The sequence below is a fragment of the Triticum aestivum genome, chromosome 5B (genome assembly GCF_018294505.1).
Source record: "Triticum aestivum cultivar Chinese Spring chromosome 5B, IWGSC CS RefSeq v2.1, whole genome shotgun sequence".
Taxonomy (NCBI): domain Eukaryota; kingdom Viridiplantae; phylum Streptophyta; class Magnoliopsida; order Poales; family Poaceae; genus Triticum; species Triticum aestivum.
The window spans coordinates 640659151-640731239 of record NC_057807.1 but is presented as its reverse complement, the minus strand read 5'-3'; the positions used below and the strand labels follow the sequence as shown (position 1 = coordinate 640731239).

At 46.0% G+C, this 72089-nt stretch overlaps 1 protein-coding gene, 1 long non-coding RNA gene and 1 pseudogene across 4 annotated transcripts; 1 reads left to right on the top strand and 2 right to left on the bottom strand.

Annotated features, from left to right (window-relative positions):
• The first annotated feature begins 39870 nt into the window (after positions 1-39870).
• LOC123117329 (protein SRG1-like) lies at positions 39871-42182 on the top strand (annotated as a pseudogene).
• A 6179-nt stretch (positions 42183-48361) lies between these two features.
• Positions 48362-52263, bottom strand: LOC123113844 (uncharacterized). Of its 3 annotated transcripts, none has more exons than XR_006456241.1 (3): positions 51847-52263; positions 51216-51704; positions 48362-50748 (listed from the first exon to the last, which is right to left on the bottom strand). It is a non-coding gene; the product is annotated as an uncharacterized lncRNA (long non-coding RNA). The 3 variants fall into 3 exon arrangements; XR_006456242.1 differs by having other exon boundaries at positions 51216-51559; positions 51670-52262; XR_006456240.1 differs by having other exon boundaries at positions 51216-51559; positions 51847-52261.
• Positions 52264-62525: 10262 nt separating this feature from the next.
• On the bottom strand, positions 62526-65998 carry LOC123113843 (uncharacterized). Its single transcript, XM_044535157.1, has 7 exons — positions 65496-65998; positions 64869-64955; positions 64520-64780; positions 64226-64390; positions 63967-64020; positions 63695-63841; positions 62526-63218 (listed from the first exon to the last, which is right to left on the bottom strand). Exons 1-7 carry the CDS (start codon positions 65628-65630, stop codon positions 62841-62843), a joined length of 1227 nt encoding a protein of 408 aa, XP_044391092.1. The 5' UTR covers positions 65631-65998; the 3' UTR covers positions 62526-62840.
• Positions 65999-72089: the final 6091 nt, after the last annotated feature.

The following is a 72089-nucleotide window of genomic DNA, read 5'->3' as shown; positions in this document are numbered from 1 at the left end:
TTCGTTCTCCTCCTCCTCATCTTTTTCATCCAATGAGCTCACAATGTCATCAATTTATTCTTCCATAGATTCCTGCAAAATATTAGTCTCTTCTTGGATAGCAGAGACTTTCTCAATAAAATCATCAGTGTCGGCATTTTATTTGTAATTCTCATAGAAATATTGAAGTATAGAAAAATTTTCAGGTCTATAAACGTCATCATCAAGATCTTCATAATTTTTAAACAAAGATTCAATTTCATAGGCACCCTTAAAAGCAAAAAATTATTCTCTTCATTCCACATCATAGTAATCATATCTACCATTAGCATAAGAAGCCAAGGTTTCATTATTATTAAATTCACATGAAAAGGGAAGGTGTGGAGCCTTCGTCCTAGAGCAACAAGTATAACCATATCTAAAGCATAAATTCCAACCATACCATTGTAACATCTCAGTTTGATCCCATAAGAGTTTCCCTTTTTGAGTCAAGCGATAATCCCTAAAGTATTCACGTTGATCCAACGTGTCTCCCATTATCAAGTTCAATGGGGTTTTCTCAGGATTATCAAAGTAGTGTTTAATATTTTTTACATAACGAGCATCGAGGGTTCTAGGAGGTTCCCCACCCCCATGAGTAGCAAGTACACCTATTTTTTTGGCATTTTGTGTTCCATATCCATAACTAAAGATAGAGAACAACTTAGAACGGAAAATAAAATCTACTTAGTGATAAAGCAAACAAGCACACATGAGAATATTCACCTCATGCTATTGCTCCTCGGCAACAGTGCCAGAAAAAATTCTTGATAACCCACAAGTATAGGGGTCCAATTGTAGACTTTCTCGATAAGTAAGAGTGTCGAATCCAACGAGGAGGTAAAGGTAGATTTTATATTCCCTTCAAGTTCTATCGACCACTGATACAACTTTATGCACACTTAACGTTGCTTTACCTAGAACAAGTATGAAACTAGAAGTACTTTGTAGGTGTAAAGGGATAGGTTTGCAAGATAATAAAGAACATGCAAATAAAAGCTAGGGGCTATTTAGATAAAGAAACAATTAAGTTAGTTTTAGTAGAGAGCATTTTGTCACAAGAAAGTATTTGTCCCTAGGCCATTGATAACTAGACCAGTAATCATTATTGCAATTTTATATGAGGGAGATGCATGAGCTAACATACTTCCTCTAATTGGATCATACGCACTTACGATTGGAACTCTAGCAAGCATCCGCAACTACCAAAGATTATTAAGGTAAAACCCAACCATAGCAATAAGTATCAAGTCCTCTTTACTCCCATACGCAACAAATCACTTACTTGGGTTTGTGCTTCTGTCACTCACGCCACCCACCATACGTGAATCATGAACATATTGAAACACCCTACAGTGGGAATCCCTCACACTTGTGTGACATGGAGAGCACTATAGGACATCACCAATAATAAAACATACAACTCAAACCAATCATGATCATCAATCAACCCATAGGAAAAATTTATCTACTCAAACATCATCGGATAGCCACATATGATTGGATAATAATATATGGCGTTGACCACCATGTTTAAGTAGAGATTACAGTGGGGAGAAGAGATTACAGTCGGGACACATGGTTTAGAACAGGGCGCGACTTGATTGCCAGGGCCTTCAAGACACACATCGGTTTATCCGGGTAGTTCCCTATTGATTGATTTGCTACCCCCCCCCCATAGAATTTCCAATGCAAAGATGTGGACCCGAGGAACATTGTCTTCAGACATATGGAGGGGATAGTGAAGCGAGTGTCCCTATTTAGGGGTGCCAGTTGATTGCCCGAGGAGAATTTTATGCTTCTCGATCACTTCATTTAGCCCTGCCAGCTTGACGCAGCTCGGGCCCTTAATGCATCCATGGTGGCCTATACCTCGGCTCCGAAAGCCATAGTCTGCTCCTCTGTATGGAGGGAGTGTTTTGTATTCCCATTGACTGTAATCATACCTTTTAGCCCCGACATCTTAAGCTTTAGATAAGCATAGTCTGGGGGACAACATGAAAGAGAGCGAAAGCAGTTCACCCAAGTAGTGCATGATAACCACTTTGAAAGGGACGATATTGAAGATTAACTCTTCACTTAGAAAGTTCACGGGTGTGCCGAAGACTACGTCTAAGGTTACACGACCGAAACATTGGGCCTTGTTGGGGCGTGGGCCGAAAATCTATGGGGTCAATAGGCCCCTTTGTGGTTCATCAAGGGGAGAGCACATAACGCAAAGAGCAGGGAGAGCAGAGGGCATCACGATCGGTTTACCCAAGTTTGGGCCACCTTTGTGGTGTAATACCCTACTCCTGCTTGGTTTTATTGGGAATGCGGGAACACAAGTACAAGGAGCACACTTCCCCGACAAGGTGTGGGGAAGGAAGCTACACGAGCAAATGTGCGTGTGAGTTTGTATGGGTTCGAACCCCTCTAATGGTTGCCCTGGTCCTCCTTTTATAGTGCAAGGGGATACCACAGTGGCAAAGTAGTCATTACATAGTGATTAGATAGCAAACAGTGCTATCATACCTAACTCTGCTAGTTAGAACAAAGGGCATTTAATGCACCCCTAGGTGTCGCAAGGGGGAGAAATCCCGACAAGGATATTGCACCGCTTACCATAGCTAACTCCTATTATCTTGAGACACTACTTGGACGGGTGTCAATAAAGGTAACTTCGCTCCAACATGTTGCTACATACTGGCGATCTCTGCCTAACCTCCTGCGAGCTCGACACCTCACCGACCAGCGACCAGCTGGCCAGAGAAAAGGCCAGGCTGCATTGTGCACTTGGCCCAGTGGCGCAACACTGCAGCCCAGCCCAACAACCCCCTGTTTTCCCCTTCCTCCTCCTACAGAAAGTAGAGGGTGATCATGGAGGGCGTCCATGGCGCCCCGCCAGGTGCCGACCATCCATGGTCCCTCTCCCGCCTATATGACCCCTTCCCCCCATTGCCGGAACCCTTACAACACCTCTCCTCCCTCCTTCCTCGACGCGCCCCATCTCTCCCCTCTGCAGCTCATCGCCGCTCGCCAAGGACGCCCGACGCCGCCGTGCGCCACCATCACTGTCGCCCGCAACCCTGGTTCCTCCCCAACAGCTTCATCGAGCCTATCCGTCCCCTCTTCCCCGCACCACTATGAGCTCCGCCGCCTGCTTCCCCCTCTCTCCCTGCTTTGTTCCACCGCCGGCCGCTGTCGCCAAGGGCCACGCCCCACAATTGTCTGCACCCGTGATGAACGGATCCCACCGCGCTCACCTGTAGCGCATGCCTCTCTCTGCCTCGCCTTGCCACACCTGGCCGCACCCGCATCCATTATCCGCTACCCGCGCTGATGCCCGTGCCACCGTGCCCGCCGCTCGCCTAGCCAGCTCTCCCGCGCCTGCCTACTGCTTCTTCTGCTAACTATCGCCGCCGCCCGACTCCATTGCGGCCTGCTCGCCCCACTGCCTAGCCTCGTCGCCGCCCCTGCCACACGCCTCAGGCCGCCGCATAGCTCACCGTCGCCGCTACCTTGGATCACTCAAGCAAACCCCGCGACCACCAGGAGATGCGTGTGAGTGCCTTCTCTCTAACGCCCCCAACTGAATAGCCAATCGTCGCGGGAGGCGAGCGCACGATCGTCGCCAGCAAACTCGGCCTCGCCACTGTTAAACAGATGATGTGGCACGTCATTAGGCACTAACAGACCGGCCTAAATACCCCTAGACGCTGACAACTGGGTCCCATGTTTAATTAACCACGAGTTTAATTAAAAGTCTAACCAAACTAACCTAATGAGTCACTGATATGTGGGACCTCCCCTCTAATTAAACCTCAGGTTAAATCTTACCTCTGTCAATTGGTTAAGTCCATGACAGGTGGGGTCCCCTCCACTATTCGAGTGGATAAGGCTGCCCAGTCAGCGCCGACTCAGCCCAGTGGACCCACCTGTCATACAGAGGGACTGGCTACTGTTGTGTATAAATAGTATTTCTAGTATATTCTGAATTAAAGTAATTCTAGAAAATCATTAAAACTTTAGAAAATCATATAAAATAAACCGTAACTTGGATCGAAATAATTTATACACAAAAGTTGCTTAGAAAAATGTAATGATTCCGAATACGCACTACATTCATCTGCCACATGTCCCTAGTATAGCGAACATGGAACCACCCCCCTTCATTTCATCTGTCCGAAAATGCCTAACACCGAGAATACTTTCTTGGATGTTTTCCCCCTTCGCCAGTATCACCTAGTACTGCGTTAGGTCACCTCTGACACCGCATATCGTCATATCATGCATAGTGGTGCACTTGTTTGCTATATATTTATCATTTCTTCCCCCTCTTCTCTCCCGTAGACTTCGAGACTGATGTCGTTGCTGCCCCGTTCGATTATGGTGTCGACACCCCTCCTTCTCTACAGAGCTTCTAGGAAAGCGAAACCTTCTTGATCATCTCGATACCGCCTACTCCTCTCTACTGCTTGCATTAGAGTAGTGTAGCTGTTAGTGCTTTTCGAATGATCCTATTCTACTACATAACATGTCCTTGTTACTATTGTTGTTACCTTTACCTGTGTTCCTAAATGCTTAGTATAGGATGCTAGTATTCCATCAATGGCCCTACATTCTTGTCCGTCTGCCATGCTATACTATCAGGCCGTGATCACGTCGGGTGTTGATAATGGGTATATACATACATACATATTATACTTGATACATGTTGTGATTAAAGTCGGGTCGGCTCGTAGAGTACCCACGACTGATTCATGAATGTGTGGGCTGAAGGGACAGGTAGTTCCATCCAAATAGTGGTGGACCTGGGTTCCTGGTAGGACCGAGAGTATATCGACCAGAGGGGGGTGAATATGAGACTAAAAAATTATTGTGAATGTTTTGAACTGAATCAAAACACAGCAGTGGAATTAAAGAACAGTAGAAAAGGGTGCACACAAGTTCGCTACTGAGGAACAGAACCTTCAAGGTAAGATGCAATAATAATTCGAGCATAGACTATGGCAGGTTTAACGATGACAATAGTGATACAACATGCTAACAGAACAAGGATCATTGCGAAGAGTAGATACAGAGTAATGAATGATAATTGCAAAGAACAATGATACAACATATGAAAGTCAATTACTGCTGCCAGAAATAAGTTGAAGGAAATGCAGCTCATAGTAATATATCAGATATTTATCATCAAGGAGCATACACAAGGACTACATAAGGTATAACAACGAGAAAGAATAGAACTAGTGGTGCTCGATGGTGACAAAAATATTTGGTAGACCAGTTCACCCTTCTTCCAAAGGGTTATGTCTAGTTGGAAGGGTTGTGACTTAACACGGAAGATAAACTCTCTTCACCCTATTCTCCTTCAACGCAGAGCTGATCAGGCTCAGGTTGATTTCACTCATGGTAGATCCTTGTCGGTGATCTGGAAACCTTCGGTCGACCGTCGCGAACCACAATCACTCTTTGTTGCTGAAGATCTGGCTTAGTGATGACAACAACTCTTCAGCACTCGAAGCCGAAACTTATCCGTCTAGAGAGTGCGCAACTCTCAAGAGTAATAGGTACAGGAACTCTTACTCAGAACTACTGTGGTGCTAAACCACTGTCTAAGTCAGGCATCTTGGTTTTTCTCTTGGTGGATCTTAAACTCAAATCACTTGGAGAGGGGTTTCTCAAATCAATCTTCTCAGAAATATCAAGCGAAGCAGCCAACAGAAAACGTTGGAGCGGGGTGCCTATTCATAGCCATAGCCTTCCCAGACGGGAAATGACCAAATTAGACCTCGGGATCAGCCAATGGTCGAGCGACACGAGTCCAATGGTCGGATTTGAGCACAACGGTAACATAGCTTGACGAGCAAGAAATACTAACTCCTCGGTCTGAGACAAATCTCTCGCAGCGAAGAAGAACACAGTCTCTTGCTGACAAGTATTTTCTCGGAGCACAAAGAGATTTCTCTCACAACTTTCATAGGTTTTTGGCTAAGCATCACAACGGATCTAAGCATCGAGAACCTATACCCCTCTTAATAGTACGGAGGTCCTATTACTCAAAAGAATGAAAGAAGAACAACGAGATGAATAATATGTCTTCACTTTGTCTTCGTCTTCCATCGCTGTAGTCAATTTCTTCGGACGCCAGTACCAAATCAAAATGCTTCACTTCAGCAGTAAATTTTCGAGGGGTCAATTTCTTCACATCAATCTTCTTGACTATATGACTTCAGCACACATGGCTCATTCCTCTCTTTAGCGCAGATATGCTTTGGTGAAGTTCCTCCAACTTAGCACCGGAGACAACATTCTCTTCGGTTGTGTATGGACTTTCTCTCTCTGTATGCACTAGCAAACAAATCAGTCCATACATGTTTCTGTCAACAATCTCCAAAACACAAGGTAGGCAGATATTGCACCAACAGTCTCCCCCTTTTTGGACGACTATTGACAAAACAGATCACATTGAATGATAGATAAAGAATGGAATGTAGTGCAAAGAATAATGAAAGATGAGAGATAATTACGAAGATAAAATATTCTCCCCCTTGAGATATGCTTGGGATCATGAAGGATTAGGGGGAAGCGATATAGCTCTTCGTATGAGTCTCATTGATCAGATCTTAAATATGAGTTCTTTCAATGCACTCATTGGTGTCTGAGGTGATTCCTGTCACAAAATCTTCGAAGAAGGTTAGATGTAAGATAAAGATTGAGAGATTTGTGACCAGGATAAATCATGAAGGTTTTCTCAGAACACAATTTGAATCCATGCGAGATGTAGTTTTCCTGCATGTTAGGTATTTGATATGATCAAAGAAGGATAAAATAGGAATATGTTGCTCAGAGTGGATATGCTTTGAAGGTGGTTTTCTGCAAATTAGATGATACAAAGGATATCTGTGAGGAAAAACACTTTATCAGTCATAGAGATAGCCTTCTCGTAAGGCATTTGTGCATAGACTGACTTTCCCATCTTGCAAGGTTAGGTAAAGAAAGAGAGCACATAGAGCATATCCAACCACAACAGATATAGTTTGTTCAGTACTCAAGGTACTTCTCCGAATTAGAATCACCACATGATGATTTTCTGCTCTTCTTTAAATAGTTGTCGATGATAACCAATCACAGAAAAAACATTCGATAATACCTGCAAACAAATAGTGCGGAGCAAATGATTTTGTAGGCGGGGGTTATTAATGTTACATGGCATCCGAGTGTTTTAGCACCACATGTGGTGAGATAAGTTCATGAAGCAAAAAGTTCAAGGGAAAACCAAAAACGAATGAAAACACCCTGCAAACCTCGATAAACTATCACTAAATGTAATTGTCCCCCCTTTTGTCAACAAGTGTCAAAAAGGTAAGAGAAGACATACGAGGAATTACTCCATGGGAATGTCTTCCGATTCCAAATTAAAAGCACTCGACGAATCAGTGTCGGAAGAATGCGGAATGGTTGAGGCAGAAGCAGGAGTAGCCGTCTGGGTTTTGGAAGACTTGGAGCAATGAACATCTGGCTTGTAGACACGAGCACCGGTTGTATCTGCAATTTCATCATCATGATTGATGAACAACAGATCTGTTGAAGCAGAACAATGTGGGATCACTGGAGTTTGTCTTCAAATGCGAGCAATAGCAAGCAAGTCCAGATAGTTATAATCCTTCATAATGCCCTTTTTGGCTAAATCCTTCTGAGAATAGTGCTTCCTTAACAAGGTCCATGACCGCTTCTTTGCTTCTCTCATGAAGAAGAATCTGGCGAGTTTGATTATGAAGCAAATTCATCTCGGTCATTAATTCCACATTTTCTTGTATATCCATCTTGACGTGTCTTTCCAGAGTCTACTGCATGCTAATACAAATCTCATAAAGAGATGGATTTACGAGGGATTTCAACCCTGACTTCTTTGACCTTCAGAGCATTTTCAGTCGCAGACGCAGTTGGAGCAGTATCAATAGGTGCCTTCCCTTTTCTATTATCCTTCACAATGCATGGAGTATCACGGACAGGTGGCATGAATACTTTTGGCTCGTAGGCCTAGAATAATTTCTCATCTGTGAGCTGCTCGATTGTGAACATTATCCATGGAGCATAAGGCTTCAATGATTGCAGGCTATCCACTGCACATGCAAGGTTTCGAATGAAAAGATCTGGAATGTCAAACTTGATTCCTTAAGACATGGACACAAGTGCATTTCCCACGATGCCTTTGATGGAGATTGGCATGTTTATTGGTGTGATGGTATTGCACAGAATGTGGAATGATACTTTGTTGTCATAAGCCAACTTCCTCGGATCAACATCAATGCATTCAACGCCCACCATGGTAGGATCCATCGGGACATGGAGTTGTGCTTTAGATAATTCCCATAAATGCAGCCTATGCTCTCTATCGTTCTCAAATTCACATCGAGGAAAACTTATCAGGGCCAGAAAATGATCTGTTGGGCATTTGATTATGTCTCTGCCAGTCATCCATTCAAGCGTCCAGGTTGAGGTATTTCCATTTCTCCAATGATGTACAGCGTGGCATAGAACTGAAGAATAACTTCCTTGTTCCAGCCATGATTCAAACGCATGAACCCCTTCAGAAGAGCATGTTTAATATGCTCAATTGCATGATGGAAGCAGGGCATTTCTTCGAGCTTTGTGAAGTTTAATATCTTATGATTGCAAATTTTGTGCTTGCCAAATAGGATCTGAGCATAATAGACAGTTTATTCTTCAGTCCAAAACCTCGGTGATAATGAAGTCCTTTCTCCTTCGTACGGGCTGACCCCAAAGAATGCAAGCTTCGATGATTGAAGTTGTTCATTGAATGCAGGGCCATCGGGGCCATACTTAGCTAGGAACAATGGAAATGATTCCTGAGGATTTTCTAGATGTTCTTCTTCGCTAATTTCCAGCGGCTGAACATCATCAGAGGCCAGCACATTCTCATCGATGGGCTTCAATGGGGCAAGTGGCTTTATAACTTTCTATGGAGCTGATGGCGTGGGAGCACTGGTCTGACCTTCAATTTCCTTCACTGGAACTCCTTCAGCGGCTTTCTCATTCTCGGGCACTAGCGCCTTTTCTTTTGGTGAGTTTTCAGTGACGGGCGACACAACACCTCCTTCAAACTTTTGAGTCACAACTTGTTCTCCTTCGGTTAGGTGTGGCAGCATGGGTGGTACAACTGATTGATCTTTCTCTTTGGGAGCCATGGGCTCTTCAAATTTCTTCTCTTCCTGTTCTGGCTGTAAAGCCAAAGAACTAGGAGCAGGGTCAACCTCCATCTGGGTAGGGGCACCAGATGAGGAGACCGGAGGGGTATTTCCTTGGGAAGCAACTTGCTCCCCCTCAACCTTCTCACCCTCCTTGGTGGAACCAGAGGGCTCAACATATCTTTCCTTCAAAGGCGATGAGACTGCCTTTTCCATCTCAATTTCTTTGTCAATTTTTTCTTTAGGGGCTTGCTGTTCGGGCACGACATTCTCTTCGGTAGGATTATCCATAAAGATATCCATCACATCTGATTCTTGTGCAACTGAGGTAGGGATGATAACTACCGCAGGCACAACATGATGCTCGGTTTCTTCCTCGGAACAAGGGTATGGAGGAATCTGTTGTAGTGGAACACTTGAGTCAACAGGTGCATGATACGTCTCCAACGTATCTATAATTTTTATTGTTCCATGCTATTATATTATCTGTTTTTGATGTTTTATATGCATTAATATGCTATTTTATACTATTTTTGGGACTAACCTATTAACCTAGAGCCTAGTCCCAGTTTCTGTTTTTGCCTGTTTTTGAGTTTCGCAGAAAAGGAATGCCAAATGGAGTCCAAACGGAATAAAACTTTCACGATGATCTTTCTTGGACCAGAAGCAAACCAGGAGACTTGGAGATGAAGTCAGAGGAGACACGAGGCGGCCACAAGGGGTGGAGGGCGCACCCAGGGGGGTAGGGTGCGCCCCCATGTCTTGTAGGCCCCTCGTGGGTCTACTGACCTAATTCTTTCGCCCGTATATACTCTTATACCCCAGAACCATAAGGGGAGCCACGAAAACACTTGTCCACCGCCGCAACCTTCTGTACCCGTGAGATCCCATCTAGGGACCTTTTCTGGCATCCTGTCGGAGGGGGGTTTGATCACGGAGGGCTTCTACATCAACACCATTGCCCTTCCGATGAAGCATGAGTAGTTTACCACAGACGTATGGGTCCATAGCTAGTAGCTAGATGGCTTCTTCTCTCTCTTTGATTCTCAATACCATGTTTTCCTTGATGTTCTTGGAGATCTATTCGATGTAACACTCTTTTGCGGTGTGTTTGCCGAGATCTGATGAATTGTGGATTTATGATCAGATTATCTATGAATATTATTTGAATCTTCTCTAAATTCTTATAGCATGATTTGATATCTTTGAAAGTCCCCTTAAAATTATCGGTTTAGTTTGGCCTACTAGATTGGTTTTTTTGCAATGGGAGAAGTGCTTAGCTTTGGGTCAATCTTGCGGTGTCCTTTCCCAGTGATAGTAGGGGCAGCAAGGCGTCTATTGTATTGTTGCCATCGAGGATAAAAAGATGTGGTTTTCATCATATTGCTTGAGTTAATTCCTCTATGTCATGTCATCTTACTTAATGCGTTACTCCGTTCTTTATGAACTTAATACTCTAGATGCATGCTGGATAGCGGTCGATGTGTGAAGTAATAGTAGTAGATGCATGCAGGAGTCGGACCACTTGACACGGACATGATGCCTATGTTCATGATCATTGCCTTAGATATCATCATAATTATGTGCTCTTCTATCAATTGCTCGACAGTAATTTGTTCACCCACCGTATTATTCGCTATCTTGAGAGAAGCCACTAGTGAAACCTATGGCCCCCGGGTCTCTTTTCCATCATATAAGTTTCCGATCTACTATTTTGCAACCTTTTACTTTCCGATCTATAAACCAAAAATACCAAAAATATTTACTTTACTACTTATCTATCTCTATCAGATCTCACTTTTGCAAGTAACCGTGAAGGGATTGACAACCCCTTTATCGCATTGGGTGCAAGTTTGTTTGATTGTTTCTATCGGTATTCGGTGACTTGTGTGTTATCTCCTACTGGATTGATACCTTGGTTCTCAAACTGAGGGAAATACTTACTCTACTTTGCGGCATCACGCTTTCCTCTTCAAGCGAAAAACCAACACAAGCTCAAGAGGTAGCAGTGCATCGGTTTCTATAGATTGGATACGATGATCTTTGATAGCCTTTGGCTTGTTGGCTCTTGCATGAGCTCTCTGACGCTTTTCTTCTTTTTCTCTTCGTCGAGCAAGATCTGCTTGACATCTGATCTCTTAATTTCTGTGATCAGACAGATGAGAAACATCCATCTTCATCTTGGAGTGCCATTCAATCTTGTTATTCCTCATAATAGTGAAGGCTTTGGTGATATCAAGAATTCCCTTGTTCACGTCTTTTGTTTTTAGACTCAGATTTGGCTTCCCTCCTCATTTTCTCAAGGAGCTTCTTGTCCTCGACAACTTGATTGAGTTCCTTGCTGATTTCTCTCAGCTCAGAGAAATGCTTTGCCACCATCTTGGTAACATCTTTAGGTAGACCCAAACTGCTCAATTCATCGGGATTTGCATCATAGGAAGCACCTTCAATGATGTCAAATATAAGATCAAAGTCATATTCCTCTATGGAAGCTGGAATAATAGTCTTGGCCTTCTTGGAACCAGCAGCAAATTTTTCATCGGGGATCAATTTTCTCTTCGCCGTAGGAGCAACAGAACGCGAAGGTTTATCTGATACCACAGTAGCGAGCCTTGGTGGCGATCTCAATGGAGGCAAAACCTTTGCCGGAGAGTGAGTTTGGTATGGCTTATCAAGCAGAGCTCTGTGATCATATATGGGAATTTCATCACCAACATTATCATTAGAGGAATCATCAGATGAGGCAGTTCATGCCTTTCTTGACTTTCTGGTAACAGACTTTTTCTTCGAAGCTTGAGGAGAAACAGACTTTCTCTTCTCCTTTTCCTTATGGTAGAGGCCCTGTCCTTCTTCTCCTGCACATCCTATTGAGTTAACTCAACATTTCTTTGTTCCAACTGATTTTTCTTTGCTTCTTTGGCGTCACGCTTGGCCTTTGCTTTTGCTCTCTTTTCCACTTCCTTGGGGAAATCAGCAATTGTCTTCAAGGATTCAGCATGAGCATTGGGAGGAGGAGCCGACCTTACTTTTTCATCATTCGGACCTTGGCAGCCTTCTGCAATGCAATCATTCCAGGGAGGAGCGAAAGCAAATAAGATCTGATAATTTCTTCGGAGTTATCATAGTTGAACCATTTCTTTGCCAAATTACGGTGAATTTTCTGCAGCCGGTTATTTCTTTCATTTGCAATTTCAACTCCTGTAAGTTTCAGGGTCAGACATTTCAGCTGCGGTGTTTCTCTCTCTACCGCGACCACTCTTCTTGGGATTTCCATGGGAGAACAAGGTCTTGGAATCAGTGACTAGCTCATCCTCTGGCTGACTGAGAGCTGAGGGAATATCATCGTCTTCTTCAGCAGATTCTGATTCAGGCTTCTTTTTCTTTGGAGCTTTCTTTGGCTTGGTGATATTCTTTCAGTCACTTTAGCTTTATCAGCCACACACAGCTGTTGTGGAATATCTTCCTCGGACCCGGAATGCTCTGGTCTGTTTGCCATGACCACTCCTAAGAGAAAACAAGGGGTCGAAGCAAAACATGAAGAAGTCACAAACATGCACAGAAGCATTTTGATTCAAAACAGATAATTTTTTTGGAAGAAGCATGAAATCCAAGGTATACACTTTGCAAGATGTCATCGAGAGAATTGCAAAATGCCCTAAGACAGAATAAGAACTCCTCTACTCTTTCGATGTATACACAGAGAACCCTAGATCCAAAAGACTGGTACGAGGAACTACTACGGACCGTACAAGCATGACTTAGTGAATCCGAAGGATCTACCGCAAGAAAATAACTCAAGATAAATGGCGTCGGGATGAACTAACCTAGAACAGAAATATAGGGCAAGCTCTAGATCTGTACGCCTGAAGTTGGCAATACAGACCGACTATGGCAATACGGGAGAGAAGAGTCACCACACGGGCGCAACCAAATGGTGACGGGGCTTCACCGGAGTTGCACGGCGAGGCTTGTCGTCGACGTTGCTTCGAGCTCGGGCTCAGGAGGAGAGCGAGAGGAGAGTTTGAGGCCGAACAGAGAATGAACCAAGAAATAAGAAACCTGGAGAGAGGGGGTTTATATAGCCCGAGGGAGAAACCGCCCACTCCGAAATCCATGGCCTATAAACACAGGACGCTCCACATTCAACGAACGAGATCATGATCCAGAGATTGTGGGCACGTGTCACCCGATTTCTGCGGTAATCTCGGTAACTGAACTGAATGCCGAGAGGTTTGAGGAAGCACAAGCGCCAGAATAGAATAAGTTTCGAAGTGGATTTCAAGCACGACCAAGGATGTCGAATTGAAATCGTCTTTGGATCAAGGTGCATGTTTATGACAAGAAAGAAACTGATTACACACAAAGAAAAGACTGACTCAACACCTAAAATCAAGCAAAGAAAAAAAACAAAGGCACAAACACTACGAAGGAAAACGTAGAAAGATAAGCACCAACAATAATTGATCTCAGGGCAAATGATAAACATGAGATATCCCGGAGAGAAATTCCTGCATGAGATGATTAGTTCTTCTTCACAACCCACACTTGCATGGGAGGTGAGGATCTCATTCACTCGAGCTGATTGGGGATATTTCTTCGGTGAGACCTGCGATACACTTGTGCATTTTGATGATAATCATATGAATAGGCATTGAAGTTGTTTCCAGATACATGAATGTAATGATTTGATGATTCACGCTCATATTCCTTCTGATGTAGGTTAGGATGATAATCATTCGAGAATGATACTCGAGTAGATTTGGAATGATAACCATTTCCTCATCGAGAATTATCCTACACAGTCAGGTTAGCATTAACTGATAAATTTTCAATGGTATACTTATTTACCCAGATTTGCTTCTTAGATGCGCCTGACCTGCAGTTAGTTCTAATATATCGAGTGAAAACCTTACCATACTGTTGTTTGAAGATTTTATAATCTGAGTCACTAGACTCGTCAGTGTCAACAGGAATAGGCGATAGATAACCAGTTAAAGTTTTAGGTTCGGGAGTTTTACTCTTTGCATGAACCCAAGTTGTTCGAGGATATTTCTCTGGAGTCCAATAGGATTCATCCACATTGAGTTTCTTTTCGAAACCTAGTCCTTCCTTTTGAGGGTTTTGTGCAAAATGGACTTCTTGAGCACATCACATAGGGTTTGATGCCCTTTTAGGCTTGTTAGCGTTCCAGTCTCAAGTAAGCCCTTTAACCTGCAATTTTCTTTAGTAATATCAGCAAAATCCTCGGAGGAGGGGTTAGTGGTACCAATTCCGGTAGTAGCAATTTTCTCAGTAACATTATTAGAAGTCTGAGCATGAGAATTGGCATTGCTACGTTCTAGGCAATTTAAGCATGGAGGTACAAAATCATTAGGAAGTCGAACAGATTTCTCGTGTAAAGAGAAGCATTTTCTAACACCAGCTCATTATGAGATTCTTTCAGTGACACGAGTTCTTGATTCTTGTTAAGGAGTTCATCTAATAAACTCTCGTAGTCAACTGTAAGTGAATCATATCGATTGGTAAGATTATCAATAGTTGATGAAAAAGCATCTTGCTCTTCAATCAACTTTTGATTCTTCTCCATCTCTTCGACCAGTAATCCTTTGGTTTCTCTGAGATTTCTCTCAAGCATGTAAAGCTCATCATGTTGGGATTTAGCAATTTTCACCAACTTGGCATATGAAATATATTCAGGTGAATATTCATTCATGGGTCTTTGGTGTTTCGAAGATACCTAATATTTTGATGATTTTTGCATAAGACAGAAGGCGGCTATTTCATCATCATTACTTGAAGTATCATCATCAGTATCTAATTTGCTAAAGACCTTCGATGATTCAATAGCAACATATGCATTGCTTTTCCCTATCCTTTGTAGAATTCTTCAGCATCTTAATCAGTGTCTGTTGTCTCTTCTTTAGAGTACAGAGTCAGGTTAGTATAGGCTTTATTCAGCTAAGAGATTTTCTTCAGTTTGGAATCAATGATTGCTCTAGCATTTATGTCAGTGACTAGTCTTGTCAACGAGGATGAAACAGGTCCCTTCTTATTTGAGAGCTTAGTATGACGATCATTCGAGCAAAACCATTGCAGTGAAGATGCTTCCATCGGTTACTAGGTACTTCATCCCAGCAAGGACAATCTGCTATGACATGACCGAATTGTTTGGATTTGAAGCACTTCATTTCTTTCAGAGGTAACTGTCTTGAGAATTCAGGCTCTTCATCTTTATCATCATTCATAAGATACAAGTTTTGTCTTATGAGATCACTCAGTCGTTGTGTGAGCATTTCTAATTCTCTTGTGATGGTGTGTTGATTCTCGACATCTTCTTCTTCTTCCTGAGAGCTGCCATAGTTAGAGAGGATTTCTCCTTCACTTTCTGAAGAAGACTCTTGATCTGCATTTACTAGTTTCATCTTTTCTTCATGAATGAATAGCAATGTCATGACCTCAACATAATGAAGCTCTTCATAATCTGGTCTTTGTTTGATTTCAGCTAGAACAAGATCAAAGGTTTCGTAGCTTGTTTACCACATCTTTATCGGTGACATCAGTTACTCCTCGTTGATGACGTCTTTCAACAATGTCTGTCAGCCGATCCGCGAGCTCCGTCACACTTTCCTTTTGAAGACTTCTGAACCCAGTGAACATGGCATGAAGCATTTGAGTGTGTGAATCTGTTCTGAAGATGAATCCTTCATGAACCTTTTTTATAGCATCCCAGAGTTGCTTTGCAGTGTCAAGGTTTCAAAATCGAATGAACTTGTTCTTTGAAATACTTGCACAAATAATATCTCTCACTTGTGCATCCATACGCATCACAACCTTGTCATTAGAGGATGGATCATTAGGGTGTTGAATGGTGTAACCATCTTCTACAATCTACCACAGATCATAGTTGATAGCTTGAATTTTGATTCTCATTCCTTCCTTCCAGTACAGATAGTCATTTCCATCAAAGAAAGGAAATACTTCAGAGTGCGAGATTCTACCTGCATACGACATACTCAAGACTCCAAGGACGTTAGACCTTTAATAAATAGAGACAGGGAGTACCCGCTCTGATCCAATTGTTAGGACCGAGAGTATATCAACCAGAGGGGGGAGAATGTGAGATTCAAAAATTCTTGTGAATGTTTTGAACGGAACCCAAGCACAACAGCAGAATTAAAGAATAGTAGAAAAGGGTGCACACAAGCTCGCTACTGAGGAACAAAATCGACAAGGTAAGATGCAATAATAATTCGACCATAGACTACGACAGGTTTAACGATGACAATAATTATACAATATGCTAATAGAACAAGGATCATTGCGAAGAGTAGATAGAGAGTAATGAATGATAAACGCGAAGAAAAATGATACAGCCTACGAAAGTCAATTATTGGTGTGAGAAATAAGTTGAAGGAAATGCATCTCAGAGTAACAGATCAGATATTTATCATCAAGGAGCATACACAAGGACTACATAAGGTATAGCAGTGAGAAAGAATAGAACTAGTGGTGCTCAATGGCGACAAAAAGATTTGGTAGACCAGTTCACCCTGCCAAAGGGCTACATCTGGTTGGAAGGGTTGTGACTTAACACGGAAGATAAACTCTCTTCACCCTATTCTCCTTCAACGCAGAGCTGATCAGGCTCAGGTTGATTTCACTCATGGTAGATCATTGTCGGTGACCTCCAAACCTTCGTCGACCTTTGTGAACCACAAACACTCTTCGTTGCTGAAGATCTAGCTCGTTGAAGACAACAGATCTTCAACACTCGAAGCCGGAACTTATCCGTCTAGAGAGTGCGCAACTCTCAAGAGTACGTAATAGGTACAAGAACTCTTACCCAAAACTACTGTGATGCTAAACCACTTTCTAAGTTAGGGCTCTTGGTTTTTCTCTTGGTGGATCTTAAACTCAAATCACTCAGAGAGGGGTTGCTCAAATCAATCTTCTCAAAAATCTCAAGCAAAGTAGCCAACAGACAACGTTGGAGCGGGGTGGCTATTTATAGCCGCAGCCTTCCCAGTTGGGAAATGACCAAATTAGACATCGGGATCAGCCAATGGCCGAGCGACACGAGTCCAACGGTCGGATTTGGGCACAACGGTAACATTGCTTGCGGAGCAAGAAATGCTAACTCCTCGGTCCGAGACAAATCTCTCGCAGCGAAGAAGAACACAGTCTCTTGCTGACAAGTATTTGCTCGGAGCACAAAGAGATTTCTCCCGCAACTTCCATAGGTTTTTGGCTAAGCATCACAGTGGATCTAAGCATCGAGAACCTATACCCCTCTTAATAGTACGGAGGTCCTATTACTCAAAAGAATGAAAGAAGAACAACGAGATGAATACTATGTATTCACTTTGTCTTGTTCTTCCATCGATGCAGTCAATTTCTTCGGATGCCAGTACCGAATCAAAATGCTTCGCTTCAGCAGTAAATTTTCAAGGGGTCAATTTCTTCACATCAATCTTCTCGACTATATGACTTCAGCACACATGGCTCATTCCTCTCTTTTGCGCAGATATGCTTCGGTGAAGTTCCTCCAACTTAGCACCAGAGACAGCATTCTCTTCGGTTGTGTATGGACTTTTTCTCTTTGTATGCACTAGCAAAAAAATCAATCCATACTTGTTTCTTTCAACAATCTCCAAAACACAAGGTAGGTAGATATTGCAGCAACAGTTCCCAACGCCCCCCTTGAGTGATACCTTATGGCGGAGCGATAGGGTAGGTTGAGACCACCTAGAAGAGAGATGGGCCTGGTCCCTAGTCATGTCCATGGTTGTTTCTTAATAACACGCTTAACGAGATTTGGATATTTGATCTGAGTTGGCTCGTAGGCCTTCTACGCACTAACCGCCACGTGGGACAAGATATGGGCAACCAGCGTCGTAGTATCAGCCGAAGCTTTTTAGACGTCAACAACTGAGCGGCATTCGCCGGGTTGGACCACGTAATGCACTTGCCTTTGTAATGGAGGTTGTCAGGTCTGCTCAGCGCCCGTGTACGCAACATGCAGGAGTGGAGGAGTGCAATGAGCAATGGGCCCAAGACCCTCGGGTGCTTAGAATTTAGACCGGCGTGTTGACCTCTTTGTTGGGCCTAGGTAGGGTTGCGGTGTGTTGATCTTCCGAGGCCGGGCATGACCCAGGAAAGTGTGTGCGGCCAGAGTGATCGAGCATCTCGGGTAATGTGGTGCACCCCTGCAAGGAAGTTGATCTATTCGAATAACCATGCTCACGGTAATAGGATGACTTGGAGTTGTATTCCGACCTTTAACAACTAGAACCAGATACTTAATAAAACACACCCAAATAAGTTCCACAGACAACCCGATGATCACTCTCCCATAGGGCAACAAGGGGAGGATCCCCAGGTAGGATTATGCTATACGATGTTACTTGATGCTATAGTTGCTACTCTCTTCTATATGCTTCAAGATGGAGGCTGCCATAAGCGTAGTCTTTGATAGGACTAGCTATCCCCCTCTTATTCTGGCATTCTGCAGTTCACTCCACAGATACTACCCATTTCATTGATACCGATACATATGTAGTGTAGATCCTTGCTTGCGAGTACTTATGAGTACTCACGGTTGCTTTGCTCCCTCTTTTCCTCCTTTTCCATTCTTCTCGGATGTTGCAACCAGATGGTGGAGCCTAGGAGCCAAACGCCACCATCGACGACGACTGCTACTACCTCGAGGGTACCTACTACTACGTGTAGGCCGCCTATGACCAGGAGTAGTTTAGGAGGATCCCGCGCAGGAGGCCTGCGCCTCTTCGATCTGTATCCATGTTTGTGCTAGCCATCTTATGGCAACTTGTTTAACTTATGTATGTACTCAGATATTGTTGCTTCTGCTGACTCATTTATGATCGAGCTTATGTATTCAAGCCCTCGAGGCCCCTGGCTTGTAATATGAAGCTTGTATGACTTTAATTTGTGTCTAGAGTTGTTGAGGGAGTCCTGGATAAGGGGGTATCCGGACATCCGGACTATATGCTTTGGCCGGACTGTTGGACTATGAAGACACAAGATAGAAGACTTCGTCCCGTGTCCGAATGGGACTCTCCTTGGCGTGGAAGGCAAGCTTGACGATTCGGATGTAGATCTCCTCCTCTGTAAACCAACTCTATGTAACCCTAGCCCTCTCCGGTGTCTATATAAACCGGAGGGTTTAGTCCATAGGACACAATAACAACAATCATACCATAGGCTAGCTTCTAGGGTTTAGCCTCTGTGATCTCGTGGTAGATCAACTCTTGTAATACTCATATCATCAAGATCAATCAAGCAGGAAGTAGGGTATTACCTCCATCGAGAGGGCCCGAACCTGGGTAAAACATCGTGTCCCCAGCCTCCTATTACCATTAGCCTTAGACGCACAGTTCGGGACCCCCTACCCGAGATCCGCCGGTTTTGACACCGACAGTTGTGTTGTGATATCTTCCCGTCAGTCCCTGATCTTGATCATACATGTTTGCGTGTATGATTAGTGTATGATTGAATTAGCGGCATCACAAGTTGGTATCAGAGCCGACTACCTGTAGGACCCCCTTCCAAACTCCTTGGCCGAAGTTGAGTCTAGTCACTTCAAAACTTTTTACTAACATGGTTGTGTGGCTTACGGGCCCATGTTGCTATTGGGTGGTATTAGGATCTTTTATTCCTCGTCTTTACTCTGGAATTCTGATCTCTCTTCTCTTTGGGTTAAAGGTTTTGCTAACTCTAACATTAGGATCTCGTGATCACATCCACCCCGAAGAGCCCCTTATTACAGATGATCGCCCGCTGCACCAGAAGATTCCGAAGATATACTACGATGTTCTCTTGAGACTTTGTGTCTGTCGCTTTTGCAATTCCCTACCACCGATATATCCCTATGGATAAATACATACCCCTGTTGTTCTTACTTTTATTCCCAGCTGCTCTTGTTATACAAGTATATAGAATTATTCCTCGACTTTTTAAGAATCCCTTGTCCCACTGCCTTACAGATCTTTGCTGCATGAATACCACTACGAATAATTCCTCACACTTATCGAGGATTTTTTCATTCCTAATTGTTCATGTGTTTGACAAAAGTCTTCGAAATACTATTCGATCTTTCAAAAATCCTCAGCAGCCTATTGCTCTTGAAATTATTGCTTGCTTACATTATGGTTAATCCCATAACTATAGTAATCTTATTGGCATCCTTTGTCACTATCATTTTGAGTCTGTTGATTCAATATGTTGCGGATGCTCGCAAACCTCAATCAAATCCTAGAATTCATCCATCCGGCTCAGACGTCATTTTAAACATGAGCTGGATCTCAACCAATGAAATTGCCATCGAATGTACCCCTAAGACTCCTCAACTTATCCATCCTTAATCAGAGCATTTGCTTCTGATCCCTTGATTTGGAAATCATAATTCCATTGCTGTTGAGCTTTGAATTAGTCAGTTGTTTCTATAATCCAAATCCTTTGCATTGTCTCTTCCTCTGGTTGTGTGCTGATGCTCACATCAGCTCCTTTGTGGACCGTCAGATCCTTCATTGAATTATCATCCGACTGTGTCCTTCATATACAAAAACCTTGAGAAGTTCTTTTCCTGATATATAATGTCATTGGTAAATCCTATTTTTGATTTGGCCAACCATGCTCTGCTTTAGAGCTGGTCATATCTACTCTTGAAGCTTGTGGAATATGTTTCTAAGATCACAGTGGTACGTTTATACCGTACTTGGTGGATCTTTATGGTGTCATGTGATGACCGCAGGTAAAGATCGAGCTTCTTGTGGTCATGTGATGATCACTACGGTATTGTGAATACCAAGCTTGGTTGATCCTGTTGTGATCATCTGATGTCCATGATGGTAAGTTGAAACATATGGTGGTTACGAGGTAACCTCCAAATAGAGTAAGTTGTTGCATGACATTGTAAACATGTTGCATGCTAGTATCACCATCGTGAGTAACATGTTCATGGCGTGCTCATCTCGTATTGTTCTAGTGATATCATGTTCATCATTGATCTTTAACCTGTAAATGCCATGTTGTTGTTTGTCTTGATTGCTTTGGTTGATGTGAGCTTCCGAGTACATTCAAAGTACTCACCTGGCGTGTCATGCCATGTTTGCCTACTTGTCGAGGATGCGAGCTAGGATAAGCATTCCAGCCAGAGTCCCTGCGGAGTGGAGTCCATCACCGTTGTCGTTGTTCCTCTGCTAGAAGTTATTCCGCTTCCATGAGTTGTTCTACTGCTAACATAGAGCTACCTTGGCAGACATAGTGTCGTCGTGCCAATGTGATCTGTTGTAATGCTCGAACCCTTATACCCAAGTATTTGTAATAAAGAGCTGATTTTTTCTATGCCAAGCAGTATCGTATTCCAAAAGACTTGATTTCTGGGCTGGAATACGGGGTGGTCCGGTCTCTCTGAAACAGGGTGCCACATTTTGATACCAAATGAACTTTGCTCTAGCTCAAACATTGCACATAAATGCTATGCAATACCATAAGACCACCCAACAAGTCTCATATCATTTGGAAATGTATAAGTGTTCCTTTATTTCAAAATGGCATAATTTAGCGTTGCTGGTCCAATTTAAATATTTGCTAGGGGCAAAATGGGAAGTCAAATGAGGTTGGTATTTTCCTGACAAATACTTGGGGATAATTTGAGATATTACCAACATAGTTGTTTCACTATTTGAAGCAATTAATATTTTGACTTGCATTTGGAATTTGAATTTGACTTTGATCTGGGACAAGTGGCATTCATTATTGGCTTATTGCTAAACTTGATGACATGGTAACAATTTGGGGGGGGGGGGTCACTGTATCTTAATTAGATGGGTGTTACAACTCTCCTCATGTAAAAGAAATTTTGTCCCGAGATTTAAGAGGTCGAGTAAGGGGAAAATGTCTCGCTGCGAATCTCACAAATCTGCTCAATCTTGGTTGCTCTTCCCAAAGAGGTCGATCCATTGCATTCCAGTCGTTATTTCTCTGCATCAATGCAACGTGATGAAGTTGTCATTCTTTCGACGTCCACGGCAGCGTGCAGTTGGGCCGGCCCAGTACGGACCAATTGTGTTTTCTTTTCTTTTTTCGATGGAAAATAGGTTAGGGACCTAAAGGTGAATATTTTATTTGTAGAAATGTCCTTGGAAGTATTTTATTTATATGTTTTCACTCCGGACTCCGATTAACGTGATTCCAATGCTCACGCGCTACACGCGTTGAGCACAATCCGTTGGAACCACTTCCACCAAATTTGCTCATAGTAGAAATGACCCTTTTACCCTTTGTAATTTTAGGATTTTTGAAGTTGTCGCCAGTTTATTGGGCCCCTCGTGGTAGACCCCTATGTTTCAAAGCAAGCTAATCATCCCACACATTTGTAGCATGTGGTTTGTAAGGGATGCTGCTAAAGTTGCATGACTTAGTCACGTGTGGCCCCGCGGGGAAACGTCGCTTGTTCTAGCATGTATATATTACTCGTTGAAAATTCAAAAATAATTTTAAAAGACATGTTGTGTTCAAATTTTCCAATTACTCGGTGTTGGCACTGGCTTGCCCTATGCGCGATGAAGGCGCTGAATAGGGATTCTCATAGTTCTTGTCGTCCTTTGCGCATGTTTCAGCCTTGAAGCCCTCCTAGGCTTTGGATTTTCTGTTTACCAGCTCGGCCCATTTGTAAGTAGGTAGGCATTCTCTTCGACCCACTAAGAAAAGGGAAGTGGTACCCCTGTCCTGCGGTCTACTAGAAACAACAATTCGCAACTTTGCAAGGTCACAAGACGAACCCCTGCATAGAGTGGCGGGGTGGGGCGCCATTTTTTTTTTGCTTCTTCAAAAGAGGTTTGTAGATTTCAAAAAATATTTTAAATTTCCAAAACGAGGTTCATCATTTCAAAGAAGTTTTCCAATTTAAAAAATATTTAGGACTTTGAAAATTGTTACTGTACCTAAAAAAAGTTCCAAATTTGAGAAAATATGTCTAAGAAAATTTTAATGTAATTCAAAAAATAATCATAGTTTTTAAAAATTTCATAAATTTTAAAAATGCTCCATGATTTCAAAAAAGGTATGTGAATTTGAATATTTTATTTTATTTAAAATTAATTTTAAAGAATGTTCTTGAATATGAAATTTTTCGGAGTTCAAAAAGTATTCTAAATATATGTTCCCAAAAATGCAAAAACTATTCATAAATTTGAATATATTTTTCTCAAATTTCATGAAGTATTAACAAATTTTAAAAAATTGTCCCACTTTTTAAAATAATGTTTCTACATTTAAAAATATTAAGTAATTCGAAAAAAACAGAAAACACATGAAGACGTCAAGAAAAAGTCAAAACAAAAAACTAGTTCAGTGAAGATTCTAGAACCCGGTGGGATGGAAAATAGGGAATGGCACAGCCCAATTGAAGCACTATTTGGTCTAGCCTAGTGCCTTGTTCGTTTCCTTTTTCTTTTCGCATTTGATCCCGCCTCTGTCGACCGTGGCCGTTGTGCCCGTGGATGCGGTGGTGGTGGACGTGGTGGCCATGGCCGCAACTAGTCCCCGCTGGCGAATCCATCCGTCCGGCCACAACTATTAGCTAATTAGTCTAATATTTTAGCTAAGTATTCTATGTACTATAAATATAAGTTGCAATGTGACTAATCCCCCCACCCCCCGAATTATTAGAGATCAAGTCAAATTGAATAAATTCTGTTGTGAATTTTCACATGTTTTGGAAAGAACCATTGTAGGCAATGTCAAACAGGTCCCACGTGCAAGAAAAATAATATAAAGGCCACCTTTTCGCGAATCTATGTCCGCACGTTCCCTCGATAACCTTCATACTCATATGAAGCGCGCTCCAAATGCGACATGGAGCCTGTTAATACGACAACTCTACTTAAGTTGCTCTTAATATCTCCATCCCGGGCAGCAATTTTCCTGCAGAGATCAGTGTTACCAAGGACATTAACCTGTTTAAAAGAGAAAATATCACTACAGGTCACCAAACTTGCACTAGCATTAGCTTTAGTCCCTGTGGTTACAAATACCCGCAATACAGTCACCAAACTTGCTCTAGGGGGTCATCTACGGTCCAAAATATGATTTTCTATATGTATGCGCTGAGCTGACTCGAGTCAACGGCTGCCAACGGTGCACTGACTGCCACATGGCTTGCTCGCTCGAATACGCAAGCAACCAAGGGGGTTTCTGCAAAACTGGCAGAACAAAAGATCTCCTCCCCCCACCTAGTCGGACACCTGGTCGGATCGAGCCACCCGCGGACCGAGCCCACCCGCTGCCCTCTCCCAACCCTAGCCCACCCGCCTCCCTCCGCCGCCGCCCTCACCGCTGCCGCCACAGCCATTGCCGCCGCTCTCTCTCCAACACCGCAGACATTGCCACCGCCCTCTCTCCCCATGTCATCTTCGAGCTCTGTTTGATCTGGGCTACGTGGCTGCTCCGTTGTCGTTCCTTTGATCCCGTGCCCGGATTGTGGCGAGCAGGTGAAGTTCTACCGCTCTGGCATGGACGATCACAAGGGGTGGGTCTTCTACAGGTGCAGCAAACACCAGGTCAAGTTACTCTACCTGTGTGGTAGATCTTTTCTTCACTGGTTCTGCATCAGATTGATGTGTAAGACTGCATTAGGGTTTTGTCAGATTGAACTTCGTTAACTGGCATTAGGTTAGTACTGCAATTGGTTGGTGGTAGTTAACTGAAATTTATAGTTAACTGAACTTTATAGTTAACTGAACTTTTTTTATTTAACTGAAAATGCTCTGTTTCTCTGTTTTATAGGTCACATGTGATTTCTGGCGTTGGGAGCTAGAATATGTGCATCATCTTGTTGAACATAGGGTTCTTGTTGGTGATGCTGCTGTGGATGCAATAGGAGCAGCTGAGGATAAAAGGGAGGAGCTTGAGAGGAAGAGGACTGAAGCAATGAACACAAGAAGCATGGCTGGGAGAGGTGCTGGTAGAGTTGATTTTGGGTCATTTGGCACCCCTAGTGAGAAGAACTTTGCTACCAAGCAGCAAGTTGCTATGCTGCTTGGATTAGGTAGAGAAATCTTACTGCTGGTGATGGCTGCTGCTATGGTGCTTTGTGTGTTGTGTTTCATAGTAATCATGAAGAAGTGAGATGTACTGAAATTAGTGAGCACAACACACTAAGTAGCTTAAGTAGATTAAGTACTTATTTTGGGTTTAGATGCATGCTTTGATAGTTGTAATGGTTGCATGCTGTGATGGCTGTAATGGATAACTTATCAAATAATATGAAGACTGGAGTTATGTACCAATGTTGTTATGTTACTTCTTCATTTAGACAGCAACACAACATGTCTCAATTCAATTCTAATCATTTGACAACATATTACAGTTGTAAACCAAATCCATTGGACTTAAAATTCAGTTGACAGGCAAGATAAAATTAGTTGACGACCAAATCCATTTCACGACATAGTTGGTCAAATTAAGTTTACACGGGGACAAGAACAAGATAAGTTCAGTCAAAATCATTCAGCATCCCCTTAAGTTTTTGTATCTTCTCCTTGGTCTCCTCTTTGTGTTTGAATAAGTCACCTATCAAGTACTCAAGCTTTCTCTTCTCTTGCTTCAATTGATCCCTCTCCTGCATGACTTGGTTCCTCTCTTTCTCTGCCTTAGCTCTGAATACCTGATGAATGTTTGTTACAGATTTGTCAGTGCTCTTCTTCTTCTCAAGCTCTTCCTTCAAATCAGCCAGAGCAATTTGTGTGTTGCCTAATTGACTCATTGCCTGCTCCTTTTCAGCCACCATCTTGGCAAAATCAAGCTTGAAATGTATCAGCTCATTCTCCATTTTTGTCTTCTCTTCCATGATCTTCAAGTTATGTTAAGCACTCAACACATTTTCTTGTAGCCTCTATTTTGTCTCCTCTTCATACATGCTCCATATGGTAGCTAGGCTCATCTTCAATGTTTCAGGCCACTCAGGGTCTTTCCATTCCACATAGGTGCATTTAGGTACTTCCTATCATCCAAAGAAACATTCAGTTAAGTGACATTATCCAGTTATCTGCAAATCTTCAGATAAAAGCCACTGTCACTCTAAAATGATGATAAAATGGCACTGTTATCTAGATTTGTACAAACCTTGTGTGCACAAGCCAGGAATCTTCTTCCACTGTCAACAGATTGAAAAGCCACATGCTTCTCACACAAAGATCCATGCTCACATGTAAAGCTACGTAGATCTATGGCCATGCCAGTCCATTCTTTACAAAAAATTGTTGTTGGAGGCTAAAAAAAGAAAAAAATTGCATTTTTTAAGTATAACCCCTAGAAGTTGTTTAACCCTAGCTGCGTGGAGGAGAGGACATGACTAACCTTGCTGGTCACTGAGTCATCTTCAGAAGAGGTTGGGAGATCATCCCAGGACACCATGGTTGCTGCTGTAGACCAGGGGAGCAGGAGCAGAGGAGGAGTGGAGGAATAAGAAGGGGACCTGGTGGTGGATCTGGTCGAAGAGGAGGAAGAAGAAGGGGACCTGGTGGTGGATCTGGTGGTTGCTCCAGTGGTGCTGGACCTGGTGGTGGGGGTGGATCTGTTGGTGGACCAAAGGTGCATGCATGATGCAAGTTACATGGTGTGCAAGTACAAATTCAAACCAGTTGTAGGGTGTGTAGTGTTGCCATTTCAGATAGGTGGCAAAGTTCAGTTAAGCTAACTAAAATTAGTAACAACTGAATTTTTAAAGTTAACTAAATTTGCTGACAAAATTTGTACTTTTGAAAAGATTACTGAATTAAAGTTCAGTTAAGACAAATTTCAGTTAAGACAAAGATAACTAAATTTTTACATTAACAAAATTTGTAGGGTTGTCTGAATTTAATTATATGACAAAGTTCAGTTAAGACAAAGTTTAGTTAAAACAAAATTCAGTTAACTTATAGCAAACAAGATAGTTTTGGCAGCTTCTTTTGGATTGTTGCCTTATATAGCAACAAGACACTTTTGGTCTCATATAGCCTTATATAGCAACAAGTTCAGACAAAATTCAGTTAACTTATAGCATCAACAACATAAACTACTCTACATAACTTTGTAGCACTTCAGCATCAATAGCATCAACTACAAAGCATCATCAACAGAGAACATAAACTTCAGCATCATCAGCATTAACTGCCACTTAGTTCAACATTGCCAACAGAAATTAGAAATAACTTATGTGCTTAATATACAAGCACACCTAACAAACTACAGTATTTTATAACTTATATGCTGAAAATTTGTATTTTCAGCATACCTAACTAACTACAACTGCATCTTCTTCATGTTGGCAACTTCATCTTCTTTAGTTCTTCATCTTCTGGAGGCGCTCCGAGCGGCGAACCTCCATGTAGCTGCCACCTTCCTCTTCTTCTTCCTCTCTGGCTACGCTGCGACGTCCACCTGTGCTTGCAGGGCCAATACCACCTCCACCTCCTACTTCACGATGTCAGGAACATCGGGAAGCATCTCGACGTCAATGGGGCGGTGCTTGTCACCCTCCCTGGCGACGGGCGCCACCATCTGGACCTTCGGCTTGGGGACGACGGGCGCCGCCACCTTGACCTCCGGCTCATCGTCAGAGAGGATAATCACCTCCGGCTCCTCCCAGCCAGTCGACCAGGACGAGTCGGCGGTGTAGCCAGAGTCGTTGTCGGAGCCGGAGTCGTACTCCGAGTCGGAAGAGATGTACTTAGAGACGTCGTCGCACTGCAAACTGAACATAAATTCAATTTGCGCCCGAGGAGTTGGAAGAGCTATTGCTGCAAACTAAACATAAACTCAATCATAAAAATTACAACTCGAGCCTCAAATTGAGCAATACTGCATCAGTTTCAGTCATAAAAATTGAGCAATACAAGTTCAGTCATAAAAATGGACACAAATTCAGTGAGCAAAATTGAGCAATACAAGTTCAGTCATAAAAATTCAGTGAGTCTCCAAATTCAGCAAAAATGGACATAGATACACAATTGCAATGCTGCATCAAATTCAGTTTGCATCAAAATACTTATGTCTCACTGAATGAGCTACATTTCAGCTCTATTAGTTTCTTCACTGAATGAACCACATTTGAGCTCAATGAGCATCAAATTACTCAGATTAAAGTTTTTACCAAAAAATCATTCAATTACAAGTGCAACAGCACTGATTCATCTGAACTCATCAAAAAGGTTGACTCTCTTCTTCTTGGGCAAACGTCCACTTCTTGTTGGTGCACTTGGCCAAACTGATTCAGTTCTTCTTCTCTTGGCCTCTTCTTGTTGTTTCTTCTTTGCTTCTTGATTTTGTTTTTTCTTCAGTGTAATAGTTCTCTTTGCTTCTTGCTCTTCTCTTCTCTTCATTGATGCCTCTGCCTTAGCTGCAATTGATTCAATTGCCCTGGCCTCCTTCTCTTCTTGTAATGCTGCTTTTCTTGCTGCTGAAGCTTCCATCTTTGTTGCTGTTTCCTCAGCCTTCTTCTCTTTTGCTGCTCTTCTTCTTCTGGTTGCCTTCTCTGCTCTCTTGATAGCAATTTCCTGCCTCTTTGCTTCAGCCTCCTCTGCTCTCCTCTCTGCCATATCATTCATTGCCTCTAGTGCTTCATATCTCCTGGCTGCCATCTGCCTTTCTTTGTCACTTTTCATCTTCAACAACTTCATGGTAAGGTTGCCACCATTTGTAGTTGTTGTTGTATGTACTGAAGCTTGAGAACTGGATGCATGTAATATGAATGATGAATATGGCAGAGTGACTTCAGTTTCTTCTCTAGGTACAGGCCTAGACTGCTGCATCTTAAGAAGCATTGTATATCCAAGGCCTTGCACTTGTGCACAGCCAATCATCACATGCTATCATCACTGGTGTATCACATTAAATACAACCTAAAAGAAATGGACAAAAAATATTAGAATTTACCTGAAAAACAACTGGTGTATCATATTCATCCTCTTGTTGCTGCACTAGGCAATCATTCTGTGTGGCATTGACATCCTCCTGTGTAAGTTGGCCATCATCTTGTGTGACATGAACCTCCTCCTGTGTGACTTGCTCATCATCTTGTGTGACATGAACCTCCTCCTGTGTGACTGGCCCACCATCATCTTGTTGTGCCATAACTGGTTTATCATCAGACACATCCTCAGGAATAGCCCTTGGCCCCCTTCTCACTGGTAGTTTTGGCAAAATCCAGCTTTTCTTATATTACATCCTTTGATGGTGTGGCCCAGTTCATGGCAATATGAACATGTTATTGTGCCTCCATGTCTGGTCAGTACCTTTGTGCCATCTTTATTTTCAATCTCATATGGCTACTTTCTCCTACTCTTGTTTGAAGGCCTCCCAACTTTCTTTTCATAGACAGGTGGTTTGATTTCACAAGCATTCATCTTCTGCCACTCACTCCTATCTCTGCAAGGCTTGATAATTGGCTTGTAGGCTAACTTGAATGCTTCTATACTGTAGCAGGAGTGCACCAAACTCTCTGGGTCAATTCTCTCATGTCTACAGCATGCAATTGCATGGTGGCATGGAACTCCACTAAGATCCCACATTTTGCATGTACAACTCTCTTCCTTGAGGTCAACAATGTATGTCTTGGTCCTGTTGTCAACCTGGAAGATGCCATCACCAGCCTCTGAAACCATGCATGTAGCTGCCAGCTCTATATTCCTTTGAATTATTTTTCTTAATTTTGGGCATACAGAACCAGGCCAGTTCTATGTCTCTTTTCTTTTGTTGTAGAATCTGACCATGAGCTGAGTTTTGATCTTCTCAATCATTGATCTGAGATGCATCTCCCTGACCTCAAGAATATATTTGTTGAAAACCTCACAGTTGTTGTTTAGAAGGATATCACACTTGACCAAGTCTCTTTGGAAGCCCCTAACCCAAGTGTTGGGTGGTAGTAGCTCAAGCCATTTGTATGCTTCTATGCTGATGACCTTCATTTCCTCCATGCTTGCAGCCCACAGCTCTGGTGTTGTGCTCCTTGCACACTTTCATAACTGGTTCTTAAGAACATCTCCTTTGTGTGTTTGTTGAAAATTCTGCCATATATGCCTAAGATAGTGTCTGTGCTCGGCATCAGGAAAGTGCTGCCTCACTCCCTTGATCAGCCCCTTTTGCTTGTCTGACATTATAGTCCATGGCTCTGTGTTCAGAATTCCCAAGTCACTCTTCAGGTTTGACAGAAACCATTTCCATGTGTCAGTGTTCTCTACCTCAACAATAGCAAAAGCTAGAGGGTAAATGCAGTCATTAGGATCCATGCCAACAGCACACAGTATAACACCTCCATACTTTGTCTTCAGGTGACATCCATCCAAACAAATGACAGGCCTACATGCTTGCATGAAACCCCTTTCGCAGGCATCCAGAGAGAAATAACAACTTCCAAATATGCCATCATTGACACCTACATGGAAAGAGCTGCCTAGGTTGATCTTTTCAATTATGCTGCATAATCCCACATACTGTTATACTGCTCTAACTCATCTCCTTCAATGACTTTCTTCACTAGTCTCCTGGACCTTCTAAGTTTGCTCCTTGTGGTTGTCATGTTCCAGTCCTTCTGAACAACCCTTGAAAAGTTCTTCATGTTCATGTTTTCATCTGCTCTGAATGAATCTAGATACTTCTGAGGGAGTCCTGGATTAGGGGGTATCCGGACAGCCGGACTATATACATCGTCCGGACTATTGAAGCGTGAAGATACAAGACTCAAGACTTCGGCCCGTGTCCGGATGGGACTCTCCTTTGCGTGGAAGACAAGCTTGGCGATCCGGATATTATGTTTCCTTCCTTGTAACCGACTCCATGTAAACCCTAGCTCTCCGGTGTCTATACAAACCGGAGAGGATGGTCCTTAGAAGGCCGATCACAATTACAATCATACCATCATAGGCTAGATCTTAGGGTTTATCCTCTATGATCTGGTGGTAGATCTACTCTTGTACTACTCATATCTTCAATATTAATCAAGCAGGAAGTAGGGTTTTACCTCCATAGAGAGGTCCCGAACCTGGGTAAACATTGTGTCCCTTGCTTCCTATTACCATTCGCCTAAGACGCACAGATCGGGACCCCCTACCCGAGATCCGACGGTTTTGACACCGACACTTCCCTGCCATGAAGGGGGCAGTGAATGACCTGACACTCCATTTCTTTATGCAGGTATGATTTGGGTTATACTTCTTGATCATGAAGCAGTTGATTCTCCCATCAAATGATGCATACAAAGACCATGGACACCCATCTTCACAAATGCCTTTAACTCTTTTCCTATCATTTCTAGGGCACTTGATGTCAACCCTTTCATGACAGCTATACTCCTTGATAGCCCTCCTCAGTAACTCAACACTAGCAAATGTCTGACCCACTTTGAACTCTGGTTTAGCCAGGTCCTCTTCTCTGAAACTTTTGAAATTCAGCTTTACCTTATCTTCATCAGATGAAGGCAAGCACATGTCCACATATTCAGTAGGATCATCAGCTTCTTCTTGGACTGCTTTACCTTTGCCTTTGTCATAATCAACATTCTTGTCAAACAAGTCATCATCATCTTGCAGATCAATATCTGAATCAACAAATTGTGGAATGTAATCTTCATCTGAATCCTGCATTACTGAACAACCAACTATGTCTGTTGCATCCATGTTCAAACACTTAGAGGATTTCCTGGCCCTAAACCCAAACTGAGATGAAAGGTAAGTTGTTCCTGGCTGGGGTGGACTTGGTATGAAATCATCTTCTTCTGACTCTGCTCCACTTTCTGACTGTGTTTCATCTTGCTCCTGCTCTTGATCATGCTGAGGCAGCTCCTATTCTACTACAGTGAGCTCAGCCTGCTCCTGTTCCACTATAGTAAGCTCAGCCTGCTCCTCTTGCTATTGTTGCTCTTCTTGCTCCTCATGCTCTTGATCATGCACTTGCTCTTTCTTTGGCCTAATTCCACTGAATTTGGCAAATGGAGGATCGTCATCATCAGAATGAATAGGAACAAGAGAAATATATGATCTCGGGCTCTCATCATGATCAAGAACTATTTGCTGAAAATGATTCCCATTAAGAACACAATCCTTCATGTTCTCTGTCATAGTGTTGTCTCCCATCTTAATCTCTCTTAATCCATTCTTGTACACTGTCAACCCAGGAACACACCAATAAGCCCTGATCCTGTCCTCAAACTCATACCCAATTTCCTCAACCAGACTAGCAACAACAGTAGGTGTCCAGTTATCTATGTCACAGTAGTCATACCAAATGGAGTGGCCTTTGTGGTAATCCCTATGCTTGCCTGCACAAAGGAAATAGCCACCATGTATGACCTCAACAGAGAACTGGTTGTTTAGGGGTCCTGCAAAACATTCAAACTTACAATGTTCAGACAAGATAAATAGAGACATTTATGAATGTTCAGTCAAGCTGAAAATATTCAGTCAACTCCAAAAGTTCAGTTACTGTATCAAACCACCAGTAGCTCAGTTAAGTAAGGGTACTGAGCAAGCAGTAAAGTAGTGTAATTGGACCAAAACAAGCAAGGTGGCAATTCTCGGTGTCAATGTTCAGTTATTGTACTAAATCAAGTTCAGACATTTCAATATTCAGACAGGTAAATCAAGTACAGAGCAAATTTCATACATGTTGCAGAAAGAAAAACACGGATTCATGGCCTTCACCGAACAAATATATGATCCTTCATGGGCAAAACGATCATCTCATGCGCAAAACGATCATCTTCATATGAAGATCAACAACCAGGCCATATCAAGCAAAGAAACAGGGGAGAAGCGAGCATGGCCTTCCCCTTGCATGCCCCAAAATCAAACCCTAATTGTGCTCTATAAACCCTAGATCATCTCCAAATACAAGATCCATAGCCCATCAAAAACCCTAGCTTTGATCTGTGGCCCTGCTCAACGTCCGCTGCAAAAACCCTAAACCCTACACAATCCGTGGCAAAAGGGGGCAGAAATAGCCCAAACCATAGCACTTGTGCGCAATTGACTCGAACGCAAGCTCTTCCCCAGAGCTTTCATGAATAGATCGAGTACATAACCTATCGGCGACGGGGACGTACCATAAAGGGGCGGCGAGGCATGCTCGTCACGACGCGTCGGTGCGAGAGGGACGTCACGCAGGCCCCTCACAAATGGCGCGGACGGCGACGGTGCAGCGTCCGACGATGAGCTCATGATGTCGTCGCCACGCTCGCCCACGCCAGAGACGACGAACCACCTCGGCAGCGACGACGAACCAGGGGAGGAGAAGCAGGGGAGGGAGTGGCCCGGTTCGACCCGACCAGGTGGCTCGATTCGACCAGGTGGGGGAGGGGATCTTTTAATAACTGCCAGTTTTGCAAAAAAAACCTGGTTGCCTGTGTATTCAAGCGAGCAAGTGCATGTGGCAGTCAGCGCACCGTTGGCAGCCGTTGACTTGAGCCAGCTCAGTGCGTATGTATAGAAAATCATATTTTGGACCGTAGATGACCCCCTAGAGCAAGTTTGGTGACCGTATTGCAGGTATTTGTAACCACGGGGACTAAAGCTAATGCCAGTGCAAGTAAATGGACCTGTAGTGAATTTTTCTCTGTTTAAAAAAACATGAACCAGGAGCGGAAGGTCAAAACTTTTTTTAAGGATACTGAGCAGAAGGTCAAAATTGGGGCCGTGTGAGCAGGAGATCTACACCATTCTAGGGCGATTGTGCCTCTCACCACTCACCAGCTCTCCGTAGACTGGGGCAGCTCTGTCGCCTTTAGGGATGAAAATGGAGTGGAAACTGAAACGGAGAGGAAATATGAAAACAGAGACGGAAATTTGCAAAACGGAAGTGGAAATGGAATTTTTTATGTGGAAAGGGAGACAAAAACGGAACGGTGTTTTCCGGTGGAATAGACACGGAAATGGAACTTTCCGTTTCCGTGAATATGGTATTTCCGTTTTACTATAGACCTATGTATCCTTTGTGGCCCAACCATCAAACAACACACAATAACACAATTAGTAGAACGAATCTGAGGCAGAACTTCTACTACCACACATGTACTCAGCTTGACTCTATACATAATTGTTCAGTACTACTATAATACTACACTAAGTTGCTAACGTAATGATTTTATTTTGTAGCCATGTTAACAACTCATTATATTTGTTTGCTTTTGTGTGTATTTCTCTATGATTAAAGGGGGTTTTAAGTTCTGGTCAATGCCCACTTCTGTTTCCGTGTCCGCTTTGTATTCGCTCCGTGTCCATTTTCGGTAGTATCTGTTTCCGTATTCATTTCCGGTGTTTCTTTATTCATTTCTGCTTCTGCAAAAAAAATATGAAAACAAATGTGATAGCACTCAGTTCCGTCCGTTTTTGCTCCATTTTCATCCCTAGTCGCCTTTATAAGCAGTCTCATCTGCTTTTCTTTCAGTTTTCAAAAACATAGAAAATCAATACTCAAAATTTTCTCGAGCATGGCATTTGCGGATCTCGAAGCCACATTGTGCCACTGGGTGGACAGGGTGGTATTTTGGCCTTTTCTCCTAAAACAAACCAAGCTATTCAGCCCAGTGCTTTTGCTGTCATCCGTGTTGTCTATACATGCTGCGGTAATGGATTAAGCCAACTAACCAACTTGCATGCCTCACTTTTGTTCTTAAAACGTGATCTTGTGCATGGAGTAGTGGATGATGGAGCCAACTGCCACTCTTTTAAATGCAGCATGTGCTCTGCATGCATCGATATTTCCTATTACATCCACCAATGGCAAAAGCAAAACCCTTTGTCCCAACAACTCGTGCCTAACTTACTGTTATTCACATTTCACTGCCACAGGGATCACTACGTACCCTCCCTCGACACAGACTATAAAAGTAGAACGAATCAGAGGAGAACCTTGAACACGCAGGCGATCAATATGGAGGCTAGCTGGAGATCTCTGCTCCAGCCGCATGCCGCCACCTCAGCCTGCTGCTGGAGATCTCCGCGCCTCTCCCCCCACGCTGCAGCTTCTGGGCGCCCCTGCCGCTGCCGACGCCGCAGCCTTGGCCCCGCCGGCTTGCCAGGCCAATGTGGATCTGGCCCTTGCTGTGGGCTCGGACACAGGCTCGGGTGGGTCCCTTCCGGAGTTGGGCGTCGCCGTCGGCAACGGCTCGGCCGCCCCGGCGAAGGAGGTGTATCCCACTGCCACTCGCCGCAGCCCTCGTATCCTGCAGATGTACGACGGTGAGCGGGTTGGCTTAGTGGAGCATGCTTCCAAGAGGAAGGCCTCCGCCGCCGGCTCCAGCAGCTCAAGCAGGCGCCCCAGCTCCTCCAACAATCGCCACAAGAATGCCAAGATAGTCCCAGTTGCTGACATCCTGGATCTACAGTTCTCCAGCACGCCTCGGCCGCTAACCAGAGCCAAGCTCAAGCAGCTGACCAAGTGTTGCGACCTCAATGTGGAGGCCATTCTTGCTGAAGCTACCTCTTCTGCTTCGGTCGGCACAGACCCTGCTGCGACTTCTAACACTTCTTCTGCTTCCTCCATGGGTGACGCTTCTGTCCCTGATGCATAGGTTGCATTTTGCTCTGCTCCAGCTAGTGTGTCCTGCTGTTGTTAGCTTTGACTTGCGTAGCATGTCCCATTCTTTGTATGCTGTTTTTAGTAGCTCGAGTTGCTCTTGGTGTCTGTTTTGTGTCTCGCCATGTCGCTGCACCAAGATGTTCCTGTGTCGTGTCAGTCTGTTTCGGGTGTGTCCATGTTGCTGCATCAGGGTGTTCCCGTGCTGTGTCAGTTTGTACCGAGCCTCGCGCTGTTTAGCTTTCTGCTACTTTGATCAGAAGATTATGCTTTTCATTTACTCACATGTTGGTCTTACTCTTTATGCACGGGCAGTTCGCACCTTTATCCATGAAAATCCTTAACTGGAATGTTCGAGGCCTGGGTGATGAGAATAAGTGTTCTTTGGTTCGAGATGTTATAACCTCCTGTCGCCCTAGCATCCTTTGCTTGCAGGAAACTAAGCTGGAAGCCATTCCTGCCAGGAAACTCTGTAGTTTCCTGCCGGTGTATCTTGATCAACAAGCCGTCCTGCCCTCCTCCGGCTCCTCTGGTGGTCTGCTCATGCCCTGGGACTCTTCGGTTGTTGCTGGTCAGGAACTTACTGCTTCCAAGTACCATATTTCTGTCAGGATGTCCTCTGCTTCATCCAATTCTGCCTACATTATAACCACTGTTTACGCGCCCTGCGATGCTCATGAGAGACAAGCTTTCTTCAAGGCAGTGGATAGCACAGTTCAGGCAGTTTCTACATGTATCGGTTCCAGGATGAAAAATCTCGTGGTCGTGTGGATTGGGCAATGATGGAGTTGTTCAACGACTGGATTAGAAGCCATGGTTTAGATGATGTGCAGATTTCTAATTGCAACTTCACTTGGTCTAACAAGAGAGAGCATCCTACTTTGGTTCAGCTGGATGGAGCTCTGGTGAATGCCACTGGCTCCTGGCTTTTGCTCAGTCCTCGGCCTCGGTGGTTCCTACTGTCACCTTGGATCACGTGCATGTTCTTGTGGTTTTTGACAATTTGAGACATAAGAGTCGGTTTTTTCGAATGGAGAATCATTGGCTTGAAATGGATGAGACCATTGCGATCATTGTTAATAGTTGGAGGGATGGTACTAGGCAGATCCTCTTTGCTGCCTCTCTGCTCAACCTCAAAATGAGAAGGGTCCATGCCGCCCTCAGGCATTGGAAAAGGAATAGGCCGGGTTTGAACTTGCTCATAAACAACAATAAGAATGTTGTGGATTACCTCAATGTTGTGGAGGAGCGACACCCTCTGTCCTCAATCGAGACAGTCCTGAGAAAGTTTGCGGCAGCCAAAGCTGATCAGTTAATACAATGGCAGTCTGCTTTATGGTGTAGGAGAGCTAAGCTTCGATGGTGTGTATCACGTGATGAGAATTGCCAGTTCTTTCATGCTGCTGCCAACAGACATGCCAAACGCAACCAAGTCTGTGTCCTTGTTCAGGGGAGAGTGGAGCACTTCGATGATCAACAGAAGCTGCAGCTTGCCACCGCTTATTTTTCTGAACTGCTGGGACAACCATCACCATCACTGCCAACTGTTGATATCACTGCTATATACGAATCTGCAGATTTGTCTTACCTTGCTACGGAGTTTTCCTGGGAATAGATTGTTCTGGCCATCAACCGCTCACCCAACAATCGCAGCCCCGGCCCGGATGGTTTCACGAATGAGTTTTACAAGACTTTTCACAATGTGCTCAAGGAGGACTTATAGCTCTTTTTTGAACAGTTATACCACAACCAGGTGGATCTCTCTGGCATCAATCAAGCTCATATTTCCCTCTTACCCAAGAAGGAATCACCTCTGGAGCTGCGCGACTTTAGGCCTATTTCTATTGTTCATAGTGTCCCCAAGCTGGCTAGCAAGGTCCTTGCCCAAAGATTACAAATGCAAATCCCTTCCCTGGTTCACCCTCTACAATCTGGCTTCATCAAGGGTCGTTCCATAGTTGAGAACTTTGCTATGGCTGCTGACATGGTTCAAACAGCCCACAAAAGGAAACTGCCAATGGTGGTTCTCAAGCTGGATTTCCAAAAGGCATTCGACACTGTCAGCTGGGCCTGTCTCTTCAGCATTCTTCAAGCCCGTGGTTTCCCTTCACAATGGATCAGCTGGATCTCATCGCTTCTGACCACGGCTAGCTCGAGAATCATGCTCAATGGTGAGCTTGGCGAGTCTTTCGTTGCAAAAAGAGGTTTTCGTCAGGGCGACTCCATCTCGCCAAACCTGTTCATTTTGGTCGTCGACGTCCTACAGAGATTGTGCTATTTGCGTTTTGAAGACGGCAGCCTGATACACCCACTTGGTTCTGACCGATTGTACCCGGTGCTACAATACGCTGACGATACACTTCTTTTGTTCCAAGGTAACACTCAGCAGGCGGCCATCGTCAAACAGATCTTGTCTGACTTCTCAGCTTTCACCGGACTGCAAATCAACTACCACAAGAGCACTATGATCCCTATTTGCATCGACCCGAACAGCACACAGGAAATTGCTGACATGTTTGGCTGCCCTATCTCAAGCTTTCCGTGCACATACCTATGCCTGCCGCTCTCTTTGCACAAGATTAAGCATGGCCTACTTCTGCCTATCATTCATCGGGTGGACAAGAAGTTATCAGGTTGGCTAGCCACCTTTCTGTCTTTTGGTGGCCGTTTGACTCAGGTTAATTCAGTCCTTGCTAGCATCCCAAGTTATTATATGTCATGTTTCCTTTGGCCTAAGGAATCCCTTAGTACGTTGGAAAAATTGTTGAGGGCTTTCTTCTGGCAAGGTAAGAGCACAGTCAAGGGAGGCCAATGCCTCGTTGCCTGGCAGTTTGTCACTCTCCCAAGATCTGCAGGCGGTTTGGGCATCAGAGACCTTCCTGCTCATAACCAAGCTTTGCTCACCAAGTTTGCAGCTAGAGTTTTGCAGACCTCGGAAATCCCCTGCTTTCAATGGTTTGCTCAACAGTACTGTAAGCATGCTACCCCTCTCAAGGGCTCAAACCGTGACACGGCTATATGGAAGAACTTCAAACCTTTCATTCCTACAGTGTTGGCATCCTCCAAGTGTTCAACGGGCCCTAGCAAGCTTATCTCCTTCTGGCATGATCACTGGTTGCCAGCGGGGCGGCTACGGTTCTTGTTGCCCTCCCTCTTCTCGTATGCTAAAGATGGCGCATGTACAGTGGCCTCTGAGCTCTGCAACAACTTTTGGTGCATTCAACTACACCCCAACCTGTCTGCCACTGCCGCCCAGGAACTGCAGATGTTGCACTCTTTTCTGCCCCCGCCTCCTACAGATACTGCAGTTTTCGGCTCGGATGTCAGAATTTCTGCTATACACCATAAGCCACTGACTACTTCTCAAGTTTATCAATTTTTTACCTCCAGAGGTGTGGCCTGTGAGTTCAGCTCCTGGGTTTGGGACAAGATCATCCCTCTGAGGTACCGCGTCTTTCTCTGGCTAGCTTTTTGGGGGCGACTAAACACAAGAGATAACATGTTTCGGAAGCATTGGTCCCTAGTTACCGAACACCAGGACTGCGACATTTGCCCTGCCAGCGAGTCTGCCAGCCACATTGTTCTGCGCTGCTACCCGGCCTCTGTTATCTGGGCCGCGTTCCATATGAACGACCTAGCCTCTAGCTCCACGGACATCGTTCATTTTATGCACAGAGCTCAGCGGACTTGGTTTAATTCTAGAGGAGTGCACATTCTTTTCGCTGCGGCTGCAGTTACTCTCTGGCACGCGAGAAACGACAGAGTCTTCAACAACAACAGATGGCCTCCGTTCTATCTCAGAAGATATATGTCACAACTCCTTCAGGTTTGGCAGCACCGGGCTAAAAGGCAGGCTGACAAGGATGCTATTACGAGCTGGATGTACCTCCTAAACTAATTTAGCTTTCTAGTACCCTTCTTTTCTCCTCGCTTACCCCGTTCTTCTCTCTTTCCAATGGCTGCTTATAGCCATGGCACTACGGTGCTCAATATAAGCTTCATGTAATTGACCCTTTGGTCCCAGGCCTTGGCCTGTTTTGAAATATATAAGGTAGAATCTCATCTACCTTTCATTTCAAAAAAAAATATGGAGGCTAGCGCCAAGAAGATGCTGCAGGACGAGATCACGGACGCCACCACGGCCGCATTCGCTAGCTCCACCGTCATCCCCGACAGGTACGTTTGGCCCGACGAGACCGCCGGCCGGGGCAGCACTGTCGTCGGAGACGACGAGAGCCTCAAGCTTATCCCCGTCCTAGACATGGCCAGCCTGCTGGATGGGTCACCAGAGGAGATCGCCAAGCTTGGCGCTGCATGCCGGGACTGGGGTTTCTTCCAGGTCAGTAGCTAATTAATCCATCAATTTCTTGTGCATTTTTTCCCAAACCATGTTGGAGAGCTTCATGTAATTCATCAAGAAAAAAAGAGATCGACACTGACCATTACATCGTCGAAATGTCTTAGTTGCAATTGTTTAGTTCATCGACAAATTGTTACTCCTGATAATTATGCAGCTAAGAAACCATGGCGTCGACGAGACGGTTGTGGAGCGTGTGAAGGATAGCACGCGAGACTTCTTCAGGTTGCCGTTGGAGAAGAAGAAAGCAGTGGGGATCGTCAAGGCAGCAGATGGGTTCCAAGGGTTTGGTCACCACTTCAACATGTCCACGGGTAAACTGGACTGGGCAGAGTCTCTGCTCCTTGGAACTCAGCCAATCGGACACAGAAACATGGATCTGTGGCCTACTGAGCTGCGGACATTTAGGTGAGTACACATATAAACATAAGCATACGTACGTTTTTGTGTGTGCGTCTATGTTGTACTTGTTGTTCCTAAAAAAATGATTTGCTGTAACATACAGGGATGCAGTTGAGAAGTACTCCCTAGAGATGCTCAAGGTGCTACCCAAAGTCCGCGTTTTTTGGTGGCGGGTTCTTCGCGGCATCTTGCCGGTGGAATCAACATTGAAACACAGGCATATAGCAACTATGGCCCGATGCAAAATCTGCAAGGGTGCAGACGAAGACATGATGCACGCCCTCATTAAGTGTTCCTATGCTCAAAGTTTTTGGACAGAAGCCAGGAAATGGCTTAATGTCAAACTGCCACAACTACATCCGATTACTTGGTGCAAGGACATTTTATGCGACACACGCATCAATGAAGGGGACCGGCCGAAGATCATCACTGTTATGTGGGCTATATGGACTTCTCGCAACAACATAACACATGACAGAGAGAGCTTGCATCCGGGCCAGTTCCTGAAGCGGATCCAAGAAGCCCTAATGCTGTTGGAGCTTCCCGAAGAACATACTAGGATCATACCTGGTTATGGCTGGAGATCACCCGATCTAGAGTGGCTCAAGATAAACACAGACGCTAGCGTCTCATTGATTGATAACAGAAGCGGAGCGGGGGGCCTTGCTCGAACCTCATCCGCCTTTGTTGCTGCCTGGAGCAAGCCGCACCATCATGTCACGGATCCGCTCATCGCAGAAGCCCTTGCTTTGCGAGACGGAGTTATTTTTGGCAAGCTTCGAGGTTCTTCGCGAGTGGTGCTTGAAGTAGATTGCCTAGAGCTGGTGCAGCTCTGGAACTCGCGACAATTTTCGCGCTCTGTCATAGCGCCTATTCTTCTCGAAATTGAAGGGCTAGCCTCAACTTTCCTTAGCTTTGATATTCATCATGTACTGAGACAAGCCAACAATTCAGCGCACCTCTGTGCAAAGCATGCTAGCACATTGGGAGTGACTGATTGCTGGATGGACTCTCCCCCCGGTTTCCTAGTGACGAGCCTAATGGCCGATCATGTTGGAGCCGCTTATGTCTGAATAAAGCTCTATGTTTCCCGCAAAAAAAAAAAGATGACCAAGTTGAAAAGCCTTCTCATGGCATCCATGGCCATTGATCTTGGAATCAAACTGGATACGCTCCTCGAAACCATCCAGGGCAAGATCCAGAACATCGTGTTCCACCACTACCCTCCGTGCCGGCACAACGCCGATAAGGTGATCGGCATCCCACCGCACACGGACGGCCTCTTTTTGACCATAGTGCTGGAGGTGGACGCCACGCCTGGCTTACAGGTTAGCAATGACGGCAGGTGGTTCCTCGTGCAGCCATTGCCGGGGTCCCTGACCGTCTTCGTTGGTGACATCCTCGAGGTGCTCACTAATGGCAGGTACAAGAGTGTCCAACACAGGGTGCTCGTCGATGCCGAGAGAGACCGAACCACCATCGCGACATTCCAAGATGCATGCGTCGCCGGGATGGTGAAACCGCTTCCGGAGCTTGCGGAGGTGGCACGGTACATTTCTGTTGAGAAACACGACTACGTGCATCGCCAGTTTCAGGCACTGACTGAAAGGGCAAACATTGTCGATAGCCTCAAGATATAGCCACAAGCTCCATTGCCTATGAGAGACTCATGCGTCCAATTATGCTATATGAAATTCATGCCGGGCCGACGAACCATGAATGAAAACAAGGTTGGAAATGTATGCATCTATTTTGCTTGCATGTTTAATTCTTCTGAATTCAGTTGTGTACCGAAGATTATTGTTTGTGCATGTATAGCAGCAAGCTCCATTGCCGATGAGAGGCCCATGTGTCCAATCATGCTATATGAAATTCATGCCGGGCCGAAGAACCAGAATGAGCCAATGTTAAAAATGTATGCATCTACTTTGTTTGCATGTTTAATTCTTCTCATTTCAGTTGTGTACCGAAGATTATGGTTTGTGCATGTTGTTGCTCGCTACTCCCTCCGTTCCTAAATATATTTTTTTTAGAGATTTCAAATGAACTATCACATACGGATGTATGTAAACATATTTTAGAGTGTAAATTCACTCATTTTGCTCCGTATATAGTCATTTATTGAAATCTTTAGAAAGACAAATATTTAGGAATTGAGGGAGTAGATGACATATTGTACTGTTGATTTCTATTTCTTGTTCTTTCCTTTTATAATAATCTAGCCATATACACCGACATCTCTCGATGTCGTGTCCTTGTTGAGGCCAGACGTTGTACTATCTTTGATGCAATATATTACAGGGACTATTTCAAACACACAAAAAAGATGAGTATAACGTTACACAAGGAAGTATATCTGCCGAAAAGGCAATGGTGAGTACTAGGCGCCGGTCGACCGGCCCAAATTGGGCCGGTCAACGCGTGGCCGCCTGATTTCTGCGATTACAGTCGTTCGATCTTGGGTCCCTGTTTCGTCCACCTCCAGCACGCACGGGGTTGATTTCACTAGTAGAAAAAGGGCCTATTGTCCCGGTTCATAAGGGCCTTTAGTCCCAGTTCTGGAACCGGGACTAAAGGGTCGTTACTAAAGCCTCCACCCTTTAGTCCCGGTTCTCGAACCGGGACTAAAGGCCGTCCACGTGGCCGCTCCCTGGAGGTCCACCTTTAGTCCCGGTTGATAACACCAACCGGTACTAAAGGGAATTTTATGATTTTTTAAAAAAAAATTCAAAAATAAAATTTGGTTTTTTTATTATTTTCAAATTTCTGAATTATTTTAACCTCTAATCTCTAATCACCCCTCATCACTGCTCAATTTAACCTCTAATCTATAATTACCCCTCATCATCTAACTTTTTGGACGGTCACCCATCCTCTCACTACTCCAGCCTGAGCACGCTTAACTTCCGAGTTTTATTCTCCCTCATTTTCAAGTCTGCACTTGTTGTTTTCCTCACAATAGTAAGATGTCAATCCTATTAATCCTCAGGAATTTAGCTTGAGCATGAAGTCACACATTTCACTGTTTGAGTTTGAAACTATTCTTCTAAAAAATAATAATTATTTAGTAACACTAATATTTCTTGAATAGTAGTTTGACCACAGTTTGACCAGATTTGACCAAAATTCAAAAAAAGAAAATAATTATTTAGTAACACTAATATTTCTTGAATAAGTAGTTTGGCCATTGGTTGAACACAGTTTGACCAAAATTCAAAAAAACTAAAATAATTATTTAGTAACACTAATATTCTTGAATAATTATTTAGTAACACTAATACTTCTTGAATAAGTACTTTGACCATAGTTTGACCAGATTTAACAAAAATAAAAAAAATAAAAAAACTGAAATTTGAGCATAACCTTTTTTTTCTTTTAGAATTTGAGGATTCTAAAAATTTGCAAACAGACCTTAGGCTATCAAAATCGGATGCGGATTTTCGTGCTGAACAATTTGATATATTATACATTTTTTTCTGACATAGTATGCAAAAGTTATAGCCGTTTTACATTTTCCCTACACTTTTTGCAAAATATGTCCAAATTTAAGTTTTTAAATTTTCCTAACTAGTAGATGTAGTAACATAACTACATCTCGAAGGATTTTAATTTTTGAAGTTTTTATCATTTTCTTTTGCTTTTTACAAAACTGAAAAGGCGATCCACCGGGGGGGGGGGTAGAGTTTGAAAATGGGACCTTTAGTACCGGTTCGTGGCACGAACCGGTACTAATGCCTCAAACCCCATTAGTATCGGTTCGTGGCATGAACCGGTACTAAAGGTTAGACCTTTAGTACCAGTTCGTGCCACGAACCGGTACTAATGGGCATCGCACCCTTTAGTCCCGGTTCGTGGCACCAACCGGGACTAATGCCTTTACCGCATGAACCGGGATCAATGCTCACATTAGTCCCGGTTCATGACTGAACCGGGACTAATGGACTTATCTGTCCCGAACGAAAGCCCTGTTTTCTATTAGTATTTTGTCCCGCCTCCCCCTTTGCCTCCGCCCATGTCTACCTCGTCGCCGCCTGCCTGCAGCTCTGTTGGACAACCCCTATCCGTTGACGCCTTCTTGCCCGGGCGCAGCGCTGCCGTAAAGGTTCCAGCTCTGCTTTGGTTACTTGTAGCAAAATGATTGCTAGTTCCAGCAAAAAGCATGGTGCCACCGCCTATCGCTGTCCCCAGTGCCATCTTCGCCTCCTACAACAAAATCAAATGCGGGTTCCAGCAAATAGCAAAATGGTTCGAGCAAAAGAAAAAAATAATTGTAGCAAAAATCATGACGGTGATAGCAACATCTTCTCAATTGTAGCAAAATAGAAAAGGGGTACCAGCAAAAATCTGTATTGCAAAAATAAAACATGGCGGGCACCGCAGTCGCCGCCCACCACCATCTTCGCCTACTGCAGCAAAGTCAGGAGTTGGTTCCAGCAGAAATTGGAAGTGGTTCCAGCAAAAAAATGATGTAGGAAAAATCACAGCGGCGACGGCACCACCATCCTCTCGAATGCAACAAATCGGAAGAAGGTTCCAGCAAAGTCAAGAGCTGGTTCCAGCAAAAATTGAAAGTGATTCCAGCAAAAAAAGTTGATGCAGCAAAAAATTAATGGCGGCCACCTCCCTCGCCGCCCACCATCATTTTCTCGGTTGAAGCAAAATACCAAGAGGGTGGCCTTCCCCCTGGCGGCATCGCCGGCGCACAGTAGCACCTGGAGGTCGCGGCGGCGTCCCTCCCGTGTGATTTGAGGTAGACTGGTAGGGGCGTGTATGCAGCGGCCATGACCTCGACCAATTTGGAGTAGGGGAAGTGGGATTTTTTGTTTAAAAAGACCACTTACCCAATGAAATTGACAAAAAAAACCATCTCTGAAACGAATTGCTAAAACAGACCGGCCTAAATGTGGCGGCAGGCGCACCAGCCGACGCGTGGCACCTGCCGCCACATGCGGAGGCGGCAGCCCCTGCCGGCACGGTGTGAGGCGGCCGGTGTCTGATTACAGGAAAAAAGCTGACCCGGCCAGCCGCGACGGAACGGGCGCAGGGCAGGGCAGGTGCGCCCTGCCGCCATGCAGCCAGGCGGCGTGCACTGCGGCTGCTGCACACGAGTCGGGCCAGCTGCATCTTATTTTGCCATATCTGTCCTAATGCATGCATGTCCTGATAATGCACCACTTGTTCGCTAGAGAACAAATACGTGATGCATGCATGTATGCACACAACTTTGCCATCGCTGTCCATTTCGACGAGCAGTGAAGTGACCCGGCTGGTGACTCGCAGTGGCGGCAGGACGCACCTGCCCTGTGCCCGTTCCGTCGTTGGCTTTTTCCTGTAATCTGCCACCGGCCGCCACTCATCATCGCGGCAGGGGCTGCCGCCACCGCATGCGGCGGCAGACGCCACGTGTCGGCTGACGCGCTTGCCGTCACGTTTAAGCCGGTCTGTTTTGGCAATTCGTTTCAGAGGCGGTCATTTTTGTTAATTTCGTTGGGTTGGTAGTCTCTTTGGACAGAAATTCGGGGAAGTGGGCCATGGGCACTTTTTTTTGAAGAAAAGCCTTCATGGCGCACTTTATTTCAACATGAACAAGGATACATCATTCATTACATCACTGACAATGAAACTAGGGGGATCACCTCCTAAGCTACTGACTTATTCGACTCTACAGCGTATCTAGCAAGGCTGTGTGCCACAAAATTTGCCTCGCGTGGACAGTGTTGCAAGGAAACTTCTCCGGTCCGAAAAGCAATTTGAAAACAATGAGCCAAAATCGCAGTGTAAGGACTCCAAACCTGAATGATCCCATTAAAAGCTTGCGTAAGCTCTAACGGGTCAATTTCAATAATCACCGGTTTGCAGCTGTACTCCTCAATCATTTTCAGGCCCATGGGCTCTGTTGATTTGGAGCAGGGGAAGGAGCTCTCGGCTGAGAAAATCAGAAAAGAAATAGAGAGAACGAGAAGATTCGAGGGGATAAGAATTATGCAATATATTACAGGGACTATTGTTTTTAATACGGTACAGATGCAAGCGCTTTTATACACGTGCATACACTCATCCCTATGAACGCACATACGCACACCCTATCCCTATGAGCATCTCTGAAAGACTGAGCCGGCATATCATCTTGAAATTTGCAAAGTCATCGTAGCCACCTCATCTTCGACGGGAACATCTCCTCCCACTGAAAGCGCATCGCCGAAAATTCTGAAATAAATCCGAAAATCCTGAAATAAATCCAGGAATGAATGTGAGCACCGGGACTTGAACCATAATAAGCTGGGGATACCACAGTCCATCTAACCATCCAATCACAGGTTGGTTCGCATTACAGGGACTATTTCAAACACACAAAAAAGATGAGTATAACGTTACACAAGGAAGTATATCCGCCGAAAAGGCATTCAGTTTGATGTAAACTAGTTGTAGAATCCCAGTTTTTACTGCCGTGGCAGCTCATCCAGGCCCGCAAGGCCTATATTTCGATCGCGTCAAAAAAAAGACCTATATTTCGACCGTACCAATTCCAAATATGAATCGCCTACGAACGACGTCTAGCGAGTCGGCCCAGTTGTGCCGATTTGAACACTAGGGGGAGATGTAGGTTCGTTCAGGTCCGGATTTATATAGGGTTTTTACTTTTATTTTTTCTTTGTTTTTCACCAGTATTCTGGGTTTTCCGTTTTTAACCTTTTGCTTTGGTTTTCTCTGTTTTCTCACTTGGTTTTTAATTATTTCTTTGATATACTTTGCTATTTTATTTGTTTCATCATTTTTTTGTTTTCTTTTATTATTTTTGTTTTTTTGTTTCTCTGTAGGTTTTGACCAGTTTTAGTTTTTCATCGCATGTATACTTTTTCATCAGTACATAATGTATATTTTTAGAGCACACATGAAACATTACATGTTGGTCATTTTTCAAATACATGACGTGTATTGTTTTAAATACATACTCCCTCCGTCCAAAAATACTTGTCGGAGGAATGGATGTATCTAGATATATTTTAGTTCTAGGTACATCCATTTTATGCATTTCTGCGACAAGTATTTTCGGACGGAGGGAGTATTTTGAACACTTCTTTGAACTAGTAAGCGTGCACGTGCAACGCACGTATAACCCTATGACAAGAAAACAAAAATGCTCCAAAACAAAAGTGATTAAAGACCGGACAGTTGACTGTCTAGGGTTACATCTAGCATTACGTCTAATGCCCTATCACTACAATCAACCTATCATTGGCTTCATCAACAAGTTCTGGCCCACTATGATGCCACTTAAAAAGTTGACGTCTGTCTTGCGGAACAACGTATCTACCTTCCAGACTCACGCAGATACATGATAATTGTACTGCCAGCTTCTATTACCTCGTTACTATGAGGTATAGGTTGTATGCCCTCCATGTAGTTTGCATACAAAAGAAGGCATTAACCAGCACCATGTAGGAGAGATGACATTCAGAAGCATTTATGTAAGAACCAGTCCAAGGAAGCTTGCGAGCACCTTCAATATACTTTGGAACCTTGGCTGTTGCAGCATTCTCTTGTATCTTGTATTTTGATTTCCTTACCAACACTTCTTGTATATATCCAATAAGATACCAGTAGAACCATCTATCACAGTCACGCACACACCCATCTTTTCTTTAAATGCATATGTACCAAGAAATATCTGCGATCTGGTAGCATACAGCTTCACCTCCTCACATCACCAGAGCATTAACGCTCTAAACTCATGTTGAAACACCACAACCGAAACTCAGATGTCTTTCCACGTCTGGTTCATTCAGGTTTAGGAGAGCATAGTTTCTGTTGATAGAGCACAACACAATTTTGGTCCTATCTTTTTATTTCAAAACAGAATGTATGTTTTGAATTATCACCAAGTCAGAAATTAGAGAAGAGTAATAGTTATGCAAACAACCTAAATACATGGGGGATTCCTCTATACACATCCCCAGAAAGTACCATAGTAACCATCTTGTGGTAAAGTGCAGCTGTATATTTTGTCTACACCCCAAGGAAACAATGTCATTTTTTAGGTGCAGCTGCATATTCCTGTTGCATATTTTTCACATACACAATCTAATCAGACTATCAGGCACTCAATTTTGAGTGAACAAAACATTCTCATTAAGCGATTAAAAGTTTATCATGATATCTATGGTATAATAAAATAAACAAACCAAATACAAGCTATATATATGATTACTGAAAATAGTTGTTTGCTATCAAGAAAAGTAATGGTGTTGCAGCAAGATGATCTGAATGTAAATCAAATGGAGCCGAATGCTGAACCTACTTCTTGCGGCTAGCTCGTCTAACAATGGAATATGAGTAACCCATTTGTATGAGAAGACAAGTGAGTCAGAACTCTCGTGTATTCACATTGAGCGATTACATGGGTTTATATACATGCATGTCCAACGATTGAGCCCTATCTAATCATGATAAGCATGAGGATCGTGCGGAGTGCTACGGCCGTTGCGGAGGCAGGCGGGCGGGCGCCGTACATGGTGATCGCTCCTGAAGACTCGGTGCAGCCGGTGGAGTGGGAATCGTGAAAGGGGTTCCAACAGTATGCACTACCTTATTGCAGTAGCTAAAGGGGCCTGTCCCCCACTCGCTCATGTCATCGGCTATCAGCTATCAAGGATGATGAGATGTATCATGTATGCTCTTAGCATTACTAAAAAAAGGATACCTGAACGATAAGATGTATTCTCTTAGAATTACTCAAAATCAAAGGGTCCACTTTTAAATTTCCCAACATCTGAGTTGGAACTTTATATCTCTAATTATCCTCTACTAAAAAAACATGTCAATTACTCGCAAAACCTGCCATCACCAAGACATCAAACACTTGCAGCATAGAGCATCGTATCTACCATTATATATCATCGGCTCGTCTCATGTTGCCTAAATCTACATGGACCAATCAAATAGATAGCATATGAAAGGCAAAACTGAACCAGTTCAAACAAAGGCAAAGAATCTTCAGGCTCTGTACCAACAATGGGATTGCTCCTATTTTTGATAGGCTACAGCCATGGAAAAGATGCAGCCGATGGGCGGCCCGAAGATGATGTTGACTCGGCGGCCGGCAGTGGGGAGGAGGCCATAGAGAAAGGTGGCGGCATGAGGAACACGAGAGATAAGGTAGGTGGTGTCAGGTGTGGTTGTAAGATGCATAAGCTTTCAGGGACACTAATAAATACAAAAACGGTGCTAAGATGCTTCATAATTTACATTCATCTGCCTACATGATTCTTCTCCTAGCATGTTATGAGTTTGTGAGAAAAAACAGACCCAAAGAACAATGCGGCATTAATGGCACAAGTTTACATTTAGAAAGGGTAAAGGTTTCAGTTTCATCAGGGAATATATCTATTTCACGATCGACTGAAAACCAATTAGCATTCATTCAATTTTTCCAGCTAGTAGAAGATTCAAAACTGTATGTATGACTCGTGTACTGTATGTCCTGTGTGGACAACCCCAAAAAAAGGACTGAAAATGGTCAGCTTCATTTAAATTTGAGACCAAATGAAAAGCTTACAACTATATGTATGACAAAAACGTAACATGGTCTGCATGTCAGTTCTAAAGGATCTTAAAGCTGATTTCTTTGTAGCCCATTTACAACCGGACATACAGCAACTTGTGCATATACCGACACTAATTCCCATACAATCCTGGTTCATGCAAATTTAAGAAACAAGATATACAACTCCATTTCAGAAATTTCAGTACACCTAGAAAATACTGTAAAACATGTATAGCCAAATAGTAAGTCATGAGTATTTCAGTAGTAAATCATGTGCACTGAAATCGTGGATGCTGCCAAAAAATGACACCTGCTTGTGTCGAGATAATCTATCATCTTTCAAAAAGATATTGTATCATGTTAACTCTTAAATCCACTCACAACCATAAGGTGCAGTAATCTAAAGCCGAACAATGCGTTAAATCAGCTTTTCTAACAAAGCTCTATAACAGAACAAATTATGCACAACAACAATGTACAAAAGAAAGAGAAAACTCTAAACTGCTCTTTGGTAAATCGCTGCTCGATTGTAGGTTGCCTTTCACTTAAAGTTACCAAAGAAATGTAAAAGAATCAACAACAAGTTGTAACATAAATGATAGAGGAACAAACTGGAATTCTGTTGTAGAGCTCCGTATCTAAAAATGGGAAGCGAGGTGATTCTGGAAAAAATGGGAAGGGAGGCCCAATCAGTTTACTGAAAATCAAGAAATTGGAATTCTTTATTACAAATGCACTTCTGAAGAATGAATTGTACGACCAGTTTCGCAAAGGAGCTCATTTTGCCTAATATAAAAGTTAAACACCGGTATCTATAAAGTTTGTAGAAACTTTGCTCCATCCGAATTAGGATTTTCAATCATGAATTTCGTGAGCACATAGTAACCATGCACATGCAACGCATGTGTAACCATATGACCGAGGAATGCATTTTTTTCCAGCATCTTTACTCCATGTTTTATTCTAGTGCGTTAACTGATCATGAGCTCTTATTGTAGCGCGCTAACTGATCCTCTTACACATGGAATTTAATCACAACAACATTAATTTCATACAAATGTCGTTAGATATTACTGTATTAAGAACTGTAGAAATATATATTTTTAGCCATCAGGATCAGAAACTATACCTGGAATGCAGAATTGTTAGGTGACGCCTCCATAGCCAAATCATAGTCCCGCACTCTCGCTACTTCCCATAAGATCATAGTTCAGAAAGAAAAAATGTTCAGTCCGTTAAATGCGGCCTCAAACCTTACAGACAAATCTGTTAACAATCAACTAAATTCATGTTAACAAAAGAAAAAGTCTTACATCTCTATCAACAGAACTTGGGAGCAAGCATGAATCTTTGGCCACTAATAAATATGAACTGAAAAGATAGTAAATCAGTACAGGGGAGATGTAACCTTGAAGAAGATGCTGAATCAGCTGTGAAACAACCCTCTTGTATCCTCTGTATAACCCAAAAGTTCTGTAATAGTCACATAGAACAAATATCAAACATTTGGTGTGCACTAACAAATATAGTTAACCATCAGTTTCTGTACGTTCATAAGGATATAAGTTCAATCAGTCTGTTACTTCTGATCTTATGAGCTGAAGAGTGGCGCACAGAGCTGAAAAGACCAATTCCGTCAGCAACAGAGCCACTGAATAGGCATCCGACGAACGCTCCCCCAAACATATGCTCCCCACGAAAATCGGCAGCAAAACGAACGGAATGCGCCCAAAGGGGATCGACGGGGCTGTCGCACGGACCTGGGTCAGCAGAGGAGAACGGCAGGCGGCCACGGTGCCCCACGCTCATGTCCGTGGGGCAGCAGAGGTGGAGCGGACGATGGTGCCGGAGACCCTCGCTTGCATCCATGAGGCGGCAGAGGAGAGCGGCAACCGGCGGACGGCGGCATGTGCTCGCATCCTTGAGGCGAGGAGGAGCGGACGGCGGCGACTGAGTTTTGTGTTCGCGTCCGAGCAGTAGCAGAAGAGGAGCGGACAACGGCGACGTCGATCCACGCTCGCGTCCATGGGGCAGCAGCCAGCAGAGGAGGAGCGGTGGGCGGTGGCGGCGATCTGCTCTCGCGTCGGTGGGGCAAGAGGAGGAGAGACGGCGTGTTGTGAGGGAGAGAGAAGATTACGGGATAGAAATCCCCTATCCCATTAATTGAGGACGAAGGAGGAGCGTCTGCTGGCAGAACATTTAATCTGCATCGTTTATTTGTGTGACAGACCCCTGATGTAATATGGATTGTTAGATATGATTTAGTTGGACTAATCCAACGTTTCTGGTGATTCTGTGTACGCTTTATGATGTGTCTGTTGGGGAATTCATGTTTGCTCTTTTAATAGTAGTATAGATATAGATTCATGAGAAAAATCCAAATACAGGTTTTATGCTTTTTTTAATTCAAATACACATTTTTTTTCTGAACTACAGAAAGAATTTTTGCAATGTACAAATTTTTTTGGTAATTTCGCGGACAATTTTTTATGGAAATGAACATTTATTACATTATGCAGACAATTTTTTACATTGTACATGCATTTTATAAAAGTTTGTGGGCATTTTATTAAAACACAGGAATATTTTTTATATTGGCGTCAACATTTTGGCTTCAACATTTTATTAAAATTTATCAAAAAATTAATAAAATTGCACTGAAAAATTATACTTGGATAATATTTTTCGAATGCATGATTAACATTGTTTCAAATACATGTTTTGATTACTACTTTTTTAGGCACATTTAAAAAAATCATGTGCATCAGCAACAATTTTATTTACACCATTTACATTTTCTAGAATACATGGTTTATATTTTTTGAATGTGCAATGAACACTTTAAAAAATTAAAGGAAAATAGGAAATGAAAATAATTATTAAAAAAAGTGACGTCAGCGCTACTGGGCCAGGCCACGAATCGGATGCCTTCAGGCGAGGAAAGCTACTGCCTAGCCTAGCGCAATCTCCTATTTCGCTAGGGTTATATCTCGCTTATAGGGAGATGCACCCTGTCCTCGCCTGAAGCTTTGTCGTCTTTGCTACAGTACAGATCGTAGCACTTTTTTCATTGCGTTGCCGCTTTCTGATTATACCAGTTTTTTTACGTTTTTTAATTTTTTTCCCTTGGTTTATTTTCTTTCTTCTTCGGTTTTTCATCTTTTCATTTCTTGTTTCTATCAGTCTTTTCTCCATTGACTTTTTTCTTTTTTCTGTTTTTTTTCGGTTCTCATTAGGCTTTTTCAATTTCACTGTGTTCTACTGTTTTGCGTCAACTTCTTCCGTTCACTTCATCTTTTTTCCTCTTTTCTTTGGTTTTCTTTGTTTTTTTCAGTTTTCATTGGTTTTCTTTGTGGGTTTTTTCAACACATGTCTACTTTCTTTCACACACAATGTACATCTTTCCTATACACATGTGAAACTTTTTTATACATTTTTAACATTTTTTAAATACATGATTAACTATTTTCAAAATATATGTTTCTATGTCTACAGTTTTCTCATAAAAGTTGTACTTTTTTTGTACACATCTGAAACACTATTTTATATATATATATATATAATATACATCATAAATGTTCTTCTTTTATACAGATATTTTTTCGTATTTCTTATCCAGGTTTAGCATTTTTGAAGTGCATGACTAACAATTATTCAAATTTTTGTGTAAAGTAACTTTTATAATACGTATGTATAAAATATTTTGAAATATAAAACAAGTAAAAATGAAAGCAAGAAAATAAAAATAAAATGCAAAATAAACAAGTGCTTAAGGCTTATGGACCCCTAGCGCGTTGAGCTGTCACATTTTTGCCCGCTTCAAGCAAGACCTTGTTCGGCCTTGCTACAAGCGACACATAGTCGTGCCCCTCCTATTTTGCGCGTTGGGCACTGGCAAACGAGCCAGCGAACCCGCCCCTCCCCTCCTCCCTCACCCTTTTGGGTCAGTCCATGTGCGGGCGCCCTGTTTCTTCATTTCATTTTTTGCTTTTTTAACTTCTGTTCCTTTTTTCTTTAAATAATTTGGGATTTCAAAGAAGTTCCAAATTTATCGAAAAAATTGTGAAAGGCTTGTGAAGAGGAGAGGGAAAAAAGCTTGCAAGGGTTCGCCTTGCACAAGTGGAGGATTAGGCACGCAACAAGAAAGGGAAACGGCCCCGTGTAATCCAATTGAAAGTTGGGTTGTGCTATTGTTTGAGAAGTATGTCATGAACTTGCGACAAGAAGGGAAAATGGCCATGTTGACTCAAGAAGGGGAAATGGCCCCCTGTGACTCAATAGAAACTTGAGTTGCGGGAGAAGTATGTCGTGAACTTGAGTTGTGCTTTGTGTCATGAACTTGTGGTATCTGTCATGTGTTATGAACTATGTCAAGAACTACTTGTCTTATGAACTTGTCTATTTATGCATTATTTCATTAACTTGTGATGAACTATTTTGCATCAAAAAATATTTGTGTGTGATGAACTCTGAATTATTTGAGTCATACGTCATGAATTACTTGTGTGAACAAACTTATTTGTGCTCCAAAATCTTAATGCCAAACTAGTCGGCGGTAGTTAGTAGGACCCTACCGAAAGTCGGTAGGCCCTCAAATTTTAGTGAAATGGTATTGGACCTCGCGTGCTTTTTTTTTGAGGCGTTAGGGCATGGGACCCTACCACCTAGGTCCCTAGCGGTAGGCCCACAAATTTCAGGAAAATGATACTAGAGCTTGCTTATGTTTTTTGGGGAAGTAGGGCATGGGACCCTGCCGCCAAGGTCCCTGGCTGTAGGCTCTCAAGTTTTAATGAAATGGTATTGGAACATGCGTGTGTTTTTTGGGGCCTTAGGGCATCTCCAACACCGATCCTCAAACCGCCCTGCATACATTCGAGCCACGTTGTCCAAATGTGTTGTGTCAACCAACGCGGGCCTGTATTGGTCCGTCGAGCGGTTCGGATGTACTTTCTCCAGTAAATAGAGACAAACGTGAGGGGGCTTTGCGAGCGTCTGGACCGCTGCCACGCCAGCCCCTGACAGCCCTCGCCCACAAAAAACCCTCCCTCGCCTGTGCGCGCTTCAGTGCCGCTCTGGAGCGTCGACCCCACATTCATGCCCGGGCAGAGCGGGCGCGGCCTCTCTTTGGCGCCGGCATTGAAGCGGCGTGCTGGCCGAGAGACTGCCGCCAGCGCCGCTTCCCGATGCACGCAACTGCTCATCTTTCAAACGATCCCACGACCTTTCATCTGTCGCCACATTAATGACACGCAGTTGTCAAGGAACGTACTCCGGCAGCACCTGTCCGTAAGTCTGCCGCCCACCATTTCCATTCGCCTGCTATATAAACTGCAGCCCCGGCCATAGCCGCGGTCATCCACCTTTGGTCCCTTTCTCCTCTCCACACCACTCCCGCCATGGCTACCTCACACTCCAAAGCTCTCTACGATGGGCTGATACTGAAGCAGAAGAAGGTGATGGGCGCCATTGGACGCGGCAGACGATGAGCCGGGACCCACCCACCTCGTCGGCACCACTCTTGCGTGTTGCATTGCACCGTGACCATCGGCGAGGCATGTGCCCATTACATGGACATGGTGCGGGAGGAGCGGGAGAAGTAGTTCCAGGAGGCGTAGGCCAACGCAACCTACAACCTCCAGCTCCTCGAGGAGCACCAGTAGGTGGAGGAGAAGCTCGCCGCCAGCAGGGCGACCGCCCTGGACCGGGCGTGGCGGAGCAGGCGGCGCTGCTCGAGTCGTACCGCACCGCCCATGAGATTCGCCTCGAACGCTAGTGGTACCGCCAATGTCAGACGGAATCTGAGGCAGCCTACAAAGAGTTCGACGCGGCGGTGGACGAGGTGTGGGGCAAGACCGATGACGAGAAGGACATAGCCAAGGTCGCACACCATCGCCATGACCACGAAGTCGGCATGTCCTGGGGCATTGCCGGAAGCGAGGAAGAGTAGTGCATGGTAGGTCGCCGCCGCTTGGGCCCCAGGAAGGCCACCGTTCTTCCTCTCCGCCTGAAGCCAAGCTTGGCAGGTTGACAATCGTCGGCCTATTAGTTGCTCAAGCTGTGGAGAAGGGGGATGCAGAGGCAGAGCTGGAGAGCACCGAGGCAGAACTAAAGAAGGCGAAGGCAAGTGCCGGAGCTTCAGTTCTCAAGGCTCATGGCCGAATATGGGGAATGGGGACGACAATTATTTAGATTATGTTTAGAATAGAAGTATGTGTGAAATTATAACTCCGAATTCAGACGAGCTCCACTTTTAGTTGAAGTGTGTCTGAAATGTAATGCATTTAGTCCGGTTTAAAGAAATATGTTGTGTTTGCATAAATCTCTTCAGAATTTTAATAAAATTCGCCTGTTTGCATGAATTTCATTCGTTTAGTTTCAATAGTTGTTGAAATGTATGCGGACAGCGTTGGATGGCGGCCTCCGACTTCAGTGTCGATGGACTGGACCCCCTATCTACGGGCACATGCCCGAGAAAATTTGAGGGTCGGCATTGGAAATGCCCTTATGGCATGGGACAGTACAGCCAAGGCCACTAGTGGTAGGGCCTCGAAGGTTAGAGCATCTCCAGCCGCGCCCCCAACAAGGCCCCCCGGGCGACTTTTAGACCGCCGGCGCCAAAAAATCAGCCCAGTCGCGCCCCCAAGGGCCCTTTTTCGCCGGCTCGGGCCGAAATTGGCACCGGCGGACCCAACCTGAACCCGGCACACTGGGGGGCACCGGGCGAATCGTTTTTGGCACGAAAGCGTCGCGTGGCAGCCGCGTCGTGGGGCAGCCACGTCAGCGACACCACCCGCCTCGGTTTCCCGCGGGGAATCAATGGCAAGGCTGCCGCCGGTCAGCTTTCCCATTGATTCCTCTCACGGGCGGCGTGTCATGGGGCGGCGCGCCGACGCCTCCCCTCCCTCGGCTATATATGGTCTTGCTCGCTAGCGTTGGAGTGCCATCCCAGCCCTCCCTCTCCCCGCCGATCTCTTCTCCCTAGCCACTCCCTCTTCCCGATGGCCGAGCGTTTCCCCGGAGACGAGGCGGCGGCCAACGGCTTCGGCCGCCGTTCGCTCCGCGAACAGGAGTCCTGGCTCCTGTTCCATGCGAACATCCCGGCGCCGCCGGACATGCGCGCGGGGCCGACGAGCTGGAGGCTCAGCAATGGGGGAGTGCCCATTCCCCCGTTGCCCGACGCTGTCACCAAGCCATCGTACTTCGCCGACGAGATCGAGATCACGCGCGCCTCTCTCACCGACGCCGAGCGCTCCCTTCCCCAGTACGCCGCCGACAACAACGCGGCGTGGGTGGCGTACTTCGAGCGCCGCCAGCAGCAACGGCTGGCGTCCACCAACGGGGCGCTGGTGGTCGGTGGCACCAAGAACAGCGAGGGGCACCACCTCTGGTGGGGCGTCCTCGGCCGCACCCTCGACGACGTGCTGGCGCACCTCGAGGGCAGCAACAACCCGCTGTTGGCGTACCCCCCGGCAAGGACGGCCGCCCCGACGCACCACCGACGCGACGGGCAATGGGCGCCGAGGAGGTTCGGCTCCTCCTCCTCCTCTTCCTTGTCGCGTTCTTCCTCCCACTCCTCCGGCACTCCATCGCTCGGCGTCAAGGCCGAGCCCGCGGCGAAGACGCCGCTCGGTCGGCGCACGCGCAGCGCCGACATCGTCATCAGTGAGGGCGGCCGGCACGCCTCCTCGTCGGCTCCTTCCCCGCGTTTCGTCAAGCCGAAGATGGAGCCGGGTCTCGCGCCGGTGAAGACGGAGCCAGGACTGGCTCCGGTGAAGACGGAGCCGGGGCTGCTGGCGCCGGTGAAGGCGGAGCACGGCGAGGTCGAGCTCGACGATGACGCGGCCCTTGAATGGGCACGCCAAGACTCCCTGAAGATGGCGAGGGAGCGCCAGCGCGCCGCCCTAGAGCGCTTCGCGCAGCGCCGCCGAGGCCGCGACGAAGGCGGCGGCGTCATCATCGACGACAGCGACGACGACGACGACGTGCCGCCGCTGCCGCCACCAGCCGAGGAGGGGTCCAGCAGGGGCACCCGAGTCAAGGAGGACAAGGCCGACGATGGCGGCGACGACGACGACTTCTCGGCCTTCAGCAAGTTTTTTTCTTTGACTAGTTTTCATATGTAATGGCGTGTTTTAGCCCAAATTTGCGAATATGAAAGCTCATGTTTGCCGAAAAGTGGCGTGTTTCAGCCCAACTTTGCCTAATGTTTTTTTTTCTCACGCCTGGGGCCGGCCCTGGGGCCAACTCGCCCCCAGACCCACTTTTTGCGCCGGGTCACCCCCAGGCGGTGATTTTAGGCGCCCCCTGAGGGGCCAACGGCTGGAGATGCTCTTAGCAAAACGGTACTAGTTTTTGGGCGCAGTAGGGCATGGGGCCCTACCATCAAGGTTTTGACAGTAAGTTGCAGGACCTTACAACTCGAGGTTATGGCGGTAGGGCCCTAACATTGCTTGCACGAGTTAAATACCTGTTAGAATTTTGGTTTTTTATCTCAACTAATTTCATAGCTAATATAACAGAATTTCATCCCAATAATAAAAAAAGTATTTTAAGCAAATTGCACAAGGATCACTAAGTTCAAATGACATGCAACATTTTCGAGTTCAAAAGGGAACATACACACTTAGTTCAAATGACATACATCTTGGAGTTCCAATGACATACGATACCATAGGGTTCAAATGACATACGACATCTTGGAGTTCAAATGACATAAAACATCAAGGAGCTCTTCAAACAATGTCAAAGCGTCGAAAAGGGGGCCTTGATGCATCTGATCCCTACAAAAATTCATGTTTGTAATTTTCAGGTCACGTTGTGGCATAGGCTCCAATCGAATATCATTGGATCCCGACCAGTAACTGACGACATTCATTCTTTTGCGAACCCAATCCCAGTGAGCAACATGGCCAGGTATCGGCGATGCTCATTCCTTGATTGCCCATCCAATGATCTACCCAGTCCTTTCAGGTCCATTGGATCAAATTCTTTCCTACTAACGGAAAATGTGATCAATGCAGATCATTTCTATTATCCTCTTCCTTCCTCTCAAGCTCACGAAGACTCTTTTCTTTTTGAGCGACAGCCTTTGGAGGGTACTCAATGAACTAATATGGATTAAACTCCCTCGTAGTTGAATACGCCTTGTCACAACTCTTTACCCACATGTTCATCTCTCCCTCGATGAGTTCGCGTCGATGTTCTTCCGCCGCCTCATAAGTTTTCCCAATGTTGATAATGTTGTCCATCCTACATGAGTATTTAGCGAGAATGTTAGTGAGTGACCTAAACCTAGTTCTTGCTATAAAACCAGAAGCATCACCATAATCTAACCCTGATCATCAGCATAAGCATATCCATACATTCAAGCATCACCATAGCAACATTCAACAACATTTCCATACATGTGCATACCAAAACACATATTGAGGAGCTAGGTGGCAACATTCACACATATCCATATACCCACGCATATACAACCACACAAAAAACATGTGTCAATCTAAGTTCATATTGAATCGTAATGAGGAACTAGGCTGCACCTAGTGCCAAAAATGTATCAAAACTAAAAGGATTTGACAAAAGGTAATTGAAGGGATTGAAAAAGGTTACCTTCCTCAATTTGGCCCCAAGATCCATAAAAACCATGCACAAATGGAGATCTCTTATGTTTTCGTGGAGGAGAGGAGGGAGATGGGGGTGAATGGGTGGGTGGGTGGCCCACCCAAGCCCCCCCCCCCCCCTACTCACCTACCTCTTCAGGCAGCTACAGCCATCGAGCCTGGCGGTAGGCTATAACGGGGCTACAGCTGTGGGCCCTGACGGTAGCCACTTGTCAAAGTATGTGAGTGTTGTGATGATGGGGGACGTTGACCTGGTTCGTACTGCCATTGAGCACGACGGTACCATGACCGCAGCAAAATGGTCAGATCCAAAGAAAAAAGTCAAAATGGGATAAAATCATGCTTAACTTTGGAGCAAAGGTTCAGAAGAGTGATTTTTTGCCGATTTATGACACAACAAACATACTACGTGTCAATGCCGCGAGAGAAGCTAGAAGCTTTCAAGATGGCGTACGCTCTAGTACTTTGCCCACACCACGCATCATTTTCAGGGGTCGGTGGAGCACAACGACAGTAGTAGTAGTACACTGGTCACTGGTACAGGCATACCGCTGGGCACGTGAGCGCCTCCAGCCCGTGCCTCCCCCTCTAGCGCATCATCATCATCTGAAATCTGAGCATGAATGAATGACTGGATGTGGATGTGAGTGACCCCATCGGCTTCCAATCCACTCTGCCTTTTTTCTGTGAGCGTCAGAAGAGAGAACCGACCAATACATGACTCAGAATTACTGTCCGCCCGTACCATACACGTACCCCTACCAAACCAAATCAATCCAATCATTCTTGCGAGGCCGTAGGTAGGTACTAGCACAAGTTGAATGGCCGATCAACGAACTGCGCAGCAAAAGATGAGCAACGTGACGAGCGAGCGAGCAAACGCATCGATCGATCGCCCACCAACTTCCACCCGATTCCACATACGCAAATGGATGCAATGCTACTTTGACTGGGCTGGACTGGCCTCGGGATCCGTGGCGGCAGCACATGATTTCCAGCATCTTAACACGCACAGGGAGACATGCACATTTGATTGCGGGCGGTGCGTGGGCGCATGGCCGCTCTGCCCCGGGCCGGGCCGAGCTCGGACAAACAAAGCAGCATGGGCGCAGGAACGCAAGAGCTTTGGAAAACAAGCAAACAACCCATGCCAACTTCCAGGGGCAGCACGCCCGAAAAAAGGAAAACTTCCAGGGGCAGCAGGCATGGGCTACTGCTCATTCTTCTTCCATCTCCACTTCACACAACCCATGAATATATTCAAGACATGTGCTTACACCTGCAAAGTACGTATAATAATATCCCGTTTCTTCAGGGACCAGCTCTTGCTGCCTTGCCATCTTGATGCAAGGATAATCAGTCAATAACACTGTGAACGAGGAGAAGGTGGCACACAACTCTTCGGGTACCCTCCTCCCCGCTCCCGCGACTGCGTCGTCCCCGCAGGCGACCGGTCGCGCCTCCTCCCCGAGCCCTCCCCCTCCCCTCTCTCCTTGCCGCCGTCGCTGGCATTCGGCGTCGGGCCTGGCCCGGGCGGCCACTGGCCTTTCCCCTCGCGGGTCGCTCCGACGCAGGGCGGTGCGGCGCCGCGGGGTGCTCCCAGGCGGCGGCGGTCCGGCGCGGCGGTCGTGCTCTCTGGCGTGGTGGCGGGGGATCTTCTGGGCGGCGGGGCGGCGCGGCGATGCGATCTGACGGCGCCCGCTCGGCCCAGATCTGGGCCCTTCGGGCCCCATCTAGGTCTGGGCGGGCCGGCGGCGGGGAGGGTCGTCGGTGTGACTTTCGGGAGGCAGGGAGCGGCAATGGGCGGGTGGATGCTGGTGGCACTGGTGCCTCCCTGCTGCAGCGCGGCCGACGGGGCTTTACGGGCCCAAATCGAGCCTGGCCGGGCCAGGGGTGGCCTGGTATGCCCTGCTGCTGCGTCCGGACGGCGAACGCGACGGTGCCGGAGACTCGGGCCTCCCGCATGACGGCGGTGGAGGTAGTTCCCTCGCGCGTGGCTCCGGTGCCGTTGCCCCTGTCGCCTCGTGCGTCTCTCTCCATCCTCTTGGCCTCGTGGTGGTGATCTCGGTGAGGCGGCGTCAAGACCGCGGTGGCGCATGCTGGTGGGCGGCGAGGTGGCTGGTTGGCTCCGGCCTGGTTGGGCTGTGGGGTTTGGGCTCCGATGCGGTAACACCTGCGGACTGCGGTTGCCACCATCCCTTCTTGGAGGGTGTCGGATGTATCCATCCCCCACTTCCTTCCGCGTGTCGGGGGAAATCCTAGGACACGTCCGGGCAGCAGCTTCGTCGACGTCGCATCCCTTGCTGGAGGTGCTGCTTGGTATGCGGCGGGTCGAAACCTAGGTCTGCGGTGGGTCAATTTCGGAGGGCGCAGCGGTGGCTGGTCATCCGCGCTTTGTCGAGCTGCCGTTGTTGGCATCTCTTTCTTCTTCTTTGTTCTTTTTTTCTTTTCTTTGGGCTTGTTGTGCTTCTTGCCCAAGCATTCCTTTGTATCGGTGTTGGTGCTTTGTAATACAAAGCGGGAAACCCTTTTCGGGTAACACTGAACATATAATTACTAGGTTTGGTGGCATCATCATGCATGAAGAATGCACAGCGTTCCAGAGTTCTCAACGGGACACAACCCCTTGCTGCTTTCGATGCGCCATACATAGATAGTGGCATCCAAAGGAGAGAAAGTAAAGGAGTCCCTCCCAAGCCCAAGAGAAACATAAGAAGCCATTGTTGCCTTCCCCATGCTATGCATGCATGAACCCAACCCTACCCCCTTTGGTTAAGCCAAGCCGGCCAAGAGAGAAAGAACACAACCCCCAATAATAGCCACGAAGGACAGCTGAATGAATCTACCACAGTATGAAAAAGGACCCCTTGGTAGGCCATCACACAACTGGTGCACCACCAGACCACACCACATGCCATGCTTCTCTTCAGAAGGCTTGATTGACACACGGAAAAGAAAGAAGAAAGAACCCAAAAATAAATCAGGAGCCAACACCAGGACCCATTCACATGACACCTATCATCATCTAGGCCTAACAAGACTGACTTATAATGCAGATGCACCACACTACACTTCCAATGGTGCTCTCACTCACTCACTCACTCACTAGGGTGGGTGGTTTCAGTCTCAGGTCACTGGCAGTTGGCGCTCCGGCCGGGGCCGCCGTAGTAGAAGTAGGAGCCCCAGTCGGCGTTGTTGCCGTTCTGCACGTCGTAGCAGTTGGACTGCTCCGTGAAGGTGCCCATTCCATGCGGCGCCTTGAGGTTGTTGGTGCTGTCCACCACCTGGATGTTCTTGAAGTAGCTCGCCTTGCCGAACCCTTCCTCCGGGAAGTGCCCGCTGCCCATCTGCGTCGACGTGTGCACCCCCTCCGCCTGCGAGTTCACCACCTCCCCGCCCCACTCGATCATCGACGCGCTGTCCGCCAGGTACGAGAACAGGAACGACGGCCAGTAACCCAGCACGTACTCCTTGCCAAACTGCATCCACCAGTGACCCTCCTTCGGATCCTATATACATGTAAACCAATTAGAAGACAGCATTACGGCATTCAGAATCATTAGCTTTGGCATATAACTAGACTTCAGTAGGGGTTAGCCGTTTAGCGTCAAGAAGATGCCGACACTCATGGTGCACTAAGCAGGCCATGGAATGCACTCATTGCCCGTGCGTGATAGAACGAAAAACACATGACTTTCTATCTCGGCACTCGCTTGCTGAGGTGAAAGGTAGCAATGCTTCATGAGGCTTCTATTGACAAAACCCACTAGAGTAATCATCAAGGCTAAAAAAGTTTGTTGACAAAACATGTAACATAGCCACATGCTGAGGGGTACTGAATAATCTTCAGAGCCCCAGAGTCCAGTCAAGGAGCAAGAGGAGTAAAGGGCACAGCAGCAAGTGGGCAGAAATTCCTCTGGCGTTCATGTTTGTGACAATAACCCTTCTTAAACAGTACTGCTAGATGAACTGCTTGCTCACTCACCTTCCAGATGAGTATACTGATGTCATACTGCGAGCCGGAGTAGCCCGAGAGGGGGAAGATGCTGGCCCCCATGGCCACCTCGTTGTTGATCTGGACGAACCCTGAGCACAGCATGTTGTAGCACCCGGTTGCCTGGTACGCATCACTCTACACAACACAAAACATAAATATACAGGTTAATAAGATCAACACAAGCACATGTCATGTCACAAAGAATTTCAGGCTTAATTTTGAAGCATTTCACACGGTTGTGTGAAGGGAGAAAAACTCACAGTCCAGTAGGTGAACAGTCTTGTGTTGTTGTCCCCATAGAGGTCCGGGCTAACCTGATGAATCAACAAACAGAAAAGAGAAAAGTTCAGGGCCCGTGACACCGCCGAGCTAGCTAGAAACCGTAGGAACAGAGCTATCTATCCATCAATCAACCGCAGCGACGGTGTGGCATTAACTAGACAGATATGGGCTACGAGAGCTCAGTGATGAAGCTCATGGGGCTGTATGTGGTTGGCTGATCTTATCGGTGGTACGTACCTGCCAGCCAGCCTCGATGCTGTTGAGGTCCTCGCCGAAGGAGCCCCCCAAGATCCACAGCTGGGAGAGGCTGAACTCGTTGGGCTGCTCGATCTTGGGCTCCCACACGTTGATCGTCGCCTTGGCGCCGTAGTACTTCTCGCCCTGAACGTACGATATCGCGTGCTGAAAAATTCACAACAGTCAGAGTTCATGCACATTCATACACAGCACTAGGCAGTCAGTGGCATTTCTTCTTCCTTGCTGCCACTCAAAAACATAAGTGAGATAGACGGATGCAATTGGTGCACGTACTTGATGGCCGCCCTCGTTGAGCATGGCGAGATCGACCGACATCGGGTTCGCCACCGTGGGCTTGTGCTTCCTGCCGTAGCGCCGCATCGAGGTCGCGCGCATCAAGTCGTCCTTCTTGGTCCTCCGAACCGGGACGGTGCCCGGTGCGCACCTGCCGTTCCGGTGCCAGAGCTGAACCATCGGCCTCTCGCCGTCGCCGGAGGACGCCACATTGGCCTTGGACTCGTCGTACAGGCCCTCCGGGTGATAGCTCGGCCTCATCTGCAAGGACAGAAAAATGTTCAGCAAAAACAGTGGCATCTTCTCCCTCTGCTGTTGATGCATCTGAAATCAAACTCAGTATTAGTACCTGGATGGTGTGGTTCTTGAGGAACGGGTGGTCGAAGGCCGGCTGGTGCGAGATGTGCACGCAGTCTATGATGTCCCCGTCGGGGCTCTGCTCGATTAATTTGCAAACAAACAAACGAAAGTTAGCTAGCATCCACTGACTGAAATTTTGAGCAGGAATAAATGAAGAATGGCATTGCAAAAGGACACCAGTACTACTTTGGCTGGCATCCACTGATGAAGCTTCAGATTTTGCAGTGAGCACGAAAGAAATTCCTCGCAAAGTAGTGGGCATCTTTTTATTGAAATTTTTGGTTAGCCTTTTGCAAAATTCGTAAAGCGAGAAAGCGAATCGGCCCCAAGAACAATCCGCCGGGAAAAAAAACAAGCCCCCGCAAAGGCCACCCTTTTGAATCAGGGCGTGGCAACTTTGAGCGACTGGACTGGAGTAGCCAAGAAGTGCGCCCGTTGAGTCAATCTCGCCCAAATCCCCCCAAAAATGCAGATTGAAACGGACACAGGACACCGGCTTTGACCAGGAAGGAAGGAAGGAAGGAAAAACAAATCCCCCATTCAAATCTTGAGAAGAATAGCAGTGGGTCAGTCAGCAAGAATCTAGGTAGCTCGGCGGGCGGGCGCACAAACGCACCTCGATGCTCTTGACGGCCGGCTTGTTGAGGCGCTTGAGGTGGCGGTGCATCCGGGCCTCCGGCGACCTCGCGGCCCCGCACGAGAGGCACATCACCGCCGCCAGCAGGCACGCGACGACGCGCGCAGCGGCCATGGTTCCTTTCCTCTCCCTCTCTCTCTCACAACTCCACCGCTCCTCCGCAGCCCCTATTTCGCCCGCCTCCGCGCTCCGGCAAGGACTTCAAGAAGGAAGAACCCCCTCCCCCTGCCGCACCAGAGACGCCCCTGCCCGCCGGCGACCCACCGCGGCGCCGCCTCCGGGGACCGGCCTGCGGATTTTGAAACAATGCGGGGGGTGCGGGGTGGCAGTGGCACGCTCTCCGCTTCTCGGGCGGCTCGCCGTCTGGGCTGGGGACTGGGGAGTAGCGAGGTTTGCAACAAGTGGGGAGTGGAGCGAGGCCGCGGCTGGCACTAGTGCGGTGCGGTGTTTGTTTTCTTTTCTGCGAAGAGGCCGTCCGGCTTTTGCCGTTTTCCGGGCCTGGCTTTTCGCGGGGCGCCCGGACGGAAATGCCCCTGCGGCACACGAATCGTAAACTGCTCCGGGGCTCCGGGCGGGCGGACGTCAGGCGGAGCCAGCGCCCACCGGGATGTGGGTCCCATGAGCAATTTCTGTATGTTGATGAGTACATTTTCGAAAACAACAAAAGTCGTGTTTTTACTTGAGGGAACAAAAGTTGTGTTGATGAGCAGTACTAGCCTATATTTTCGGATGAAAATATAACATCTGTTTTGCCCGGACACAATATACTGGTATGTGTTTAACCAAACGATACAAAGAGCAAACGTACACGATCAGAATTTACAAACTTTCCCACCTTTCCTTCCCCAAACCCTAGGGGACTAGAGTAAAGTTTTTCCTCCAAACTTCACCGGCGAGTCTGTGGATTCACCTCCCCTCTGCATGCAGCCCGGCGGTCGGTGGAGAGAAGGAGAATTCTGGTGCCTCCGCTTTGTTTAGAGTTTAGGTTATGGCTTTTTAGTACTCACGGTGTGGCGCTCGGGTGAATGGTGACGTTTTTCTTCTTCGAGTTTTTCTTTCGGGCGCCGACCTCCTCGAGTTTGACCATTTGGACGTAGTCAGCAAAGCTCCGGCGTAAATTCTCGTTGTGTCATTGGGGCGATGACGTTATGGTTTCTCGTCATGTGATGAGGTTTGATGTCAGGTGCTTTAGAACTATAAAGTCAGTAAACTTAGTCAGAATTTATAAAATTTGACTTAGGTTAAAGTTTATGTGCAGAATTAATAAAAAAAACAGAGGGAGTATGTTGTATCACAAAGATCACATCGACATTCTGTGGTTTTTCGGTTTTCCCGGCCGAATACTCGATATGCTAGTAACCGAGACTTTGCCTACATGTCCAAGAAACAAACCGAAAGGGAGATAATACATTTCCTTTTTTACTGCAAACTACGTCCTCCGCTACAAAACTTTGGCGCGCCCTCGAACTTGGTAAAAGAACGGAAAAGATTGGATCTCTCGGCACGTGCTCCATAGGCAGTCAAAGTTTAGTGAAGGTACAGTGAACCAAACTCGAAGCTGGGATTATAATACCGGACATGCTCTTTGTTTTGTTTTTAAGGGTATAAGATAGGATTATGGCCGCCGCTCACGCCTCGGACGTGCGCGTGCCGAACCCAAATCAAATCTTCTTCTTGCGCTCCGGCCCGGTGGCCAGCGCGTGCGTGTGTGCGTGCGGTTTTCTTTTTTTTTTTTGAACGTGTGCGGTTGGTAATTTCCTTCACCACCACCAGGATGACTGGATGAGGATCGGGCGCCCGGCCGCTACCCACCTCGGGCCCCGTGACGCGTCACGTCCCGTCCCGCTCACCCCGCACCCGCGGCCACGTGCGAGCTGCCGCCGCGCGCGCGCAATCTCGCCGACCGGTGGGACCGTGACCGCTTGGACCCACCCGCCTTTGCCCTTTCGGTGCGTGCGAGGGAGCGGCCGCGCGCACCCGTGTGAGAAGAGAAGCGGTGGTGTGGCATTGGATCCGGCCGGTGTGCGGGCGGTCGGACGCACGCATGCATGCATGCACCGTGTGATTAGCGACATGGCACCGTGTGATTAGCGACATGGCCCCGTTCCAAATTACTTGTCGTACTTATGGATGTATCTAGATGTATTTTTAGTTCTAGATACATCCATCTCAGCGACGAGTAATTTGAAACGGATGGAGTACAAGCCTACAAGGAGAGTACAGACGTTGCTTAAGTGCTTAACCTTTTTGTACTGTACTATCAACGGTACTACTAAACTATAAGCTACTAATTGTTCAACTGCGTCTTCCATCATGACCAGCGTCCAAACACGCTCAAACCCCTGTTAAGTCTGTTAACAAGCACTGTTTAGCATTAGCACTACGATCTGTAGCCTGTAGTTGTAGGGGACAAACATGCAGTACGAGTGTACGACCATCCTATACAGAGTCTAGAAAAACTGCTTAATCTGTGTATCAACAATTTCGAAAGCCTGAAAAAAAAAACTACGACAACATCACGCATGAGGTAGGTACGTCGGCTCGTGAAAATGCTGGGAAATGGGTCAATGTTCGTACAGAACAATATCATAGGGCGGGACTCCATCCGTACGCTAATCACTCTGCTGCTAAATATTTTACTGTCACCGCGGCAGACAACATCGCCGGGGATGTCTTTTCGCATCAGTCCCAATCAGAGGCGCGTCAGGCAGTAACACCAACAGCAGCAATTACTACAAGATTAAAAACAAGAACTTGCTAGTAAACAGAACACTACAAGATTCATTTACGTGCAGTACGTGTGGTCCTCTATGGTTCTGACGAAGCAAGGGCCCACATGACAGGCCCCCCCACACCCGCTGCACTGGGTGAGGGCCGGCTCAGTGCCTCGGGTCCACATGGTGGAAACACAATCAGCTTGGAACGGCGCAAAGGACTGCAGCAAGCAGTGAAGTGAAATATTTTTCACTCTACGGCTGACTGCCTATACAACTACAGGATCCTCTCCATTTTACGGATCGAGGAACTTTGGTCTCATAAGTTCAAGATTGGGGCTAATAAGCTCATTTAAAACCCACTTGGTACCTAATTAGAAAATTCCGATATACCACTGATGCACCAGCACTGTGAGTGAGTGGCATGGCATGTGCTTGACGCACAAGCTGCTGCAGCCTGGAGCATTGAGCTTAAGTAAAACAAAAGGCAAGGCAAAATGGCCAACAGAGGGAATCAATCTGTGTAGAAAGCCGTCGATTTGCTTTTGCTGCTGGCTTTTCTCCTCATGCCACAAGCGCCTGAAAGACGCCTTTCTTTCCCACACACTTTGGTGCCTCTATTATTGTTTTCTCGATCGGCCATGAACAAAGTGGTTACCACCAAAAGCCTAGGTAAGATAGTGATGCTCCGCTACACCAAATGACCATGCTTCCCTACCATAATAAGAGCCGAATCATTGCATGCCCTAGCTCACTACCTAACTCACCGATGAAGGATGGCACAAAAAGGAGATCAGTCATGTACCAAGCTGAATGGACAGGATTGAATGGATGTGCACATGAACAGCGAGGGAGGCGAGGCCGGCGGCGATGGGGAGGATCGGCGCTTTGCCCATGGCGAGCGGCCGGGAGAGCGAGTGGGCGGTTTTTTTTTGGAAAGAGAGGGAAATGGGGTGGATGTGCAACCGACTGGTGGTCCTGGTGGAGGAGTAGGGCGGGCATCGCGCACGCGTCCGCGACGACCTAAGCCCGGCTTAAATTTGGGCCTGAAATGGGTCACGAGGGCAAAAAATGGCACTCTGCCGTTTGTGACACCGCATTGGGCCGACTTATTTCTCCGCTTCGACCCAAACGGACATTCATGGATAGTTTTGATCGGCATGTTGGAGTTTTTTTTCTTTCCGAAAGACATCAGCTAGTAGGAGTTGCTCTCTCAGCGTCAGGGAGTACGTGGAGACAGAGCACGATCGGCATATAGTACGTCAGCTTGGCGTGTGGTGAGTTGCTGTGGCTGGCAGTAGCAGTGGCGCTGGGACCCCAGGTAAGAACAGAAGAGGAGCCGGTCATGGGCGCAATTTCAATTCAATTCAAACGCCGTTATATAATGTCACGTGGTGTGCGTCCCTCCCTCGCGAGCAAAGCTGGCGTGGCATCTGGCATGAGTTTTGTCCAGTGGTGCCGATGCATGAAGCAGGCACAGCAAATATTGTATCCTCTTCTCCGGTCCGGTCTTCCCATGCATGCCACATTGAAGCCTACGGTCAAGATCGAACGAACCAACTCCCTGGAGGCAGGCTGCAGCGCGCCAATTAATTGGGTCAGCATGCATGCATGGATATGGATGGATGCTCAACATAAACTAGGAACAGGAATATAATCTGGCAAAGATAAGAGAGAAAGATGCGACGCACAAGGCGGCACAAAGGCACGCACGGCCGGCCATACCCCTTTGCACTGCTGCCGTTTGATTGATTGGGATGGTGCTAACCAGCCCGAGTTCGGCTGGCCTGTCAGGGATGCCTCGCATGGAGACCGCTCTCTAATCTAAGCCTCGCACCCGCAGGGTCGTCGCCGTGTTTATTCGGATGCTTAAAGAATGGCGTCCTCGTCCTGATCATTCTCTCGCCACCGGCCCTTCTCCTTCATTGAATAAACAAACGACGTGCCAACAGCATGCATTGGTTGGTCAAGCGCTCTTCTTCTAAATTCTAACTTCTACAGGTACGCTTTGGATAAGCACGTAGTCACGTACGTTCCCCGTCGGCAGCATCCAGGCCAGGGGCGACTAGACGGCCAAACCTATGCATGAGCTGCAGTACACACTAAAAGGTCATCTAGTTTGACAGTAGTATGGCTTTCTTGCGTGTGGTTGGGACGCCGGCGGAAGGAGATGTCTCACCAAAATGACAGCCCGTGCCTAATTGTACTCCCTATGCATTATGCACAGGAACATTTGAGGTAATAGCACCCCAGGTCCCCGTACTTGCATGTCAGGTGATGGTTTAGTCCTTGTACTTGAAAAAGTGAACTATTTCATCCCTGAACTTGCAATGGAGGAGCAAATTTAGTCCAAACCCAATCAGAACTCGCCAACTGGATGCCAAGTGGACTGGCTGGTCAGCGCGTGAATTTTTTCACTTAGCCCCCTGCTTTCTTGCCTTATCAACCCAGGACATGTTGTTACAATCGCTGCGATCAATGTTGTGCCTGGGGCTCGAACCCAGGACATGTTGTTACAATCGCTGCGATCAATGCCAGTAGAGTAGTAGTAGTGATTTGTTAGATTGTAGATCACTCTGTAGTTATTATGTGCCATGGCTTCGTCCGCCCGTTCGGTTTCCAGCCCAGCCCTTTAAGACCACCCACCGCTCTGCCCGTCCACTCAACCAGCTCCACTCCCCTCCCCAGTCCACCCACGTCTCTTCGGTCTCGCCGCTCCACCAACTTCCACGCCTAGCATTGAAACCCTCGCTCGCCGCCGAGCGCAACGCCAACGCCGACGCCATGGACTCACCGGCGTGGCAGCGAGTGATCGAGGAACTCGCCGGCGACGACCAGGCTGCCCGCGCGGATCTACGAGAGATCGCGTGCTCGTTCCCTAACATCGGCATGATGCGCCACCACGCCCGCGGCCTCATCAAGATCATGACGGACGATGAGAAGCGGCGGGCAATGCCCCCCGGGCCGGGGGTTGCGCCTCCGCTGATCCTCCGCTTCGCCATGATGGAGACGCGCTCCGACGACCCGAGGCAGCGGGCGAGGTGGTGGATGTATCGCTCTGCCACCACGCCCTCGCCGCACCCCGATCCGTTCCGCGTCGCGTCCAGGGCACAGAGCGTGCGCGGCGTCGTCCTGGCCCTCCCCGCGCCGGTCAACATCACCTACTGGGATAGATTCCAGCCCGAGCTCCTCGTCCACGACAACATCTCCGATGCGGGGTCGTCCGACGATGACGACTCCGAGTACTGCAAGGTCGACTCCGACAACGACTCTGGATACAGGGGGGACACTGGCACGTCTAACGAGGAGGAGATAGAGGTCGTCGTCCTGTCAAACGACGACGAGCCAGAGATCGAGATGGTGGTGCCCGTCATTGACGCCAGGGATGGTGGTCACAGGGCTCGTCCAATCAAAGTGGACCTGCTTCCAGATGTGCCAAACATCGTGAAGCAAGAGATGGTGGAGGAGGCAGCACAGGAGGCAGCGGTGGCGGAGCCGGCAAGGATCGGCAACAAGGGTGCAAAGAGGTTTTTTGCAGGGGAGGTGCGCTGCTCAGACCGTCTCAAGCGCCTGAAGATGTGAAGAAGGACTGAAGATGTGAAGAAGAAGGTGAAGTAGTTAGGTATGCTGCTTATAAGTTCAGCATATAAGTTAGAACTACTTTGCGTTTAGTTAAGTTAGGTGTGCTGATTATAGCTTCAGCACATAAGTTATCTGTAATTCTGCAATGGGAACTGCTGCAAGTTTATGGTTGAACTGATGCAAGGTTATGGTTGAACTCCTATGCTATGATTATCTAGTGATGCTATGATGATCTACTGATCCTTTGCTGCAATGTTGCTATTCTATTGTGTTACAT

Excerpts from the sequence above, each read along its gene's own strand:
- LOC123113843 (XM_044535157.1), bottom strand. The coding sequence starts at position 65,630 with ATGGCCGCTGCGCGCGTCGTCGCGTGCCTGCTGGCGGCGGTGATGTGC. Across the intron at positions 64,391-64,519 it reads TCAACGAGGGCGGCCATCAA|CACGCGATATCGTACGTTCA; the intron begins GTACGTGCACCA and ends TGAATTTTTCAG. Across the intron at positions 63,842-63,966 it reads GACTGTTCACCTACTGGACT|AGTGATGCGTACCAGGCAAC; the intron begins GTGAGTTTTTCT and ends TGTGTTGTGTAG.